The 72,089-nt window shown below is 40.5% G+C and overlaps 1 protein-coding gene, 2 long non-coding RNA genes and 2 pseudogenes across 7 annotated transcripts in view; 3 read left to right on the forward strand and 2 right to left on the reverse strand.

Annotated features, from left to right (window-relative positions):
- Nucleotides 1-7,470: 7,470 nt before the first annotated feature.
- LOC125911899 (uncharacterized) lies at nucleotides 7,471-19,730 on the reverse strand. Its single transcript, XR_007454493.1, has 5 exons — nucleotides 19,357-19,730; nucleotides 12,548-12,595; nucleotides 11,474-11,607; nucleotides 10,264-10,423; nucleotides 7,471-8,163 (listed from the first exon to the last, which is right to left on the reverse strand). It is a non-coding gene; the product is annotated as an uncharacterized LOC125911899 (long non-coding RNA).
- Nucleotides 19,731-20,104: 374 nt separating this feature from the next.
- Nucleotides 20,105-21,290, forward strand: LOC125911418 (60S ribosomal protein L18a-like; annotated as a pseudogene).
- Nucleotides 21,291-25,918: 4,628 nt separating this feature from the next.
- LOC125911896 (60S ribosomal protein L35a-like) lies at nucleotides 25,919-26,378 on the forward strand (annotated as a pseudogene).
- A 17,726-nt stretch (nucleotides 26,379-44,104) lies between these two features.
- Nucleotides 44,105-57,989, reverse strand: LOC125911900 (uncharacterized). Its single transcript, XR_007454494.1, has 4 exons — nucleotides 57,556-57,989; nucleotides 55,603-55,656; nucleotides 49,012-49,069; nucleotides 44,105-48,496 (listed from the first exon to the last, which is right to left on the reverse strand). It is a non-coding gene; the product is annotated as an uncharacterized LOC125911900 (long non-coding RNA).
- Nucleotides 57,990-61,389: 3,400 nt separating this feature from the next.
- Nucleotides 61,390-72,089, forward strand: part of ZEB2 (zinc finger E-box binding homeobox 2) — a 133,612-nt gene continuing 122,912 nt past the window's right edge. The window contains exons 1-3 of one of the 5 annotated variants that reach the window (XM_049616165.1): nucleotides 61,390-61,446; nucleotides 61,590-61,858; nucleotides 64,434-64,575. In XM_049616165.1, coding sequence (XP_049472122.1) covers nucleotides 64,503-64,575 — 73 coding nt within the window. In that variant the 5' untranslated portion in view covers nucleotides 61,390-61,446; nucleotides 61,590-61,858; nucleotides 64,434-64,502. Of the gene's footprint in view, nucleotides 61,447-61,551; nucleotides 61,859-63,382; nucleotides 63,536-64,027; nucleotides 64,167-64,191; nucleotides 64,242-64,433; nucleotides 64,576-72,089 lie in introns of those variants that run through there. The other 4 variants (XM_049616166.1, XM_049616169.1, XM_049616168.1 and 1 more) reach the window with 4 other exon arrangements.

Raw genomic sequence — 72,089 nt, forward strand, 5'->3', positions numbered from 1 at the left:
ACCAATGATATTGAAACTTGCCATCCCAAGTGGGAAATAGTGACAAAGTGACCCACCTCAAAGATACAGCAATTATAAAACAATAAGGAAGCTATGGATCTGAAATATAAAAGTTAATAATTTTTTAAAACAGCAAATTCTGAACACATTTTCAGACTTGATGAATGAGTATGTGTTTCAAGTGTTTCAAATAATACACGACACTAAATTTGTTTCTTACTTTTGGTCAGACAAATTAACTTTTCTTGATGTTTTACCTTTCTTGCCATCTGTCTTCCTAACCTACTGAATTTCACAGCTAGCCTTTAATCAATCATATTTTTTATTCTAAGTATCAGTCCGAGATTAAGAATTAGAAATAGACTCTGAGTCACAAACGGTCATACAGCCTGAGACTAGATAACAAAATCTTGAGAATCTACATAAGTCGACATGTTCTTTCGACCCTGTAGTTTCTGGCAGTGTACCAAACATAAATCGACAGTTCTACGTTCTATGATTCTGCCCCTTGTTATCATCCTGAAACTAACAAAAGCCTGTGTACCCTTCTCTAAATGAAGCAAGGCTTCATCTTTATTGCTGGATTTTTGACACATGTGAACAAGGCCAAAACATTTATAAATTCTTAATTATTTCTTGCCTATCCATAAAAAAACAAAAGTTTTAATCATAAACTTAAGGTAGTCTTAAAGTTCCACAGAAAATGTTAGTACTCATCCTAAATAAAACTTGTTAAACTTTGAAATGGTCAAGAAAAATGAAAGTATATCTTTCCAGTTAGAGTATATATGAGGTCATTGTGTTCCTAATCAACTTTCAGCAAATGCATAGAACAGAGAGCTCAGAAAAAATAAGAGATCATTTGTTTCTATTTCTTTATTTAAGATATTAGGGAAAGGAGATGTGAGAAGTAATAAAACTAATCTAGTTCACATAACTAGATTGCTGGGAAATCAGATTTCCTGAGGCCTGCTTGATTCTTCTAAACCATTCTGTTTGCAAATCTTGTAATATTTAGTTAGAATGGACTAATGTTATTGGTCACCTATTCTCTAAGTACTATATTAAGTATATTATAAAATAATACGGTGTTCAGATATCATCACACTTAGAGAATAATTTTATAACAATATAAAAATTAATAAGCTACGTTCTACCAGTGCCTAAATTGTTGCCTAGATGTAAAGTCAGCACCTCACTAAGATAACTATACTATTGGTCTATAAGTTAATTATGGGATAATATAATCCCTTGTCCCTGGTGACAAGCAGAAGTTATGTAAGGGTGCTGTTAGCCAAAGAACAGCTAAATACAGGGCCCCTGTATGTTGGTCTGGCCTCTAGACCAGAGAGATCCAGGGACAAAACACTCTGTAATCCTAACCAAGCTGCTCATCATTCATCTAAGGAAGAACTAGTGAGCTTTTCTACATCAAAGTCAAACCTGACTTGCATGGTAGTCAAAAGTTTCTAAAACTTGAAGTTCATTACAGTCCACTGTTTTCTTCTTGATATCTGCTACACAGAAAGAAGAGCCAATATTCCAAAGTAAAGTCATCTCTACTTAAGAAAGTGGAAGCAATCTTCCTGAGTCCTAGCGTTTACAGGTAGGACAGCCTGGCTATTCTACAAGCATCTTGGCCTACTTCCCAAAGTGCTCATTGGTGTCTGGGTGTCTGAATAGTAGCTGGTGGATTTCCATGGCTTGTCACCACTATCCCTAACTTCTGGTAGTAGTCCCAACTCTGCCAGCAGTTACACATAATGTATGTGTGAGAAGAAAATATGCTTCTTTTTGCTGGGAAAGGGTTTGGGTTCATCAGACCTTTAAACCCCAAGGATGAAAAAGAGTTCTGAATCAAATAACGTGGAGGCATTGGTACAGAGAAAACTTTTCCATCAGTAAAAGTTAAAATTCACAGATGTCTTCCTAATAATGATAGTGAATAGCTTACTTCACATATGTATCATCCATGGTATTTATCCAACACCTTTAAGTGGGTTGGGTGCTATTAACCAAGGATCAACTTAAACACAGGGAGACTGAATGTCAGATATGGTTTTAGGCATTTTGAGACAAGATGCCCTGGACTGTCCTAAATTTGGTCTAGAAATATTCTGGATGGAGTCTGTTCCCACGGTTAGCATTAGTTATGTAAATGTGTATATGAGTCTAATTTTTCAAACTGGGTCGGTTGTGTAGTTCATGTTTACTCACATATTATCTGCACTGATTCATATATCCTAATCTTAATTAGCATTTAGACATAGTAACTGGTATATAACTAAACATATAATAATCATATTCTTTTATGTTACTTACATTTTAAGTTATCCATTAAAATTCAGCCAGTCAAAATAATCTGTAGGCAAGGAGAAGTTTCGTTCTCATGTATGAAGAACTTAAAAAAATATCCTTTGGGGGCTCCTGGCTGGCTCTGAAAGTAGAGCATGCGACACTTGATCTCAGGGCCATGAGTTCAAGCCCCACCTTGCACCTAGAGCTTACTTTAAAAAAAATCCTTCGAGTAGAATTTTAGACATTTATACCCATACTGAGAGGTTCCTTTAGTTTCTATGGAATCTGTGTGAAAGTAGTTTCATCCAGTATGTTGAGTGCCAGAACGCTAGACTCCTCTTTTATCGTCTGCCATCCAATAGACAAAACCGACTTTTTCTTGTTACATAGCTTCCATTAGTAACCATGGAACGATCCAGTACGTCTGATATTATTTTCTTGGTGTAGCTAATGCTACCAGTGATGATGGCCCTGAGATTGTGGTACTTTCTGCTTTCACACTTGAGGGCCTACCAGTTACTATAGTTGCCACAAGAAACTAACAGTAACCAACAAGCACGAATAGAAATTGCACATACACATCTCTTTTATTGTTCTAAACAACCTCATGAAGTCTTTAGAAACTGTCACATAGTTGCATCCCGTCACAGAATGTGATGTTCTACCACTAAAAAGTTGGGAAGATTTGTATGGGTAAACCCCCACCTCTACATCAATGGATGCGATGGGATAAAGATGATAGGTTTATAGAATTGATCCCAACATGTAGTCAGTTCATAAGGAGGTCAAAATTATAATAGTTATGAAACATGTTAACTTTGAGAAGATTGAGACAGTCAGGCAGAGGAACCATTTCCCCAAGCTAAGTTGTAAAGAAAGGCTACTAACCCTTTCATTCTTTTCTAAGTGGAGAACAGATCTTCTCCAGGCTGTTCTGAGTAGCCTCTCCCTGTCTCCACAGAGGCCTCACTTGACCTTTGCAATGTAGCACACCCAGACCTTCCTAATCGTGTGCATATTGTAACATCAGATGAAATCTTTCCCCTTCCCTTTGCCTCCAATAGTCTTAAATTAACTGAAGTCACCATATTTCATTGAGAACCATGTTATTACATTATTCTAGACACTGTCTTAAATTATATGACACTGTTGGAACTTTTACTTTTTTCAGGTAACAAATCTTAAAAGATGTTAAAGTCCATTGTTTAGTAAAGCAGATGACTAAAAATTGGAGCTGTCTGAAGTCACTTTAAACTATATCCTATAATATCACAATTAATTCATTCAGTGTATACTCATCAAGTCCTGCCATGTGTAAGGCACTGTGAGCCGGAAAAGATAGAAAGTAGTGGAGCTCCAGGTCTCATGAAGAAACCAATACTCCAAATTATTGTTCAGTCATAAGTTGATAAAGGAGGCTTTTTTGCTTTCTGTTGGCATATGAATATTTATTACTGTCATATTTCATGAACCAAATTTAAGATCTTGGTCTTTCCTTCTTGTTTCATATACAGCCAAAAGAGAGAGATTGACTATTTGAACAACCTTACAGGTGCCTTGGTGGCTCAGATCGTTGAGTGTCTGACTCTTCATTTCAGGACAAGTCATGATCCCAGGGTCATGGGATTGAGCCTCACGTAGGGTTCCATGCTGACCATGAAGTCTGCTGAAGATTCACTCCCTCTCTTCCTCTGTTCCTCTCCCTCTCTTGTGTTCTATTTCTCAAATGAATGAATGAATGAATGAATGAATGAATGAATGAAACAACCTTCAGGCAGACTCCAGGAATGTCACCAACACCATGACCTTTGTGACCAAATCTAGCAACCAGAACTTCACTATTTTCCTCAATAAAACTCAAGAGACCATCATTCAAGAAAAGGACTGTGATTTTTTTTTTCCTGTTCTTGATCAGCTGGACCCCGACACACTTTCTAATGGCAGAATTTGACTGTGTGGCTTCAACCCCTAGTTTTTCCAGTACGATTTTCTAATATAATTCCCTTTGCACGGGAAGTACCTCCAAAAGGTTTCACCTTCAGGGCTGTGCCCAAATGAGCTTTCTTGTACCATTCACCATATGCCACTTCTAATCTCACTGGTGGTGACACAGCTTCCCAGCAGTATGAAGACCACTACCCTTTCCCACCTTGCTGGCACCACAGGCCTGAGCAAAAGAGCAGAAGCTTTTTTAAAAGTAATTTGCCTTATTTGGTACAAGCCAATTCTTGTCCCTCCCTCCTATCCAGTCATCTGTTTAGCTGCTCTTATTAGTATTTGGCAAGAAAATTTTAATTTCTAAGAGTGTTATATGGTGAGCTCTATAGGACAATGATTTAAAAAATGGGCTTTGGAGTAAGATAGGTCAGAACTTAATGCTTATTCTACCACCCATTAGCTTTGTGGTCTTGAAAGAAATCTCTTGGGGCAGCCGGGTGGCTCAGTCGGTTGTGTGTCCAACTTCAGCTCAGGTCACAGTCTCATGGATTGTGAGTTAGAGCCTGCTTTGGATTCTGTGTCTCCTTCTCTCTCTGCCCCTCCCCTGCTTGTGCTCTCTCTCTCTCTCTCAAAAATAAACATTAAAAAAAGAAAGAAAGAAACCTCTTAGTCTTTCTGAGCCTCAGTTTCTTCATCTGTGAAATAGAAATACTGATTCTTTCTTGGTGATGTGCTAAGGACTAAATGAAACAATATTCATGGGTCCCTTAGTGTATGCCCTCACATGGGGTGTGTGTTCAATTAAAAGTGACTTTAATTGTACTGGACCTTGGGTGAGGTGAATATGCATGATGTGATTGCAATATGACTCCATTTTAATAGAAGGGACAGTGGCAGAACTGTCTTCCTCTAATAATAAGAAAAGGAAACCTTAATGGAACTAAGGAAGCAAAGTATCTAGACCCAGAGCAAGGAGAGGGCCATGGTGCTGGGAAGGAGGTAGCATCAGGGGTGTCTGAGCTGGGGTTGCCCTGAAACAGAGCCTGTGACAAGGAATTCGAGAGCATGGAGAGAATAAAGTAGGGTTGGTGGAAAATCCAAACAATGTACCATAAGGGAACCTAAGATTCCTGTTGTTGAAGAAAGCACCTCTGAGGACCATGCCGAGTGCTTCTCAGAACTGCCTTGTCTGAAAGGTAGGTGGCTGAAACATGGATCCCCAGGCTCCTGTCTCACCCCCCCCACCCCAGTTTGGGCTGCCCTTGAGGGTGTTAACTCTCCCACGCATTTCCATGCTAAACTTGAAGAAGCATTGAGCAGGCTTCTGCAGTTCTGGAAGAGGCTCTGACGCAGAAATTAGGAAGACTCCAACAATGTTCTGGAGGACTGCACTTAGGAGGAAATATCCACCGAAGCTACAACTGAAATCAAAGAGGGCTTAGAGGATGAGACACAGGACTGCAAACTTTTCTGCACAAATAGTCTTTCTTTAAAAAAAAAAAAAAACACTTTATTTATTTATTCTGAGAAAGAGAGAGAGTGTGAGCTACAGAGGGGCAGAGAGAGAGAGAGAGAGAGAGAATCCCAAGCAGACTCCACACTGTCAGTGCAGAGCCCAACATGGGGCTCGATGTCACAAACCATGAGACCATGACCTGAGCCAAAATCAAGAGTCAGACGCTTAACTGACCAAGCCACCCAGGCGCCCCACAAATAGTCTTACTGACAGACCACGAAAAGCATCAAGACAGTGAAAAATTGTTACAGACTGAATGTCTGCATCCCCCCAAAATCCATTTGTTGAAATCCTGACCTTTAATGTGATGGTATGGGGAGGTGGGACCTCTGGAACATGACAGTAAGGTCATGAGGGTGGAGTGCTCTGCAGTGAGATTAGTGCCCTTATCAGGGACTAAAGAGATCAGAGTTCCTGCCCTTCACTGCCTGAGGCCACACAGAGATGGACACCTGCAAATGTGGAAGAGGGCTCTCCTTATGGCCTGGCGTGTCCACACTCTGACCTGAAACTTCCAGCCTCCAGAACTGTGAGAAATAAATGTCTATTGTTTATAAACCACACAGTCTATGATACTTTGTTATAACAGCTCAAACTGTGACAGAATTGAATGCTGGGTTCAAAGAGAAAGCAGATATATGATTTTCTCTCAGTTCTAGCTTAGCTTCTTTCCTATTTTGTTTTAAAAGTTTACATATTTAGGGGTGCCTGGGTGGCTCAGTCGGTTAAGCATCCGACTTCGGCTCAGGTCACGATCTCGTGGTTTGTGGGTTGAAGCCCGGCATCGGGCTCTGTGTTGACAGCTCATAGCCTGGAGCCTGCTTCCGATTCTGTGTCTCCGTCTCTCTCTGCCCCTCCCCTGCTCACTCTCTGTCTCTCTCCCTCTCAAGAATAAATAAACATTAAAATTTAAGTTTATATATTTATTTTGACAGAGAGAGAGGGAGGGAGGGACAACTCAAGCAGGCTCCAGCACAGAGCCCAATGCTGGGCTCCATCTCATGAACCGTGAGATCATGACCTGAGCCAAAACCAAGAGTTGGATGCTTAACTGACTGAGCCACCCAGGCACCCCTAGCTTAACTTCTTCCATGGCAACCAGATTATAGCAAATCAAGTTAAATACAATAAAATAACAGTTCAAGGATACAGAATCCTTCCTTTCCCAGAAGATGCTACTAGGATCAGAGTCACAGGAATTCCAAACTTGGTTACCTATGTAGTCATACTATTGCCACAAAAGGAAAGATGTGGCTGGTCAAAGATAAGATATTCTCACTGCATCATCCATTCTCTAGCCCCGTAACCAGGAAACACTCCAGTCAAAGCCTGACCAATGTGGGTAAGCCAGACTCCTCAGCCACGTCCTCTGAAGTCTCCATTGTATTAGTCAGGCAGAAATTACTATATACTTGAAATGACGAGTCACAGCTTGTGCAGGAAACGTGATGGAGAAAATTAAACTCAGCATTAATGAGTTAAAAAGCCTTTTGGTTTCTATTTGAAAGGGGCAAGCTCGTTGGCCTATCTAATCTGACAGTGAAAGGTAAAATGATTTATAAGTGACAATTTATAATTTATAAATAATTAGATTGTCCATTCAATGCATGGTTTCAATTTCCATCCAATCAGAGTGCCACCTAGGGCTCCCTGATAAAATGGGAACATTGCATGGGACACAACTCATCTGAAAAAAAATATTCATTATTTATCAGAAATTCAAATTTAACTAGGAATTCTTTATTTTTATTTGCTCTATCTGGCAACTCTATTGCTACAAACAAGTACAAAGAAAGAGCTACTCATTAAAACAAGACTGTAAATGTTCTGGAATGTTGTGCTAAAGGTTCTTGGACTCCTCAGTAGTAGCAACATTTCAATAAATTGACATGTGAATTAACTCTAACAATTTGCATATTGTTTCCTTGGGCACATTTCTAAAAACTTTTGAAAGCTTTCAATAATTTATTTTGTCACAACCTGGCAATCTGTATATTGAAAAAACACTGTGATAGTAACAGGAAAAGTCTTTTCAAATAATTCCAAATGAGCTTTCCAAAGACTCCCGCCTACTTGTTAAGACTCAAAGATGCGTACTTTAAAATGTTTTCACAGGATTCACCTTATAAATAAAATCTAAGTCAACTTCCAAGTCCCAGAACAGCTCTGCAGAGAAGAGAAACATCCCAAAACCACATGCAGAGTCACTTCATTTTAGTTGCAAGATTCTTGTTCCAGCTCACCTTCCAAAACAATTTCAGTCAAGTAGAAATATTCTGACAATCCCCGCTCTTAGAATGGCAAATGATCCCTGCCTTTTCATTCATTCACTCATTACCTCTCCAAAAAGAGAATGTGCAGCTACCAGAATTTCATACAATTAGTGCTCCAAGAGCGTTTTAAATGCAAACCTATAAGAGGAAAGTAAAAACAAATCAAAGTTAATTGTGACTGGCTGGAACAAAATGCTTAAATCGATACAAGGACGGCTCATCTGCTCATCATTTACCCATTACCTGGGAGACGAACACCTCCTGCTGTGCCTGATTTTTGATACAGATTTACCATTGCCTGCATTCCTCAGACACGCGCCAAGGAAGCCCAAACCTTCCCTGACTCCCTCTCTCATTATCCTCTTTGCACTTACTAACCTATTCATTCTTAGTTTTTCCTTGCTTGTGTGTTCTTCTTTGCAAGGGGGGCATGCACACAAGGAAAAGTAGAGTTAAAACAACTGGATAAGAAGCTCAGGGACTTCCAGTAAAGCAGTCAGAGGAGGCGCCAGTGTCTGTGTGTGAATTACTGACTTCTCTCCATCAGTTCCACACTGACTTTTGTGATTTTCAGAAACCTCCACAAGTAGAATGCCAGTCCTTTTGTAAGGCATCCCTTAGGGGGAAAAAAAAATTGTTAAGGTCTCAGATCTAAATGAAGAGAAATGAACCCCTCTTATTTGGAGACGTGAGTGTCTTTAATGGCAGGGTAGCCTTAAAACTGGACATGAGTGTCCAGATGAAGGACGGGAAGCCAACATCAGTAGGTTGTTGGAAAGTTTGGCTTTTGAAGGCCATGTGTGCCGTTAGCTCTCAGCAATAAAGCCTGATGTTTCAGGAGAAAGACAAACTCATTTCTAACTGGCTGCCTTTCTTCAAACGCCCTTCACCGTAGCTAAGTATCCAAAAAATGGGATATAAAATGTATCTGCCATTGAAAGTTAATGTGTATCTCTGAATTAAATATACACACCAAATTTGAAAAAGCCTGCACAGGATGGTTGTGTTGATATATTAACTTCTTTTTAAATTTTTTTTTAGAAATTATTTTTTTTTAATTTTTAGAGAGAGAGCAGAAGCAGGGCAGGGGACAGAGGGAGAGAGAGAGAGAGAGAGAGAGAGAGAGAGAGAGAGAGAAAGACGGAGAATCTCAAGTAGGTTTCACTCTCAGTGCAGACCCCAATGTGGGACTTGATCCCATGACCCTGGGATCATGACCTGATCATGACCCTGGATCAAGAGACGCTCAACCGAGCCACCCAGACGCCCGAGCACATTAACTTCTTTTTTAGATAACTTTCCAAATGAAACTTTTGCAATTACATGTGACCATTAATTATTATTACTATTATTCTTATTAATGATTTCCAGGGAAGGGGGAAGACTCAAAAATTTTTGAAATAACTAATTTTTTTATTCTATTTGACAATTAAATGGGTGATGTGTAATTGCTATCATCATATTTACTGGCAATTATCCTCTTTTCACTTTCTAGCTATTTTGTTTTTACTTGTGCATATGGATTACCTAACAGAAAAGTGTAGAGATGACCACATAAATAGCAAATCACAAGTGAAAGTACATTGTATCTTCAGCCAAGTACACCCAAATAGGCTATGTGATGGTTAGAAATGCAGTTCCCACATTAAAATTGGAGTATAAATAAAACTGGGAAAATCTAGGAGCACACTGATACGGCAGGGGGAAAATAGAGTGTAAAGGATTGACTGGAGGAAAATCGTGGTGCTGTACAAAGGGGTGAGAGTCAGATACAACCGATAGCCAGCATCAGCCTTTCAATTCACTATTGGCCTGTGTTCCACCTACCACTTCCTCAATGTATCCTTTATGTTATTTTTTTAGGAAAGGACATTCATGACCAATAACAATGTTATAATGATCATAAGTATAGGATTTAAGATACGTTTTTTAAAAACACCTTTAACCAACAATAAAAGCCCCCAAAAGCCATGGGGGTAGTTACCTAGCTCAAGGTTTTATTTAGTGATGGTTCCACTTTTTCACTCACTGCCTGCAAATCAGCATTTTTAGTGGACAAAGGGCTCAGCAGCGGCCTTATGATTGCTTCTTTTCAAATGGTAATGGCTATCCTAACTCCTCTGCCAGGTTTTTCTTACCAGAGCACAAATTGCAGTTTACAAGGCTCTGAGGGGGAAAAAAAAAATCTTAGCTGAATATCTTTTTTTTTTTTATTCGACAAACTGACATGTAAATTACCCTTTAAGTGCTCCACTCTAGGGCTCTGATCATCTCCTAATTGTCACAGTCAATTGTAGCCAACAGTCTCTTCAATCCCAAGCGCTTTGACAACAAGCACAAGGATCAAAGCAGAATCAGCTCCCTTCAATATCCTTCTGTTTAGGATGCTACAAAACGCCTGAAAAAGAAAGGTGTAAGGGCATTGCTGTAGAGGAAACTGAGAGTAGCAAGTATTACAATAGTCGTTTTCTCCATCTCTAAAATTATGCTGTATAAGCTGCCGTGATCTTTAATCACATGTGCAGAACAAATACATAAACCTCCCGGGCAATTAATATGCTCTTAAGATTATACTAATATGCGAGCTTTACAAACAACACCGTCTCGATGGCTTAGGAAAACTCTGATACAGTGAGGGGATAGCAATCATTTCCTAGCAGCTTGAGCATCAGAAACTGTTATCAAACATATTCTGTATTTGAACATAAATTCCAAAGCATAGTTTTTCTAAGTTTGGTGTCAGGACTCCCTGCTCCCCATTGAAAATTCTTCAGGGTTGTTTTTTTTTTTTTTAATTAACCTAGAAATGTCCAACTGAAAATGTGCCCCCAAATACATTTTTTTAAATGTGGCACAAAAACTCATTTCAGAAGATGCTGTTTTCCTTACTAGGGGTGACTCTTGTCTTATTGCTTTACTGGCAAGAAACTAATTAAAAGTCATTACATGATCTGCAAACGTGATTCCTAAATAAGATGCACTTACCAGGACTACTGCTTCACAAACTATGACAATTCTTTCCAACTAAACTGGTTATTATACATCACTAACTTTTTTAAAAAGATTACGAATGCTGTTCTCACAAGAAAATTTTCACCCTCTCAAATATAATGATATAAATAATTTGGGGGAAAGAGAAACTGTGTAATAAATCTGTATCAAATAGCCACTTTAAAAATAATCTGAATACCGTCAGAGAAAAAGGACAGGTGGAAAGAAATCAAAGGTGCATGTGACAGCACCTATCCAAGCACCTCCACAGCTTGTCTCCTTGTGCCCAGGTATTGCACACAAGCAGTGGGTAAGGTCACAAATTGATTGACAGCCTTCCCACTCTCAAGAAAAAAAACTGAAAAAAAAAAGAGGCAGCGAACACCGCCGGGTTCCTTTCTCAGCAAGTTTGCTCAAATCCCCCTGTAGGGGTTTCCCGGTCTCCCCTCCATTTCACCTTGAATTCTCAGGTTTGATTGAAGAGCTTCACAGAAGGGTCTATTACAGATTGAGGAATGATCCATTTCACATCTGAAGCTCCAAAGAGCTACTTGTGAGGAGTCTCTGAGTGCATTTATCTCACATGTGAAGCTTTCTGCAAAATCAATATGGGTATTTTTCAGTTTGACAAGTCAACGTGAAATATCACCTAATAATAGAAAAACAGAGTTGTACATTTAAACACACCCGATACAGTTATCTATGACAAAGCTTATAGTTATTACTCATGGATATCCTCGAGTATGCCTCATCTAAATTCACCCTGAGAACTAGGCTAAAGCACGTAGAAAGAGAAACTGACTGACTACCATGTTTTTGGCTCCTTTGCCCAGATGAATCCAGGTTCTGTGGTGAGAGGAGAGAATGGACAGGAATCATGACCTCCACTACCAACTTGGAAGTGACATGGGAAGTGGGGAGAAAACGACCAGAGGTGAAAAAGAAGAAAACAGAACAAGTGAGAAAACGCAAAGAACTTCACACCTAATTAATTGGCAATAACTGGGCAAAACGTTCACCCAAAGAACAGTAACCTTGCTTCTCAACCCCCCACCACCACCACCACCACGGTAGCAAACACCAGCAGAATAACTGACATATATGTGTTGGGGTCTGACAATCTTCAGGTGAACTCTGGGTCTATTCTCCTTTCTGCATTAGCTTGAGGAATATGATTTAACTTCTCTAAACCTCTGAGTTTCTTTGCTGGTTATTTTTATCTTAAAATGGGATTAATCAGAAGATTTACCTTACAAGGTTTTGTGAGGACTGAACAAGATGATGCATATAGCACCTGGCACATGGAAAACATTTAATTATTTGTAAATATTGATGAAATTATTATCATTTCCTTAAACCTATCCACAAGGTCTCTAGGGTTCTAATCTGGTGCCATTTGTAGTGTTCCCTGGACCCTTTCCACACTGTTTAATGTCCCCAAGGGATATATGACCGTTTGGGTGAAAGAGTGTGCTCACTGTATTAACTCTGGTGTAGGTCCTAATAGAGGAGTGTAGCCATGCACATGTACTTGCCTTAAAAATGGTCTTCATCCAACCAGGAAGCCTGTTTCTAGCAACTGTGAGAGAGAGAGAGAAAATCAAATGGGACTTTGAGAAAGGAAAAAGCCCAGGCCTACAGACCACATCAGCTGATCACTTAAAGCAAGAAACGAGGTAGGAGACGTAACATATAGTTTTATTTCATATACCAAAATATTTAGTCTTTTTTTTTAAGTTTATTTATTTTGAGAGAGACAGAGAGAGAGAGAGAGGGAGGGAGAGCACAAGTGTGGGAAAGGGATAGAGAGAGGGAGAAAGAGAACCCCAAGCAAGTTGCACACTGTCTATGTGATGCAGGGCTCAGTCTCGCAAACTGTGACCTGAGCCAAAATCAAGAGTCAAACACATAACTGACCGAACCCCCCAGGTGCCCCGCCAGTATGTTATAATTAATAGCGGGGTTATTTCTATACATTCAGCCATAGGAAGAACCTTAAAAAAAAATCTCAACAGCATATTGGAAACCAAGGTCTGGTTAAGTGACTCACTATAAACACTTATTCCTCTCTATCACATTTTCCTGTAGCTTATTACTACCTAAGTAGTATTAACATCATTTATATTTGATGATCTATGCTTGGATCTGTAGACTGCTTGAAGCATACTTATAATTTTAGGTTAACTCTCCCCACTACACAGAATAAGGCCAGAGTAGGCAAAACATGTGAGTTCAGAAATGTGAAAATGCATGTTAATATAAAAATAAGAAAAGTATCATTATAAAATTCCATTGAAGTTTAAAAACTCTTATCCTGCATTTCAAAGTCAAATAACTAAATACAAATGACTTTGTATTTAATTAATTCAACCAATATGTATCAAGAGCTTAATATATGTAATACTGTTCATTTTTTAGCTACCCTACTGTTCTCCTCCATTATTAAAATTAAGCTATAGCTTTCATTCCAAAACCAAATTAAAATATTTTATTAAATGCTGATATAGAATTACAAGAACAAATTGAAACAATTTCCTACTTAAAAAGGGTCGTTTCCTTAAAAATTTTAATTTATTTGTTTTGGACTCAAAATACATTTTTAGCAAGGAAACAAGTTTATAAATGATAATTAAGTTCCCAGATTGACACATAAAAACCTGTTTAATGTAAAATGTACCTGAAACACACTAGAACCAAGTTTTAAACAACTGTGAGTCATGAGATCTATAAATTTAATCCTGGAGAGGCTTAAGGAGCGTCATCAAACACTGAGTTCCCAAAATCTGGGACGTATCAGGCAAGATACCTTAGGTAAGAATAGAGCATCCATGAGTTTGGGTGACCGCTATTCTCAGGATCGCACCAATGCCATCATCACCATCATTACCATCATCATCATCATCATCATCAATATCATTAACTTCCCATATTTTGCCCATCATTTTAGAGCATGGAGGCTATGAAGACGATGCTAGTAGGTAGCCAATAAGATGACATCTCATCACTATGGAGAATTGCACCAGGGTGTTGGGGCCTCACTCTCTCTGGCACTTAAACCTCTTCCATCATATTCGTTTCCCAACCCGGACTTTGAGTATTTAAAAATTGCTTTCAGTCAAGCAAATTAGAGCTCTAAGATATCACTACCCACATTCCAACATTTCCTCCTTCTAGATTTTGCCTTATACTGTGGCCACATCAGACTCCTTAAGCATAGCTTTGAAAAGTCCAGGAAAGGGGGCTAGCTCAGGACCTATTAACATATTCCTTCGCATGCTGTTAGTACCTCCACAAAACCACAATATTCAAATGAATATTTGCCTTTCTAAAAATCTCAACAGAAAATAATTTTGCAACTTCTCAATTATTTTTATATTTCAAAAGTTACCCTCCTTCATTATCGAGGTTTTCTGCCTTATTCCAGTTTTGGTTTTGATTCTGATTTTCAACTTTACTACTCAAAATCATGAGTGATGGGGCGCCTGGATGAGTGATGGGACTCCACTGGTTAAGCGTCCAACTCTTGATTTCAGCTCAGGTCATGATCTCAGGGTTATGAGACCTAGCCCCACATTGGGCTCTGCACTGAACAACGTGCCAGTGCAGAACCTGCTTAGGATTCTCTCTCTCTTCCTCTCTTCCTCTCTCTCTGCCTCTCTCTCTCTCAAAAATAAACTTTAAAAAAATTATGTGTGATGCCTGCTTTTCAAGTATTTCATATGTGCCATTAAGTAGTATCCTATAGTTCAACTAATAAAAATGCTAACTATGAACCTTTGTTTCCTACTTTCAGGTAAGAGCACAGTGCCCTACAGTTTGCAATCCACCTGAATGACCTCTGGCCTCATCAAACTGTAATCACAAAACATATACATACTTCACCTAGAAACTGAATGGAGCAGGAGCTTGGGGGAGGAGAAAATGGGGAGTTCTTGTTTAATGAGTGTAGTTTCAGTTTTGCAAGATGAGAAAGTTCTGGAGTTCTATTGCATAACAATGTGAATCTACTTACCACTGCAGAACTGCAGTTAACTCAAAATGGTTAAGAGGGCAAATCTCATGTTATTTTTTTACCACAGTTAAAAAAATGTTTAAATAAAATAATGTAGTAAAACTGCTTGAAAAAAAAACTAGTGCATTAATTCAATAATGAATGATTACAGAACATCTTTTAAAAACTGAATTAAGGATATCCTTATTTTTAGGTGTTAGGCAGCCAAGATCTTGGATTTTAGTCTTAATTTCTTTTCTATGAATATACTGACTGCAAGATTATCTATAAAGTTTTCAAATCCAAATGGACTTACATATGACATGATATAAGAGAAACTGCACATGAAAATGCATGTCAAAACTAAATAAACCAATGAAATTTGGATTATAGAATTTCACTTCTCTTCTGAAAGATTCAAAGAGTGAAACACAAGAAAACCACCACTCCCAGGTGCTGTGTTCTGTTACTACACATTGTTACCATTTGAAATCTCAAATTTTAACTGAATTCAATGAATTTCAGTGGACCAAGCAAAAGCTAAAGTCCATTCAGACAAAAATACTTGAACCTAAACCAGACTAATTTTTAGTGGTTTCTCTGTTTTTGTAACAATTTCACAATATCTTAACACTCACTTTCTCCTGGGTTTTTTGTTTGTTTGTTTGTTTTACATTTTACTCTGGTTAACTTTTTACCATTACTTATTTATTTACTTTATTATTTTTTCAGACACAGAGAGAGAGCAGGGAAGAAGGGGAGAGAGAGAGAGAGAGAGAGAGAGAGAGAGAGAGAGAGAGAGAGAATCCCAAGCAGGCTCCACACTTAGTGCAGAGCCCAATGAGATTTTCAATCCCACAACCCTGGGATCATGACCTGGGCTGAAATCAAGAGTTGGATACTTAACTGACTTAGTGACCCAGGTACCCATTTCTTTTTAATCATCTTTAAAAAAATTATATGATAAAATAAAGACTTTTTAGGATTCAAGGTCATAATGCTTTCTCTTTGAATAGGGTGAGCAAATTTATATTCATCCCACAGAAAGGCAGGAGACAGAAACTTCACAATAAGTAGGCAAAAGGAATTACAGAGTAATAAAGGAAGTTAATAGAAACTAGTGTCTTTAATTTATAATCCCACCTCCATGTAAAAAGAATGAAATCAATCAAAAGCAAAGGTAGATGGCTACCTTTTGAAAGTGAGTTCCCAGGAATAAATGGTAAGAAGAAAGTTAATGGGCATGATGCACTGACTCAAAAATTTATTAGAATTTTTTTTCTCTGCTATGTACTCTTCTCCAATCATTTGATCATCTAATGGTTTGTTGTTAACATTCATTCTTATAGTCTGTACAGTTTATTAGATTAGGGCAGAACCTTAAAGCCCACTGTGAATTTGCAGTTTATAATAACACTAATAGTTTTAATAATAATAGTTTTAATAATAATATAATAACTAACATATCTCAGCATTTACATTATCTCCTTGGAACAACTATATGAGGTGTCACTATCCCTCTAAGATATGAGGAAACTGAGGCTTTGAGAGATTAAATAACTTGGCTGAAACCACACACTAAAAAAGGCTGTGCCCTTAACCACAAAGCTACCCCTGCATGTTGATGAATTGCTACGAGTGTGAATTTCAGTGTAGATTCTTCATCTGCATCATCCATTATAAACCCTTATTTATCTTCTTGATAAGTGAGCTTCCTCCTGCTTTGGGGGTCTCCTATTGCCCAATAGTTCCTGAATAGAAACCATGTCTTGGACACAGACACTTGTTCTGATTGACTCCACGACTGAACCAAATGTGGTCAATGGTGAACAAGGTCATTGACCAGCAGCAGCAGCTCCCTTTGTCCCACAGCTACCACTCCAAGTATTCACCAAGCAGCCCGTTATAAACCATTCACTACAGAGAACAGCATCCATAATGGCAAGTCTTTTGAAATCCACTTGAATTCAGGACTATAATCACTAGCAATTCAGGGTATTCCAGAAGACGCTACTACCTTTGCAAATTACCATAATCAACATCAGTGAAGAACATCATGGCCAACACAATGGGCCTTTTCATTTCCCTGCTTCAGATCTGGATCCTCTTCCCCTAGACCTCTCTATGCCCAGGTGAATAGATTCACGCTATTCTTAGTGTTAACAGAGTGAGGACCCACTCTCACATCTTACTCAGGACAAGCCTAAGTATCCAAGAATAGCAAAGCTAGAATCCTAAGGACACTGTAGGTCGTGCCATGAAACTATATAGAAGAAAAATATGGCCTAAAGAAGTAAAATGATTTGCCCAAGTTCATAAGCTAGAGCAGAAAAAGAGAGACTTTACTGCAAGTCCAGTGCATTTTCCACTTAAAAGACTTTTACTTTTTTTTTTTAATCTTTTTTTAAGTTTATATATTTATTTTGAGAGAGAGAGCACATGCATGGATGCACGTGGGGGAGGGGCAGAGAGAGAGGCAGAGAGAGGGGGAGGAGAAAGAATCCCAAACAGGACCCGCATTGTCAGCATGGACCCGGACCAGACCTGGGCTCAAATTCACGAAACAGGAAGGTCATGACCTGAGACGAAATCAAGAGTCACACTTAACCAACTGAGCCATCCAGGCACTCCTCCACTTGAAGACTTTAAGCAAAAAGCCTACTATGTATCAAATACAGTACTATGTATTGCACATACAGTATTTCATATAATCCTCACAACCTTCACAAAAAAAAATAGTGTTACTCTTATAAGTAAGAAAGATTAAGTAATTTAGTTAAATTCACATGGCTAGAAAGTAGCAGCTGTAGGGCTCAGCTATCAACACCTTACTTTTAATATAATGGTCAAATTCCTTTTAAAAAACAAAACAAACAAAAAAAACCCCACAACTAACCCAGAAAGGATTATACCACTAGACAGTGGCGAATTTTCATCTTCTCAATAGATTACAGAAGAAAAGGTATAAAATGAAGGCCTGGGGAATTAAAAAAAAAAACTAAAGTAAAGGTGTTGAAGGATGCCTGGGTGGCTCAGTTGGTTAAGCGGCTGACTTTGGCCCAGGGGTGATCTAACGGCTCCTGAATTCAAGCCTTGCTTTGGGCTCTCTGCTGTCAGTGCAGAGCCCCCCCCCACTGCCGCCCCAAGCCCAGATCCTCTGTCCCCCTCTCTCTGCCCCTACTCTCCTCTCAAAATAAACATTTTTTTTAAATGTAAAGTAAAAGTGTTGCATGAATATACTGGTATTTCTTTTTATTTTTTTCCCAAAAGGATTTAAGATGATTTATCAAACAAACAAAAACAACACAAAACACATGTGATAATAAGATAAACTAAATTTAAAATTGACGAATAAAATGAGTCTAAGGGAAACTACAATGAAATTAAAAGACAAAATTATTGCAAGGAAGTCTTACGTACTTGCCAGCAGTATCTATAAATTTGAACTGGAGCTTTCAGACAGGCCACATGAAGAGGGAAATATGATTCACTGCATGGATCGGAATGTCCCTAACACAAAGAATATGCCATTTGCTCGGCAGGACGCAATTATTCCTGGTTCTGAGACCATAGAGAAATTTGTCCCTGTGGCCCTCCTCGAGAAGGCATAGCACAGAACAAGGAAGCGTCATCTCGACAGTATGCTGCCAGCCTGCAGAGCAATGCGCTGCATACGGTTATTTAATGCACCATTTGTTAGTGCCAGGTCGCAGCATTTAGTCATGGCAGTTCTTTGGGGATAGCATGCCGAATGTGAGGGTTTGAAAGTCCTGCATAAATTCAACACTAATGCTAATTCCCATAACATCTTTGCTAGGACACCCAACCCGTGTCCACTGGAGGTATTTAGTCCCCTTCCGCTCGCTCGCTCCATCTGAACACAAGGCACATCTCCTAACCTCTTCTGACGAAGAACAGATTGAAGCTGGTAGTCTCTGCACGAGACTCAGTCTCAAGTTGGCCTGAGGAGAATGAGTGAAGTGGGCAGAGCAAAGCCAGGCCAAGAGAGCCAGTTCGACAGTGGTGTGCTCACAGGTTGTGTCAGTTCATTGGTCAGATACAGACAGGCCCACCATTCCTGGGCTTTGCAGAGAGCTCCAGTTGCCGCTGGCAAAGTCCTGTTAGGAGCCGTTACTCCCACTCCTTTATTCACTCAGTCATTGAGTTGACCAGTGTCTATTAGTAATTATTATGGTGACGTGCCCGGGAAGCATAGCTGGACAAGATTCACGGTGCCCCTTCCTAACAAAGCTTGTCGGTTACCCTCTACCTGAAGATGCTCTTAATTTACACAACTCAAGAAAAAAGCATTGAGCTGGGGAACGAATAACTAAAACTCTACATCCTACCTCTTTTTCCGAAAGGCTGTGGAAGGATTCACCTGGGAATCTGGAGAGCAGCCCTTCCTTGGGATTAACTAAAGACTGTGGCCTTGCGATTCATTTCAGTAGTCCATGACTTTGGTTGTCTCATCTATCAAGAATGAAACTAATATGCAACAAATACATCATAATATGCTGTGAAAGATTAAAAAGAGTAAGTTATGAAAGCTAAAAACACTATGGAAGTATTACCTCTAAAATGTGCCCATCTTGGGGGTGCCTGGGCGGCTCAGTCAGTTAAGCGTTCGACTCTTAATTTCAGCTCAGGTTCTGATGTCACAGTTTGTGAGTTTGAGCCCTGTGGCTGCCTGCGTGGGATTTTCTTTCTTTCCCTCTCTCTTTCTGCCCCTCCCCCCCACACTCTCTCAAAATAAATAAATCAACTTTAAAAAATAAAAATAATATGTATGCATGTTGGTAAAATGGACCTTTAAATTATTATTACATAAGTACGCCTGAGTGTCTGTCATAATTAGAAACTTGTGCTAAGAATACAAGATAATGACGGGCACCTGGCTGGCTCAGTTGGTAGAGCATGTGACTCTTGATCTAGGGGTCATGAGTTCGAGTGTAGAGTTTGTATGAAGAGATTACTAAACAAAAATCAGAAGAAGAAGAAGAAGACAACAGGATAATAAAAAATAATTTAAAATAATAAAATATAATAAAAATATAATAAAAAAATTTAAAAATGAACAATTTATTCTACCTAAACACTAGACAACTGTATCAATAACATTTTATGGCTTGCACTGAAGGACTCACCAAATTACAAATACAGCCCTTCTAGAATGTTAAAAACATAGGACTGGCCTGAAATGGAAGCACCCATGTACTCTTATCTGTTGATGTGCAAACAGTATGGTTATGTAAGGAGTAAAAAATCAAAATAATAGTCATTTTACATTGTCAAAGTTCAGAGCATACTAAGAAATAACTCTGCCCCAGAGAGAGTTCTACATTCATTTACAACCCCTCTAACTGAAACTAGAATTGTCATCTTCTTTCCCTAACTTGCAAGTTATACCAAAGGCATGTAGTCAACTGGAAAACAAAGAGCACATCTCCTGACTGTACAGATTAAACCAATTTTAAGCATTTTAACATAAAAGCATATATCACAAGATGCACTGAACAGTATTATTCATACAAGGTCAAATTCTTACCTTTTCCTCATTCGGGTTGGCTACCACATATTGGGTAGTTAAGGATTGGATCCATTGCTTTCCAAGTTGCCTGTCTGCTTACCAGAAAATATTTCACTGAAAGTAAAGGGATCCCTTTCTTGAATGGTGGCAAGTGTGGAGAGTGCGCCACGAAGGCCTTGGGCACACTGTGAGAGTGCCTTGCGCTGCCTGCCCACCTCCAAATGCTGCACTCTGCCCCTCTATTGCATGTGAACCTTTCTACCTAACCCTATTATCACTAAGTTCTGCTTCTGCTTTTGTCTCTTAGCTAAAGAAGATGAGTAAGTCTTCAGAGGAAATGGTCTACTGTGGACAGGTGTTTGAGAAACCTCCCTGGAAGGTGAAGAACTGCAGCATCTAGCTGTGCTAGGACTCCTGCAGCAGCACCTACAACATGTACTGGAAGTCCTGGAACCTCCCCACTGCAGGTGTTGTCACCCAGTGCTACTGAGACATGGGCACCCAGCACAAGTGCCTGGGCACATTCAATCCAAGATCATGAAGGTGTAGGAGACTGCAGCCAGCAAGTGCCGCTGAGTGGCAGTCAAGCAGTTGCATGACTTCAAGATCAAATTCCCACTGCCTCACCAGGTCCTACATCAGCAACACAAGCCATGCTTAACCACCAAGAGGCCCAAAACTTTCTTGCAGATGCAGAGCCTCCCTGTCCCCAAGTTTGCCCAAATAAACTCCTTGGAAAAATCAGGATGCTAAGAAAGAAAAAGGGAAGAAAAGAAGGAAAGAAAGAAAGAAAGAAAGGAAAGGGAAAGAAAGAAAGGAAAGGGAAAGAAAGAAAGAAAGAAAGAAAGAAAGAAAGAAAGAAAGAAAGAAACGAAGGAAGAAAGAAAGAAAAGGACTCATAAAGAGAACTCAGGTTCAAGATGGCAACCTAGGAAGATCCTGAAGTCATCTTCTCCCATAGACATAACAAATCTACAGCTACATATTGAATAATTTTCTCTGAAGAAGTTCTGAAAACTCGATGAACAATGCCTCCACAACAAAAGATAAAAGAGCCACATCAAGATAGGTAGAAGAGGCAGAGATGTGCTCCTGCCAAAATCCCACCTCAGGCCCAGCAACCCACAATCAGCAGGGACCTCAACAACATGAAACTTTTCCTTGAGGACCAAGAGATTCATGTCTCCACATCAGGCATCCCAACTCTTGGGTCCTGCATCAGAAAGATGAGCCCCCCAAATCTAAAACCAATGGGGATTATGCCCAAGAGAACCATAGGAAACAGAGAACCTGCCCTTAAAGGACTCACACCTGCAAACTCTCTCACCCCAGGACCTAGCACAAGAGCAGCAGTTAGAAAAGCACCTATATCACATATGAAGGAGATCTACTTACCAATCTTAAAGCAAGTGCTGGAGAGCTGGAAAACCAATGGAACTGTCTCTGGGGATGGAAGTTCTGGCAGGCACCACTCTTGGATCTCATTCTACCTTGTTAATGTCAGCACTGGCAGGTGCCACTTTGGCAATCTCCCTCTAACCTGCTGGTACGCATGAGCACACCCTCCCCCCGCACACACCACAGCCATACCACAGGCAGCCAGCCAGCCAGGCACCCCACATACCCAATGCTACAGCCCTGGCCCAGCCATAACCATCAGCAGCCATGTGCAACTTACACAGGGAATGCCGCTTGAGCCCTGGCTCTGGTGGCCAAAGGGGATTGCATTTCTGGGCCCAGTGGCTCACCTTCTACACAAGGCCACTCCTTCAAGATTGGGAGAGGTAACTGTTCCACCTTATAGAAACAAGCACAGAGAATCAGTCAAAGTGAAGAGACAGAGGAATGCATTCCAAAAGAAAGATCAAGACAAAGCCTCAGAAAAAGACCTTAGTGAAGTGAAGATAAGTAATCTACCTGATAAAGTTCAAGTAATGGTCATAAAGATGCTCGCCAAACTTGGGAGAAGAACAGATGAACACAGAACTTCAACAAGTAGATATAAAATATTAAAAAGTACCAAACAGAAGTCACAGAGCTGAAGAACATAATAATTGAACTAAAAAATATACTACAGGTTCAAAAGTAGACTGAATAAAGCAGAACTAATCAGCAAGCTGGAAGACAAAACATAATACTAAAGAAAGCCATCAAACCACAATGGAAAAGAGAAAGAGAAGAGAAAAGGAATGGAGAAGAACTACAAAAATGGCCCGAGCACAATTAACAAAACGGCAACAAGTTATACCTATCAACAATTACTTTAAATGTAAACAGATTAAATTCTCCAATCAAAAGACATGCACTGTGGCTAAATGGATAAAAAACAAGATGCCTCTCTATGTTGCCTACAAGGGACTCACTTCAGAAGTATACACACAGACTGAAAGTGAAGGGATGGAAAAAGATAGGCAAACAAATTGAAATTTTTAAAAAGCTGATGTAGCTACATTTATATCAAATGAAAAGGTTTTAAAAACAAAAACTAAAATAAAATATAAAGAAAGACATTGCATAATGATAAAGGAGTCAATCCAGCAAGAATGCTTAACATTTATAAATATACACATACCCAACATAGAGGCAATAAAATATATAAAGCAAAGATTAATGGACCTAAAGGGAGAAATTGACAGCAACACAATAAGAGTGGGGGAGTTTAACACCCCACTTATATCAATTGGATAGATCACCCAGACAGAAAATCAATAAGAAAACATCAGCCTTAAATGACACATTAGACTAGATGGACTTTATTAATAGACATACACAGAACATTCTATCTGAAAACAGAAGAATAAAAATCTCTCTGAAGAGCAGATGGAACATTCTCCAGTATAGATCACATTAGGCCACAAAACAAATCTCAAGAAGAATGAAGTCATATCAAGTATATTTTCCAACCACAATGGTATAAAACTAGAAAAACTGGAAAAGCTACAAAAATGTGAAAACGAAACAGCATGCTACTGAACAACCAACAGGTCATCAAAGAAATCAAAGAGAAATCAGAAAATATCTAGAGACAAATGAAAGCAGAAATATGGCATACCAAAACCTAAGGATGTAACAAAGGAGGATATAAAAGGGAAGTTCATACCAGTACAAGCCTAAGTCAAGAAATAAGAAAAATCTCAAATAAACAATGTAACTTTACAACCAAAGGAACTATAAAAAGAACAAACAAAACTCACAGTTAGTAGAAGGAAAATAATAAAAATCAGAGCAGAAATAAATGAAATAGAGACTAAAAAAACAAATAGAAAAGGTCAACAAAACTAAGAGCTGTTTCTTTGAAAAGATAGACAAAATTAACAAACGTTTAGCTAGACTCACCAAGAAAATGAGAAGGCTCAATTAAATAAAATCAGAAATAAGACAAGTGAAACAACAAATGGTACCACAGACACACAAAGGATTATGAGTCTATGATAAACAATTCTATGCCCACAAACTGGACAACCTAGAAGACATGAGTAAATACCTGGAAATATACAATCTTCCAAGACTGACTCATGAAAAAATAGATTCTGAATAGATCAAATAAAGAGATTGAATGAGTAATCAGAAACCTCCCAACATACAAAAGTCCAGGATCAGATGGCTTTCTGGTGAATTCTACCAAACACTCAGGAAGATTTAATACTTATCTTTTTCAAACTTCTCCACAAAATTGAAGAGGAGGGAATGCCTTCCAAACACTTTCTCTGAAGCCAGCATTATACTGACACCAAAACCAGACAAAGACATCATACAAAAAAAGAAAATTATAGGCCAAGATCCTTGTACTGGGATATTAAAAATATATACAAAAATCTTCAACAAAATGTTAGCAAATGGAATCCAAGAACACATTAAAAAGATCATACACCATGGGGCGCCTGGATGCTCAGTTGGTTAAGCGTCCAACTTCATCTCAGGTCATGATCTCAAGATTCATGAGTGCAAGCTCCACATTGGGCTCTGTGCTGACAGCTCGGAGCCTGGAGCCTGCTTCAGATTCTGTGTCTCCCTCTCTCTCTGCCCCTCCCCTGCTCACGCTCTGTCTCTCTCAAAAATAAACATTAAAAAAAATTTTTTTAAAAATCATACACCATGATCAAAGTGGGATTTATTCTAATGATGCAAGGATGGTTCAACATCTGGAGATCAGAAATAAAATAGCAATGCCCAGTATCTTCACTTAAAAAAAAAAAAAAAGATTTTATTTGTAAGTAATCTTGATACCTAACATGGGGCTTGAACTCCCAACCCCTCAAGAGTCACACGCTCTACTGACTGAGCCAGCCAGGCATCCCATCCTCACTTTTACTCCACATAGTATTGGAAGTCCTACCACAGCAATTAGGCAGAGAGAAAGAAAGAAAGAAAGAAAGAAAGAAAGAAAGAAAGAAATTCATCCAAACTGGAAAGGAGAAGTATTTGTTACTTGTTGTGGATGACATGGTACTATATTTAGATAACCCTAAAGACTCCACTAAAAATGGTTAGAGCTAATAAATGAATTTGGTAAAGCTGCAGGATACAAAATTAATATACAAAAATCTGTTACACTTCCATACACTAATATTGAACTATAACCAACAGAAATCAAGAATACAATTCCATATACAACTGCATCAAAAGGAACAAAATACCTAGGAATAAATTTAACCAAGGAGGTGAAAGACCTGTACCCTGAGGTACAACTATAAGACATCGGTGAAAGAAATTGAAGAAGACATAAATAAGCGGAAGGATATTCCATGATCATGGATTGGAAGAATTAATATTGTAAAATTATCCATACTACCTGAAGCAATACAGATTCAATGCAATCTCTATCAAATTCTAATGGCATTATTCACAGAACTTAAACAAATAATTACAAAATTTATATGGAACCTCAAAAGACTCCGAAGAACCAAGACAATCTTGAGAAGAACAAATCCAGAAGTATCAGGCTTTGTGATTTCAAACTATAATATAAAGCCACAGTAATTGAAATAATATGTATTGGCATAAAAATAGACACATAGATCTCTGGAATATAATAGAGAGCCCAGAAATAAACTCATGCATATGCATGTATGGTCAATTAATTTATGACAAAGGGGTCAGGAATGTACAATGAATAAAGAATGGTCTCTTCAACAAATGGTGCTAAAAAAAAAAAATGGTATGCCACTACCTGTGCAAGAATAAAACTGGACCACTGCCTTGCACCATTTATGAAAATAAACACAAAATGGATTAAAGACGTTAATGTTAGACCTGAAAACATAAAATTCCTAGAAGAAAACATAGGCAGTAACCTCCTTGATATTGGTTGTGGTGATAGTTTTTTGACTCTGACTCCAAAGGCAAGGGAAACAAAAGCAAAAATAAATGGGATCACATCAAACTAAAAAGCTTCTGCATAGCTCTTTCTGCCATCTTGGAGCCTGTAGAGGCCTGTGGGAAAAGTAGCCTCCATAGACTCCAAGATTCTCCTGATACTCTTTTTGACAGGACTCCTAAAATGACAAATATGTCTGGAAGGCTGTCGTCCAAGGCCATATTTGCTGGCTATAAGTGGGTTCTCTAGAACCAGAGGGAGAACACAGCCCTTCTCAAAATTGAAGGTGTTTATGCTTGAGATGAAACTGAATTCCACCTAGGCCAAGAAATGTGCTTATGTGTAGAAAGCAAAGAACAACACAGTGACTCCCGGTGGCAAACTGAACAAAGCCAGAGTAATCTGCGGAAAAGTAACTCATGCTCACGGAAACAGTGGCATGATTTGCCAAATTCCAAAGCAACCTTCCTGCTAAAACCATTGGCCACAGAATCCATGTGATGCTGTACCCCTCAAGGATTTAAACTTACTGAAAAGTAAATAAAGGTATAGAGTTGTTCTCTTGTAAAAAAAAAGAAAAAGAAAAAGAAAAAAGAAAAGAAAAGAAAGAAAAGAAAAGAAAAGAAAAGAAAAGAAAAGAAAAGAAAAAAGAAAAAGAAAAACAAAGAAAAGGCTTCTGCATAGCTAAGGAAACCACAAACAAAGTGGAAGGCAACCTACTACACTGGAGAAGATATTTGCCAATCTGATAAGGGGTTGATATCCAGAATATGCAAAGAACTACAACTCAACAACAACAACAACAAATCTGATTAAAAAATGGGCAGATGATCTAACAGACATTTTTCTAGTGAAGATATACAGATGACTAAGAAGCACATAATTAGATGTTCAATATCACTAATCATCAGGGAAATGCAAATCAAAAGCCACAATGAGATATCACTTTATACCCATCAGAATGGCAAGTATCAAAAAGACAGAAATAACAAGTGTTGTTGAGGATGCAGAGAAAAGGGAATCCATGTGCACTATTGGTGGGAATGTAAGCTGGTATGGCCACCATGGAAAACAATATAGCGGTTCCTTAAAAAATTAAAAATAGAGTTACCATATGATTCACCAATTCCATTACTGGGTATCTATCTGAAGAAAACAAAGACACTAATTTGGAAAGATATATTCATCCTATGTTCACTGCAATATTATTTGCAATAGACAAGATATGGAAATCACCTAAAAGTCCATTGACGGATAAATGGATAAAGAAGACAGAGTAAAAATTTACAATGGAATACTAATTAGCTGTAAATAGGAATGAAATCTCGCCACTTGCAACAACATAGTAGATCTTGAAGGCATTTAATAAGTGAAATAAGTCAAACAGAGAAAGACAAATACTCATTTACGTGGAATCTAACAAACAAAACAAAACCAAATCCAGACTCATAGGCCCAGAGAACAGAGTGGTGGTTGCCTGAGAGCAGATAGATGGGGGAATGGGTAATGGGGATCAAGAGGTATAAACTTCTAGTTATAAAATAAGTAAGTCATGGGGAGGTAACGTACAGAAGCGGGAATACATTCGGTAGCGTTAACTTGTATGGTGACAGATGTGACTAGACATTGCAGTGATCAGTTCACAGTGTATACAAAAGTTGAATCATTGTGTTGTATACATAAAACTAATATGATATTGCATGTCAATTACACTTCAATAAAAAAGAAAAGACTTTATAAAGAAATAATACTTTATAAAGAAAGCTAGGCATCTATGTAATGTTCTTGTAGCGCCTTTTAAAATACACCTAACCTCTTACTTTTTCCCACCTAGTCTCTCAGATTTGAGGCCCTTTAAATGCCCTGCAGACCCTATGCACCTGATCAATGATATCAAGCAGATTAAAATGTACCCATATCCCATATTAAATAGAATTATTTCGCTGTAAAATTTTTGAAAGGATTTTTACAATTTTGTTTTTGAAATTTTAGGCCTTGGGTAACATGCCTAACTTATAACCAGCTACGATTTCTAAGTGATCAGCAAGCACGTAGAGGAATGTTTGCGATTTAACTTAAAAACTGTTTTCAAATGCAGTGACATTTTTATGATACTCTTTTTGAAAATGAATGAAGCTGACACAATATTGCATTTTGCTTAGTTATTAACCTGGCCTCCGTACTTCTAATATGCAACCAGTATTTTGTGATCAGGCCTTAAATATTTCCCCAGGTCTGTAAAACTTGGAAACTCTGGAGTGCCTTCAGTTTATTATGAATTAGGCCCACCCACAACAGCCCCCAATGTCATCTCCACCAGAGATCTAGCATAGGAGTCCTCGTGGACTGAACCACCAAACACCCAGCCCAAGGGTTGGTCACTGTGTGGTACTGTCTGGTCTTCTCTGCTGATAGTCTGGCACTGGCCAGCCAGTCTTCTAGCAAGCAGTCCACACCCAGATGGGATACCTTCTTTGAGCTTTCAGAACTCCTCGAGGTCTGGTGGCTACACTTAGCTCCTTATTTGAAGCTTTTCTTTTTTCACATCTTTCAAATAAAATCTTTTGTTGAGGTTCAGCTTGACATTAGAAGCTTGATATAATATATAACTGACCACATTCCCCCTCACCCACAAAAAAAAAAAAAAAAAAAAAAGAAAATTACTCTGGAAAAAGCCTTCAGAAATAAATGGACAAAACATATACCCCCTAACATCTCATATTCAGTCTTGGGCTTCTTGAAGGCAACATTACAGCTAATAGCCCAGCCTCCCCACCTCTACTGAACTGTTCTGGGGCCAGAAGTCTCCCAGCCCACCACTCCCAACCAATAGCCCCACATCCTTTACACTGTGCTACTTTTTAAAATGTTTATTTATTTTAGAGAGAGAGAGAGAAAGAGGAAGAGTGTAAGCGGGGGAAGGGGCAGAGGGAGACATGACCAGGGGCTCGAACTCATGAACCAAACATTGAGATCATGACTTGAGCTGAAATCAGACACTTCACTGATTGAGCCACCCAGACGCCCCCAGTATACTGTGCTACTCTAAAGGGAAAATCGGAAACTGTGTAGGTAAACATGGTGTATTGTTCAAATTTAAAATTCTGGGGAGATTTTTCAATATTTACAATTCTGATTTCTTTGTAGAGGTTCCTAAAATAATGACACTATTAAACCTTAAAATTAATACCTTACATTGGGCACAAATGCTCTGCCTTTTATGAGCATCTTCCCTAATCCATTCTTTCTCTTTATTCATTTAATATCGGTTGAGCCCCTCTTCTGTGCCAGATACCATGCTGAGCCCTGGTGAGTACGGCAGACGGAGTCCCTGGGAATAAAGAAGGCAGCAATTGCAACCCATCGTATCGTGGTGTCTTCTGTAAGTGCTTCGCATGGCTAATTTAAACCTGTTTTACTAAAATTCAACCCCATTTCTCCTTGTTCAGCCCATGGAGTAGGTAAACAACAGCCAATCACTATCCTTTCCAACATAGGTTTCCTGATACTTGAAACACTCAAATTTCTTTTTTCTTGCTCAAAATAAACATATTTTTCCACAAAGAAGATTAGATTTGATGTGTGCAACAAGCCAATGTAACTCCTTTGCCGTGTCATCACATTGTCATTGATATGAAAATATAGAATATAACTTTTCAGTCACATTGAAAGGATAAAGGAAAATAGAGTCCCAAGCGATCAACCAGTTTCTTAGGCATTAATCTACACACTAATCCTGATAATACCATTCTAAAAAAAACTGCACTAAAATGAAACAAAAATTTTGCCTCATTGCACAAGCTGAGAAAAAATAACTAATAGGTCTCTATCCCATATGACTCATATCTGCGTACGCTGCCCCCGAAGAAATCAAGACACACTGTCACTGAACAACATTATTATCCCTTAAGAAGGACTGTAAAATGTGTACATCACTCATTCGTTGACATTGAACTTGTGCCAAAACTATTAAGAGCACATATTAATACATATCCCAAATGTGTAGGAATGACTACAGAATAAAACACAAAATGAAATCGGTACTCACTATTAATTTGTCTTTTATAAATGATTAAGTAAAGCATACGAAGGAAATAAAAGGGCAATAAATACCCTTTTATCACAAACCGGGGGATTTCTCTTACTCTGGGCTTGCATACAACCCGTTTAGAAATATGCATAATTGCCTATGGTCAACATCATATCACTGCCAGATCACACATTAAACAGATAACCACTATTATTATAAAAGCGACTTCCTTGACCTCATATTTTGGTCTGGCTAGAAATTCCTGTATTTTCCCAGATCAGCTGTTACACAGTGCCAATCTCATGTTGTGCGTGTCACTTTGCCCCAGTATAAGTGACCGGCGCCTTATAGAGCTCACTCGAAGACACACTTATATGCATAGGAATAGCAGAAGTTCGAGAAATATGATCATAGTTCTTGCAGTGCTTTTTAAAATCTCGTCTATGTGTGTTTTTCTATTATAGCTAAGGTACAGTGTGTGTTATTTGGCAGCTGAATTTGACATGAAAATATAAAAGGTTTGGGCAACCACATATTTGGAAATAGAAATCTTTCCTGAAAACATGGCTTTGGTTTTTAAACACAGCTAAATTTCTGGAAACTTCAATTTGTTAAAGACAGCCAAGACTTCAATCATATTTAACATATTCCTGGGGTTTACATATAGTGTTTCAAAGTAATAAACAACATCTTGTTTGGAGTAGCATGAAGAAAATGAGGCAAGCACTTCTTTAGAGTAAAAGCTCCACTTTTAAAAATAGTTTGGAGACTCATTCTTATGTTGGTAAAATCACAAAACACTATTCAGCAAACAAAACATGATGAGCTCAATTCAAGTTGGTAAACATTTTTAGCTGGCTTCATTTGTAGTAAGAATTTTAATGTAACCATAACTTCAAGAATACATCCCTTATAATAGAAACTTGAGGGGCAAAACTTTTTTTTAATTGTTAATGAGAACGACGGTGTCAAGTTGGCATTTGAAAATCGGAAGAGATGTGATGACAGCAGTGAATTCATTGTTTGAACAAGTTTAAAAATCACATTACAGTGCACTAAAATGCACCCACATTTACTCACAAGCAGGCTCACTGCAGTGACCAACAAGCCCCAGGTCTGATTCAATAGGAGAAAATAGACTCCTTCTTTAAGGTAGCATCTATATGGCCACCTTCCCTCCAGCACATAAAACTAACAGTAAAGTTGTAAATCTTTCACATGCTTTTGTCTCATTGGTCTAAACATAACAGCGATGTCTAAAAAATCTTAAATCACTTAGTAAGAATAACAAGCCCTTTTCAATAAGCAAAACATGAGGAATCAAAATAGTACCATTCAAGGAAAGGAAGGAGCTTCCTCTATACTCTTTATAACAAGTCAGGTCAGAATTCACTTAACCACACTTTTTCCCTAAACAGATTCAGTGAACATAAAATCTGTTGTAAGAACAATTATAGATTCACATCTAGATAATTGAGGGCAAACCAACTAATAAGCATTGGAACATCTTGCTCTGCGGTCAACATTCCCTAATTTTGCCTACATGGTATTCCGAACTTGTTTTTATAATCAATATTTTATTTCTGGGGGTTAGTAGGCAAAACATGGGAATTTGTCTGAAGGTTTAAAAGTTGGTTGAGATACTACCTCACACCCATCAGGATAGACGCGCTGCAAAACAGAAAGTAACAAGCGTTGGTGAGGACGTGGAGACATTGGAGCCCCCATGCCCTGTGGGTGGGGATATTAAATGGTGTGGCCACTACACGAAACAGTGTGTCAGTTCCTCAGAATGTTAAAAACAGATTTACCACAGAATCCAGCAATTCTACTTTGGGGTATACACCCAAAAGAACTGGAAGGAGAGTCTCGAAGAGATATTGGTACACCCATGATACAGCAGCATTATTTCATAATGGCCAAACGGTGGGCGCAACCCAAGGATCAGTTAATGAGAGCGTGTAAGCAAATGTACAATGGAACATTGTTCAACCTTAAAAAGGAATGAAATTTTGACAGATGCTACAACATGGATGAACCTAGAGGACGTTCTGCTACGTGAAATAGGCCGCTTACAAGACGACAAATACTGTTATGCGAAGTGCCTTGATTAGTCAAATTCATAAAGACAGAAAGTAGAATGGTAGTTCCCAGGGCTGGGGGTGGGGGAGAATAGGAAGTTGTAGTTTAATGGGTACAGAGTTTCAGTTTTGCAAGAAGAAAAGAGATCCACAGATCACTTGCACAACAACATGAATATACTTAATGCTCCTGAACTGTATACTTAAAACTGGTTAAGATGGTAAATTTTACGTGATGTGTATTTTGTCACAAGTAAATGTTTTTAAACATTGAAATAAATTAGATAGATAGACAGACAGACAAAGTCTGTAGCCTGAAGATCAGGGCCAAGCCTGTTACAACATTTTATCATTGAATCTTGACAGCAACACAGGCCATGAGTGATATTATGTCCATGTTACAGGTGGGACAGCTAAGGCCCAAACCTCGAACCTCAGAAAAGAACACATTTCTAGCAAGTGGAGGGTTTGTGAGATAAATGAGTCCACACCTACACTGTGTTCAGTAGCACACTCTGCCTCTCAACGCTGATATTGATACCTTACTGCAAATCCCTGTCGTTTACTCTCAGGGTCCCAAACAGCAGGCATTGTCATTATTCAATCATCCACGTGTTAGTTGGTCTTCATCTTACATCCATTTATTCAGCACTAAATAGGCACTGGGATAGAAATAGAAAGACAGAATACCTGGCTTGCATGGTTTAGCATCCAGCAAATAAAAACAGATATGAAAGCAAAAGCCCTGCATGTAAGCAGCAATAAAGCAGATGTATAGCCTTTAGTTGGAGCCCACAGGAGGAAGAGAGAATGCCCTGATGAACGAAAGAACGAAGGCAAGTTCTGCCTTCTAGGCACTTTTATCTAAGACCAACTCCGATGGCTTCAAAGGGGCCGAAGACGTGCTCCTGTGACTTCTGCGGTGATGACTGCCTCTCTGCTAGCCTTTTCATCCTTGCCTCCCTCACTCGTTCAAGATGAAAATACCCCCGTTTTTTAGTAGAGGAGGGAAGCCCTAAAAAGTCTATGTTAAATGTCTCTTGGTAAAAGACGTTTCTGATCTAAAAGAGGAAAGGATTTGTAAAAATCTCCAACCATCCACTTAGAGAAAAAATACTATGAAATATTAAGTGTTTGGCCAAACTTCTCTTCCTACAGTCTAATGATGGACAAATATCAGGAGGAAAAAAAAGGAAAATCAATATTTTAAAGCTATTTGTCTCACTGATACACAGCTTAGACTCTGACTCTCAAAGCCCTTACCAAAAAAAAAAAAAAAAGAAGAAAAGAAAAGATACTTTGCAGTCGTTTTCCAGAGGAATAAAGTTTTATATGTTCCCTATGCAAGCAAGAAGTGATAAGATACAGTAATTTTGGTAATAAACCTTAAGACTTTAAAATTTAAAAGGAAATGTCTATAGAGTCATGTCTAGATACGCCTAGCAGAACTTTGAAAGTACATGCACTAAAGAGTGTAAGGTTGTTGTGCAACCTTAGAGGGACGGGGAAGTCTTTTGCTTCTAATTTTATATGATTTTTATGAATGTATGATATACTTTTTGGCATTTTTCAAATAAAAAAGGAAAAGCAGACAAGATTAATAAATGCTTTCATATACGCATATTACAGGATTAAAGAAGGAAGTCCATCTTCAATGACTATGTTGATTTACATAACAGACACCTTTATCCTTCATTAACAGGAAGTACTATAGCACAGTGGTTAGAAGCGGGGGTTTTTAAGTCAGACAGACTTTGGTTTGAATTTAAGCCTCATTCGTACTGGTTGTGAGCCGGAAAAACATGATTTACCCATTCAAAACTTATGTTCCCATCTATAAAATGGGGATAATAATACAAATCTCTCGGATTTATTGTTAAGATTTTAGACGTTAATATGTGTGGAACATACTGATCCCTCAGTTAAATATAATTATCAGAAGATTACAGGGAACAGAAGAGACCAGGTGATTCTACAATGTTAGCATTAAATTAGCTGAATATAGACATAAAGGAAGAGGAAAGACAAACTGATAATAGACTGTAAGGAAAGCTTGAATTTGATAATAAGGCAGCTTAATTACTCAGATATTGATTAGGATAATAATGAAGCTAAATTTGTATCCTGTTTCTAAAGATACCATGTACTTGTTTGCTCTTCTAGTTTCCTAAGTAGTCAACAATCTCAAGAGACTGTTCTTGAGACTTAACCATGCATGATTAAAAATAATAGATGATATTGAAAGCATCTGGTTCAGCAAATGCTCCCAGCACTGAAAAGTCAAGGTACTAATGCTGCTTTTTAAGATAATGCAAACTGCCAAAAGGAATGCTGATTGAATTTCTAAAAGGTAAACTGCTTAACACAGAGGAATGAGAAGTTATTTTTTAAAGAGTTAAAGGAGATTCATTTGAAATTTATCACAGTTAAGTACTAAACCAAGACAAGAAAAAAAAATGTGATACAAATAAAAGTGGTTAAGCAGAGATTTTAAAAGCAAGCTGTTTGGACAGTTAGTAGAAATCTTTATATGTTTACATAATAAAACCACATAAAATAAACAGAAATAACAAGGTTAGGTTAAAAGGAAAATGGCAGGCAATGAACTTGAAATCTACAAAATGTTTCAAATAATCCTAAACATCTTTATACAAATGTTAAACTGAGCCTCCTCATTAAAGAATATTTTTTTTTAAGTCAGGGTTCGATGAGGGTCAGGGATTTAACAATGGAGAGGCATAGATTTATCTTGCTGTCTCAGCAAATATTGTCATAAAACAATTTTGCTTTCCAACTTTGTAAAAAGAGCATTTGAGCAGTGTACACATACCAGAAGAAATTATTGTGGGCAGAAAAGTAAAGTTGGCACACTGGCCTTTTATTCCTCTCCTACTGTTACAGAGATTTAATCGTATCTGGGACACATATGCAAAGCCAGCCAAAGATATTAACAGGGTGGAAGCCATCTTTGCAGTGAAACATGGGAGCTCTTGCCTCTTTAAGAAATCTGTCCCGGGGTGCCTGGGTGGCTCAGTCGGTTGAGCAACCGACTTCGGCTCAGGTCGTGATCTCGAGGTTCATGAGTTCAAGCCCCACGTCGGGCTCTGGTGCTGACAGCTCAGAGCCTGGAGCCTGCTTTAGATTCTGTGTCCTCCTTTCTCACCACCCCACCCCTGCTTGTGCTCTGTCTCTGTCTTTCAAAAATGAATAAACATAAAAAAAAAAAAAAAGAAAGAAATCTGGCCCTGCCAGGGCACCTGGGTGGCTCAGTTGGTTAAGTGTCCAACACTTGATTTCGGCTCAGGTCATGATCTCACGGTTGTGAGATGGAGCCCCGCCTAGGGCTCTCAATTGGGCTCCCCATTGAGCTTGGAGCCTGCTTGGGATTCTCTCTCTCTCTCTCTCTCTCTCTCTCTCTCTCTGCCCCTCCCCTGTTCATGCTCTCTATCTTTCTCAAAATAAATAAACATTAAAAAAAAAAAGGTATCTGTCCCCACCAACCACCCGCAGAACAACTTTGTCTTAGAGATAAATGAAGTGAAGGCACAATTTCCAAAGTGCCCCTTAAGCTACCTGGATGGAGACAGAACATTCTGGGATGTGAGAATCCAGGCAGATCCTCTCCTGCTGATTTTCCCCAGCTTGCCCATTAACACAGATTAGTTTACTGTTCACATTGTCCCCTAGACATGAGGCAGAGAGAGCAAGTGGACTAAAACTGAAACAAGCCTTTGACGAGTACGGGAAGTGGGCTAGGGGTAGGGCACAGTGGAGCAGCAGCATCAGGCATCAGGCCAGAGCAACAGGCTCTGATGGACATACAGCGCCCGTATTTTCCAAACCGAAACTCATGACACATGGCTTGACAAGTATGATTGTACTTATGGGAACAACAGGACAGAATATTTACAACCCAGGGCTGCCCTGGAAAATCTAGGGTATATAAACACCACATCCATAAAGGCATTGAAAGTGGGAAGGCTAACATAACCTACTTTGAATTCTGCAAGTGCTGGCCAGCACATGTGAAAGGAAGCTGAAGTCACCCTCGTCTCTATTTATTTCTATCATAAATGCATTACATATTTTTGACACATTTAGGATCTCTATTCCAAAGACTTGCCATAAGAATAGCAGGTGATATCTGAATGAAATAGATTTTTACAGTTGAGTAGAAAAGCATGCATCATATCAGATTAGATTGTTTGCCAAACTTGCCTGCTCAGCCCTTACAGGGGAACTAAACTCACCCAGAGACTTCAGTGTATCAGAAGAGAGGAAATATTCTCAGAAAGCCCGTGCATGCTTGCACACAGCTTTCAGACTAGGCTCCATGAGTTTCCAGAAAGAAAATTCATCAATTCAAATTTGTGCCACTTTTTTTCTTGCCTTACATCCATTTAATTACTTGCATGTGAGAGTCATTGTTTCTTATACGACACCCCCCCAAAAAATACTTTAGTGAAAGCTTCTTGTAGAAAGAAAAACAAAGGTCAGTAACCTAATATCCCCAAGCAACCCTACAACAACAAACCAGGGAGGGAAAAAAGTGAAGAAATGCTCAGAACAGGGAAAAGATCTTCGTCTGTTTATTCTTTTGACAGTGAATAAAAATTACGATTTTCCCAATAACTATAAATTGCTCATGTGTCCAACTTTTAGAGAATATATAAGGAGGCCCCATAAAAGATTAGAAGAGTTATTCTGTGTGAGTTAAGAAACTTTTTTAAGGACTAGAAATGCATCAATACAATCCATTTTGTCATGACACACAGAAACTGGAGGTAGGAAAATGCCTGAGGGATTACCTAACAAAAGGAAAGCTCCTCCTCCCTGTCACATGAGGAAACTGAGGCACAGCAGCATGTCCAAGGTTAGCTAGTTGTAACTGAATCAAGGCCGAACCCCATCTCCTGCAGAGCTTATGGATGAGTTTATTCATCTGTAAAATGAGGGTGCCGAACTCCGAGGTCAATGCCAACCATAACATCCTGCAATGCTGTATTGATTGATTGCTTTGTAATCTACTTATTTGTATTTTGGCTCTTAAATAAAGGTAAGGCTGCCAGGTTTGACATATTTCTAGCCCTTAGAAAGCTGACCTGACAGTAAAGCCCTTCCAAAACATTTATAGAGACAATGTTCAGAACAATTTGCAGAATTTAATAAGGTGACACATTTTGAAGCATGGCGCAGTCGGTTACAGGCAGCCAACCTGAATGGATGCATGTGAGGGAGGTATTATTTTTTTTTAATTTTCAAGATGTCACTGACAAGGGAGACATATGCCAAATGGTAACCTAGGTCTCTGTTTAAAAAAAAAATCCTTGACAAAGGCATGAAGAGCAATGAAGAGCATGGTACAAGAAGAATGAGTGAAACATCAAAATAGGATACCGGGAATGAGAAAACATATTGATTAAAATTACTTAAAGTCATCTGAGGCCTCTTCTTTTCCACTTACACCTGGCCCCAAAATACTGCCATGCAGAGGTTTCCCGACATTTAACAGCTTAGTAGTGATCTAGGATAATTCTCTTAAATCAGAGACTACAAATTAGTATAAAATCAGAGTATAGTTTTAAAATCTTCTATGCTAGTTATAATATTCCTTATTTATCTTTACCATATACTCTTACCAGTATTTCGTAGATCTCCAGGTAGGATTTACACAGTAAAAGAAAAAATGGCTATGTGGAATAAATATTGAATGAATGCTCAAATTGTTAAAAGCAAGAGTAGCCAAATTACTACTATAATCTAAAAAAAAAAAAATGGTTTGATCAGATGTAGTATATTTTACATGTATTATATAGGTAAGATGCTTTAAAACATAATAGGGAATAAGCCAATAAGCAGAACATTCTTTTTTAGGATCATGGAGTACTTTTTCATAATACGTAGATTTAGTGGAATATCTACACCACCAAAATCATGACTGGAAGCAAATAAGAAAACAAAAGTACTTGGAAAAATTATCTGGAAAAATTATTGAGCAGTCTGGTTGCCTGATTTCCTGACTTATCTCACAACTCTCAGGTTTCCAGGTGAAACTTCCAGATCTTAAATGCGTTTTCCTACATTGACAGAAGTACCCACACTTTGCAATGAAGCCAACCCAGTTTTGAGCTCATGGTTTACTTGCTGTTTGTTCTTGGGCAGTTACTTAACTTCTCAGTGACTGTTTCATTCTCTCAAATAATAATAACATCTGAATCACTGGATTCTTAAAGTGATTAGATTTGATGGTATCCAAAATTTAGCTGTCATGGTGTATGGCACCAGGAGGCATCCAATACGAGGAGGTAGTCCCAGTAACAAGAATAAGAGTAGTAATGGTCCTTCTCATGTCTTTTTTTTTTTCTAGTGTGGCACATTGTCCTGAAATTAACACAGGTCCTGGATTCAGAGAGGGTTGGGTCTGAAGTCAAGCTCTGCTCAGGTGGGTGACAAGAGATTGTCTCTGGTCTGTTTCTTCTTCTGCGAAATTAACACCTTGTTCTTACCATTCTTGTGAAAATTGAATAAGATAAGACATGTTGGTGCTACAACAGTGTCTGGCACAATGGAAGGGATTACACAGAAATGCTGATTCCCAGCACTCCTTGTCCTCACAAGTCACCCCATGCCTTTATTCACTCCAGCACAAGCATGTTCTGAGACCAGGAAAAATACAAAAGGAACAAGACTGTCCATTCTGGTTTTAAGAAACGGATAAAGAAGCAGAGAAAGAAAGAGAGAGAGAGAGATTATAGGATATGATGACAAATAACTTACGGGAGTTATAAACCAATCTTGAGAACACAAAAGTATAAAGCTTTCTTGAAAAGTCTCTAAAAGATCTTAAATATTAGGCCACTTAACACCCACTAGAATGGCTACAATCAAAAAAACAAAAGCAAACAAACAAAAAAAAAACAACAACACCACTGACAAAAACAAGAAAAACAACATAAAATAGCAAGTTTGTGGAGAAATTGGAACCATTTTACATTGTTCACAGGAATATAAAATTCCACAGCTGCTGTGGCAAACAGTTTAGTGGTTCCTCAAAAAGTGTAACATAGGGGCATCTGGGTAGCTCAGTCAGTTGAGCATCGGACTCTTGATTTCAGCTTGGGTTGTGGTCCCAGGGTCATGGAATTGAGCCTTGCATCAGGCTCCTTGGGGAGCCTGCTTGGGATTCTTTCTCTCAGCCCCTCTCCCCCACTCATGTTCTCTCTCTCTCTCTCTCTCTCTCTCTCTCTCTCTCTCAAATTAAAAAAAAAAAAAAACAGGGGTGCCCAGGTGGTTCAGTCAGTTAAGCATCCAACTCTTGGTTTTGGCTCAGGTAGTGATCTTGCGGTTTGTGGGTCCAAGCCCCGCATCAGGCTCCGCGCTGACAGTGTGGAGTCTGCTTGGGGTTCTCTCTCTCCCTCTCTCTCTACATGCCCCTCCCCCCTCACTCTCTCTCAAAATAAATAAGTACACTTAAAAAAATTAAAATAAAATAAAATAATTTTTACAGTGCAACATAGACTCAAGACCCAGCAATTTCATCCCTAGGTATATACCCCCAAAGAATTGAAAGGAGATTTTCAAACAGACACTGGTACATGAAAGTTCACAGCAGCACTATTCACAATTACCAAAGCGTGGAAACAACCCAAGCAGAAAAATACAAGGTGATATACACAATGGAGTACTATTCAGTCAGAGTAAGGAATGAAGCATTGATACATGCTACAGTATGTAGGATCTTTGAAACATTATGTTAAGCGAAAGAAGCCAGTTACACAAGACCATGTATTATGTGATTCCATTTACATAAAATGTCCGGAATAGGCAAATCCCCAGAGATGGAAAGTAGATTAGTGGTCGATTAGGGCTGAGGGAGATGGAGAAATCAAGGGAGGGAGTAAGACCTAAAGGGTATAGTGTTTCTCTTTGTGGAAACAAAAATATTCTAAAACTGACGCTGGTGATGGTTGTATGTATCTGTGACTATACCAAAACTGCTGAATTGAGGGCTTAAATGGATCAGTTATAAGGTATGTGTATTATATCTCAATCTGTTTTTAAAAAGAAAGAGAAGGAAACTAAAAATAAAAATATGAAAACACACACACATACACACAATGTCCTAGGAGTTTGGCCAGACTTCTGCTAGATCCAGTAGAGATAGTGACGTTGGTGACCATTCCAATGCTAGAGCTGAAAACAAAAACTTCACAAAACTAAGAGTATGGCAGGCACAGAGGGTAAGAATGGAACCACTCGTCCAAAGCCCAAGACAGAGAATGGAGCTAGTGTCTTCTGCAGCACTGAGAGGACAAGTGGGAGCCAGGACATGGGAAAGGGGGCCAGAGAACAAGGAGACATAGTGATCTCATAGATCACTATGGATATGGAGGAGTTGCACCCATCAGAGGCCTGGAAAGCAGGCTTCAGAGTGACCCTGCCATTCACTGGGCATGTGTGCAGGCAAGCTTGTGATCTTTCTTAAACATCCGTTTCCTGTAAAATGGTAATAAACATAGTGCTCACCTCACAAGATGCTTTCAGGGTTTAATGAAACAAGATAGGTAAAGCATGGAGTCAGAGTCTGGCAAACAGTACGCAGTCAATAAGTATTAGCTCCTTGAATCTGTGGGAAGCCAAGAGTTTAAAGTGAGAAATGTCCAGTTATCAACAAAATGTTATATCAGATGATAAAGGTTTCAAGCTTTTTGAACTTTTGAGTAATTTATACACATTATCACTAATTTAACTTCCCCTGATCCATCAAGAAATACACATGGTTTTTTAAAAACCTCTAGAGAGTGATGGTAAATGTCTCCTAGACTAATGATACTGATCTGGCCTCGGTTGCTCAAGCTTAGCCATAAAAATAACAAGTTCTTTTATGATGATATTCTAATTAAATATCCCAAACTTTATTCCAGGTATCTGCAATCCAGTATTGGCAGAGCTAAGTCAACCAAGAACATTCTGGCCAGCAAATAATAAATTCTCAGAAGCCAAAATTTCCATTTACACCTGTAAATAGAAAATTCAATTTAATGCAAATTGTTAAATAATAAGACCAGTGGGCAATGAACCATACTAAACACATCACATGAAATGGATCAGTCATGCAGCATGGTGACCAGGAAAGAAATTTGTGACACATTCTGTTCTGTAGCTAAATGCTACGTGTTTACACACACATGCACACACACGCACGAGCACTGAACAAGGCGCTTCCACAGAGACACAGCACACACATGAAAAATGCACAAATTCGGATGAGTGGCTGGTTACATTCCTCTCTATTTAAAATCTTTTGGTCACCTTCCATGGGATCATCTAACCATGCAGAATGCTATTTTATACAATGCTTGGCAGAGCAGTTGTTAGGCAGAGGAATCCTGTAAACGGTTTCATTGAAGCTAAAAATCATTAAGAAGTAGATTCAGGCATGCTCTTTTGTTGGACCTCCTCCTTGAGAAAGTTCAGAAGTCACTGTCCACAAATTTAAAAGTAGCAAAATACTCACAGAATCCCTTTAGCTGTGAGGCACATAAGTCAGATTAAAATCACTCAATGTAGATAATTTTTTCCTTACCATAATTTGGACAATAGGCTATTGCTATGCTTCAGAGATTTTGGAGGTTGTTCAAGGTGCTAGATTTATGATGTATGTTACAGTGTGTCCAGAGAGCAAGGAAGTTGGGGGTGAAAAATTTGGAAGAAAATAGGTTTGATTTTTAAACATTTTCTAGCTTTCCACTCTCTCTCTTTTCTTAAAGAAAACATCATGCATCTGAGCTTAGAAACAGCTTAAAAGAAAAAAAAAATCACATGGATCGTCTTTCGTCCTAGTCACCAAGGCGCTGACACCCTAACACAGGCTGTTATAACAAGAGAGTAAAATCCTTAATGCTGACGTAACACTTTGCTTTTTGGGTTCCCAGAGTCTGAAGAGTATACAGACCAAAGCCAAGCAAATCTTAGTGGCAGATTTTTTCCCCCATATGTGTTTGTGAAGTACCTGTTTGCCAGAAGCTGGAGGATTTCACAGCAAGTGGGACTTTCAGGCTAAAACCAGGAAATGCCAGGGTGAGTCTAGACAAGTTGGTCACCCCAAGTATTTGTCAATAAAAGACTACAGCTGGCACTTAATCATAATATTTGATGTTACACACACATCAAATCAACACACATGTATTGAAATAATTTTAAAATCATGCCATTTAAAAATGAGAATGCGAAATATTCAGCTAAATGATATACTAATTATGCATTAATTTCCCTCAGCATCCTTTTGTTATTTCTACTTCTGTGAGCTCCCATCAAACCTTAAAGGAAATTTTCAGGTGTATTTTCCAATCAGAAGGACCCATGGTCAACCTAAGAATTTACCCCAAGCCCACTGGTCCTCAGGAAATTGGAAAATTTTGAGAAAAGGGTTTTAATGTAAAATTGTTTCTATACTGAATCAGAGAACTGATTTTACTTTTTGAATAATTCAGCTGAAATTTATGTTAGCCTGAAATATTAATATAATTAAGGAAGTAAAATATTATCTGGAATATGGCTTTACCCCAATGAAAATAAAACATCAAATCCTTTTCTTTATTTTATCAGCTGAGCTTAGCATTTTCTTCTTGCTAAGAAATTTGTTAATGAAACTAATACAGTGAAAGAAAGTTTTTATATTTACCCACGTTTGTCACTCTCCACTTACATCTTCACATCTTTAAGAAAAATGAAATTATATAGCAAAATTATATTTGTTTCTTTCTAAATTCATTGTAGGTATATTTGATTTCTTCCAAATTTCCAATGGTATCTGCTATATTTCGTCACTGAAATATTTCATGTAATTAATTAAGAAGTAGGGATAATGTAGGACCACTTCATCCAAAGATCTACCAGCATATGGAAAACACTGCAAATTACCAAATAAGTCCATTGAGTGAAACATAAAGTAAAAATGAGTTTAAGAGACAGCTGGACATGTTTATGTAGGCAAGGGGGTTGGAAGATATGCTGACAACACAGAGAGGTGTGTTGCAATAAACTTGAAGGAGACAGGCCATTGGGCCAACCATCCCTTTTCTATCCAGGAATTCCTTATGTTCTCATTAGTGTCTCACATCTGGACAGCTGTGTTATTAAAATCTGGTCCTAAACTCGAGTCAATGAAAGGGTTTGGTGTCTCAATTTCATTCTTCCTTTACGTATTGAACACACACACACACACACACACACACACACACACACATGCATTTCAACTTTTGTTCAAGGAAGCATTTCACATCCAGATGTCAGATTTTTGTGACTCATGGCCAAGGAGAGAGAAGGGCTCTGTGAACAAGCTTGTTCTGATCATGTCCACCTCTGTCTGATACGAGTACATATTCATGGCACCTCACTTTCATAAATACAACATTCTAAGCAATCCTTTGCATGACCACCACCTTCAGTTTGGAGTTAGGCCTCAAGCTTCTTATAGCTCAGTTTCTTGGGAAGAAAAAAATATTTTAAGGGTTAGAGAAAAAGGGCAGTTCTCATTCCTTTATCTTTCCTCATCTTTTAAAATATGTGGTTAGGAAAGATTTTGTACAGGATTGGTTAGAAGCCAAGAGTTTCACTGACCCTTTTAGTCATTGCCATTTCACATTTCTTGCCTCAGGAAGTGGTTGAGCTTTTGAACACATTCATATTTTAATATAAATGATGTGGGCATAACCTGCATCTGAATATAAATACCAAGCACCTGCTTTAGCACTTTATAATTAACACACACTTGGATCCCACTGTGTCATTTGCTCTAAATCATGGTCCCCTTAGGTTGGTGCTATTATCTTATGTTTTTACACATAGAAACTGAGGCCCAATGAAGGTAAGGGACTTGGCTAAAATCACTTGCCCAAGTGGTAAGTGGTCGAGTTAAAGCATGTGCTGTGTAGATCCACTTTTAAATATGTGTGTGTGTGTATATATATATATATATATATATACACACACACACACACACACATATAAATACATATATAAATACGCATATATAAGTAAATACACACACACACACATATACATGCATACGTGGAAACATGGATATAAGATGAACTTACATTCAAACAGAAAATAAAGTCCCATCTCTAATGTGAGTTTTAAAAAAATAAAGTTGAGCAAAAACATAAACAAATGATAAACTTAAATCTATTGGGTCTATTTCTAAAGACTTAATCCTACATGGTAACTAGATAAGCATATGTACTATTTCGTTCTCACAAGTTAAGAGTAAAGATGCCTGGGGTGTGTCTGGGTGGCTCAGTCATTTAAAGGACCTACTCTTGGGACTCTCAGTTTCAACTCAGGTCATGATCTTGCGGTTTGGTGAGTTGGAGCCCCACATTGGGCTCCGCACTGACAGAGCGGAGCCTGCTTGGGATTCTCTCCCTCCTCACTCTCTGCCCTTCCCCCACTCACATCCCTGTCTCTCATTAAACATTAAAAAAAATTTTTTTAAAGGGTAAAGATACCTAAGGAAACAAAATTCATACAATCTACTAATTAAAGACTTCTTTATAGTTTTGCTATCCTTTTTTTGTTGTTGTTGTTTTAGGCTAAAAAAATTATAGCCATTACAGTTAATAATAAATGAATCAAAATACTGAATTGTTTGTTTATATTTGTTTAAATTTCAAGCATCATACCTTTTGCAGTGAAAACCCAGGCACCACCTGTGTTCTAATGAACTGACACTGAAATAATATTGTCTCCACAAAAGCCAAATCCACACTCAGAAGCTATTAATTGCTCTTGGTGTACAGAGAAGCCTTACTCAATATTTGGGCATCACAGATAGTATTGGAATACAAACCAATAGGTGAGAGAGAGAGAAAGAGAGAGAGAGCAGCTGTGGTGGCAGGACGAGGGCACTGAGGAAAGAGAGACCGAGACTGACACCTAAGGAGCACAAGACACCCTAGAGCCTCATAAGGAGCAGCTCCCAATACCCAATCCCTTCTGATTATTCACTGTATCTGCTTTGGTGCCCATTTCATCATTTGGTTCTCTCCTGGAACAAGTGCCCTGGCCTGAACCCCAGTTTAAGGCTCCTCCCCCGATAATCTGTCTAGCCCTTACCAGTAGCCTCCTGTCAGTCACCAGAGCCTATCCATGAGACCCAGTAGCTGATTGGAGTCCTACTTCCACTGAAACAGAACCCCTCAGAAAGTAAGAGGTACTGCCTCATACTTGGCAAGAAGAGCCACTGAGCACCTGAAAGAGCCCTGGATGTTGAGGTCAGCTTCTCATGAACTTTGTGCATCAAAGCCCTCCAGCTACTGTCGTTGAAACATTGGCCTCCCTCCCTGAAGTTCTGACATTAGACTTTCTCCTCACTCCCTCCGAGCCTGCTCTGAGGTCCCAACATGCCTTTAGCCCAGCCTGGAAGGGTTATAACATGTCACAGGTGATTTAAACTAATTTCAGTGGTGGTTAATGGATTTCAAAGACCTGACCTTTTGTGCATTAGGAAGATCTACTCTTGCCTTCACTTTATTTTGTAGCTATCATTTGGCTGGATGGCCTGCTGTCTATATTCCCAATAGCATTCATCACGCACAATCTGTCTTCCCTGCCAGCCTGCAACGATTAGGTCTGTATCCTTATTCTCGGCATGGAGTCCAACACATAGTAGGGAATTGGTAAGCATTTGCTGAATGAATAAATATGTGATACACGTGTGTAATTGTCAAGCAGTTCATTTGTTTAGGACATGAAGTGCCCCATCACATATTTGAATTTATTAATTGGCCAATAATCCTGATGCATTAGTAAACACATTTAAACTTTAACATATTGGGGTGCCTGGGTGGCTCAGTCGGTTAAGCATCCGACTTTTGCTCAGGTCATGATCTTGCAGTCTGTGAGTTCTGGCCCTGTGTCGAGCTCTGTGCAGACAGCTCGGAACCTGGAGCCTGGAGCCTATTTCGATTCTGTGTCTCCCTCTCTCTCTCTGCCCGTCCCCTGCTCACGCTCTGTCTCTCTCTGTCTCTGAAAAATGAATAAACCTTAAAAAGAAAAATTAAACTTTAACATATTTACACATAAGGGCACACTTTCAAAAACCATTTAACCAATGTCTAGGGGTAGGTAGGAGGAAGATTATAAATATCTTTGCATTCAGTTGTTGTTTCATAGTATATACAGAATTTAGTTTGTATTACTGGCCTCTCAAGAGAGAATTGAAGCACAAATAATATGTTTTTATCTACCATCTTAACATGTGAAGTTTTTCTCCCTTCAAAAGAGTATTTGCCAACTTTGCTTTATAAAATTCTAAGTAAACAGAAGGAAAAGACAGCCCCTTACTGGAAGTAGCATTTTCATTCAACAACAGAACTATAATAAATATACCTTTTCTTGGGCTTCACATTCATCAGCAAAAAGTCCAGAAAACTATAGGTAGAATATATTGAGATAGCCTCCTTATCTTTACTTAAAACTAATAATTTTGTGACTTCATGACAAAAAGAAAAAATTATTTTTCAATGTTCAGTATCTATATGATCCCGGCTGCCCCTACTCTCCCATCTCAAATAAACCCAAATAATTTTCCAATTTTGTTCCCAAACCACTCTCTTGACCAACTATTTATGACTTGGTGCTTTTATGTACTAAAGACAAGTGACAAACCAGTTATGGAAGAGAAGAGAAAAAATTTCTTCAGGTTGCTCTCCTAAAACCAAGGCTCCCTTTCTAATGTGTACACATATTTGTACATGTATGTATCAGAACTAATCTAAGTCACAGGGTAGAATTCAACTCCATTTTGATGGCACTCTGCTATGACTCTGAGCCAGTCCCTTCAACACTCTGTTTCCTCATCTGTCACAAAAGAGTACTAAAATTTGCCCTTGGCCAGTTTCACAAAGATGATTCCATATCTGAAACATACTTGGGGCTTCCAAAATGGGTTTATTTCATCTGACTCCATCAAAATCTTAATTTCCTCCTTTTCCAAATGGGGCATAATAATATCTGCCAACCTTGAAAGTTTATTGTAAGGATCAAGTGAAGATAATACATATGCAAAAGCTTTGAAATTTGAAAATGTTTTACATGTGAAAGTTATTTTTATTCGAATACTTTCACAAATGCTTGTCTAATCTAAATACAAGTCATTGCAAACTACAATGAGACCTTTCCGATTGGGGGGGCCCCCTGTTAATATGAAGTGCAGGGAAGCTGCGTTGCTCCTGTGGCTAAATGCATCATCTGCAGAACATGCGTGTGCTTGGTGTTCTTTGTTCAGCAGTGAAAATCAGCTCCTACCATGACATTCACGTTCACTTCAAAATGTATTTTTAAGTGTCCACCGTGTGCCAGATACTTACTAGGAGTCGAGGGTATGCCTTAGCTCAGACTACTATACAGCATACCATAGACTGCGTGGCATAAACAATAGACATTTACTCTTCATGGCTCTGAAAGCTGGGAATTCTAAGATCAAGGTGCCAGTGTATTCACTTCCTGGTGAGAACTGGCTTCCTACCTTGTAGACAGCCACTGTGCATGGGGACAGCAAGCTCTCTGTGTCCTTTTTCTTACAAGGGCACTAATCTCACCTTGGGCACCCACCCTCATGACCTCATCTCAACCTGATTACTTCCCAAATGCCCCACCTCCACATACCATCACATTGGGAATTAGGCCTTCAATAAATCGATTCTGGGAGATAGAACATTTGGACCAGACGAGAGTATAAAGATGAAAGAGGCAGTGTCCCTGGCCTCAGAGAAGCCTTGTTCTAGTTGAAAGAAGACACATAAAGGCAACACAGCAGTGCAGAGTGTGAAGTGCTGTGAGGACACAGAAGAGCCAGCCTCAGACTTCTAGGAGGAGATGACATGTGAGCTGAGTTAAAGAATGAACGCTCAAGTCAGCCACATGAAGGGAAAGGAGAGAATACTCCCAGTAAAAAGCATAGGTGCAAAGGCCCTAACATTGGAAATAATATGGCTTGTTTAAGGGGAAATACAAGCAATAGTACAAAAGGGTAATGTGCCCTTTGAAGATTGGCAGGAGACGAAAATGAAGAAGAGAATGTGTTCCACCCAAGAGAGCCTCATGTGCTTGGCTAAAGAACCTGTGGTTTATGGCATAGGCATAAGAAATGCTGCAGTATTCAAACCGTGGGGACAGGCAGGATTAAACTGGCCCGGTTTCTTGGATTCTCGATTTTATCCAAAACTATGGAAGAGGTACAAAGTTTAATTGAAAGGTTATCATTTCAAAACAATATTCATAAATATTTAAACACCCACCCTCAGGGGTCCATCTCTGAGGTTCGCTGAGTTTGAGGAATACCACAGTCATGTCATTGGGAACTGCTGATGGTTTGTAGGCTCAGTGGTGACACAGTCAGAAAGATGTTGTTGCAGATCAATGACTCATACCGGTGATGGAGAATAGATACGAGGGAGGAAAGACTGGAAACAGGAAAGCCAGTCGGGAGGTAGGCACAGCGTTCCAGGAAAGAGATGACAAGTACCTGAAATAGGGTAAGATGAAAGTGTGGAGGATTTGGGAAACGTGAGCACATGTCAGGAACTTGTGGAGGTAAGATCGTTAGCATTTGCTGACTCATTAAATATGGATTTTTTTTTTTTTTTTTTTTTTTTTTTTTAAGAAAAGAGTCAAGGGGCACCTGGGTGGCTTAGCGGGTTAAGCATCTGGCTCTTGATTTCGGCTCAGATCACAATCTCACAGTTCGTGGGTCTAAGCCCACAGAGGGCTCCTGTTGCTGACAGCATGGAGCCTGCTTGGGATTCTCTCCCTCCTTCCCTCTCTCTCTCCCCCCTCCCTCACTCATGCATTCTCTCTCTCCCTTTCTCAAAAATAAATAAACTTTTAAAAAAATTTTAAAAAGGAGTTAAAAGTCACCCCAGGATTTGGGCTTGGAAGACTTGGGATGGACCGTTGTGCCCTTCAATAAGCTGCAGAATATAGGAGAAAGTCAAAAGTTAGATTATCCCTTCAGCTCTGACCATGTACATTTCTACGTACCCATGAAAATCCAGGTGAAGATGGTCTGAATTCCTCCCGATAGTCTTCTCTGATTCTCCTGTGAAAAATCACAAGCATTTGCAAGGTGGTCAGAATTAGTGGGCCATTCGGCTTTATCTCCTTCCTCACTTCTGGTGGCCATGTCTAGACTTCCTATATGACCTGGGTTCGCCTCCTTCACTATTTTCTCCAATGCTTCTTAGCATCTATGACAGAGTAGTGGCTGCCTGAGTGTGGTTTTCTTAGGGAAGCACAAACAACCCAGTTCCTTAAGCTCCTTGGTTTTTTAACCTTTTCAATAACACGCCATATGTCACTGACTTGAGGACTATTCTTAAATAAGTAACCTAGAAGAAAATTCATTATCATACCATCCACAATCTCTTAGCCTCCCATATCCCTATTTCTGAACTTTATTTCATTTCCAACAACTTCGTTTCTAATCTTGCTCCTGGATTCCCAATTATAATAAAACAAACACTGATCTCAGGTGGGGAATAAGCATCAGAAACAGATGAACTCATAAGACAAAAATCTTATGTCTCTGTCCTCCTGTTTTCATGCAAATGTCCCCAGTAATTAAATCAGGGAAAGAAAATGTAGCAAAAACATATCAGCCAAATGGTTTCAAAATTTCAAAAGAAGCTGTAAATATGGTCTTTTTTAGAAGATCAGGTTCTAACTAGAGTATGAGAAAGGGTAACAGTTGTTCTGATGAAGCAGTTTTTAAATTCTTGTCAGTGATTTAAAGAGAGATAACTGATGTATGTTGAAGAAGCTGGCAAGATTTTTAAATAGTTCGGACGCTACAGGGAGCATTTTTTTTTTTCTTAAAGCAATGTACTCAGAAGTGTTGGCAAGATTTTATTTGAACGTAGCAGTGCTTATGTGAGGAAGTTATTTTGAATTACCCTAGTATAAATATGTATGACTTTATTTGTATTGAAAATTTCCTTTGCAAGTGAGTGACTGAGGGACTGTTATATCTCTATTGCTTGGCAAATGATTTCAGTATTTCATTTTGGAAATAAAATACTCAACACTCAAAAATAATGCCAGACTCCTGTTTATGACCACAGGTGATTTTTGTGCCTACGTTAATACCTTTTAACTCCTATTTGCCATGTGGCACAAATGGCATCTGTTGTCTTACGTCTGGCTTTTTTTATACAGTATTCATGCATGCAAGCATCCATTCATTCGGCAGACATTATTCAGAACCTCTCAGCCACCAAGCTCTATGCTAGGCACAAGGCAGACAGCAATAGTATTGAACTGGCCTTCCTTATAATATTTCACGTAAGCATTCTGTTTCCTCTGGGAAGTTTTCTGCAATATAGTGGAAATTTCTAATCTTAGCATCATAGCTTATTATTTAAAAAGCTAAGCCTGTTGAAGGCTGTGGACAAGGCTAACTTTGGAAGATAGTTTTTCCTCTCAGCAGAGAACACCAAAACAAGGGTAAGAGGAGGTGAGGGCCCTGAGAAATAGGACCTGAAGGGGAAGGAAGAAGAGAGAGGGAAGGGTACTGGAGAAGCAAAGCATTGTAAATAGGGCTCATACTTTTCACCTCTGGACTTTTGAGCAACCAGTTACTGTTCTACGTGAAAATGAAACTCCTGGCAGGAAAATCATCTACCCCTGTGCTGATGGAGCCTGTTCGTTTACTTAAAGGAGAAACAAAACACAACCCTACACCTTCTTTGTTTTCCTTCTTCAGCTCTTGTGTGGTGTTAGCAGGTGAGGAGATCATTTATTCTCAAGTGCAACTTCACACTTGGCGGCATAAGCAAATCATACTTGTACTAGTCCGGTCCATTTCCTCCTTATGATTTCTTTCCTTTTTCAGAGAAAACCTCTTATTAAATTTTAATATATTTACTTAAAAATCAACCACGAGAAGGCTCATCAGAGCCATTTAAAGAGAAAGACAAATATATACACATAATTCTGCATATGCTCCTTCGTTTATCTGAGGCCATGTGTAAAGCTGATACAGCGGAAGGGAAATAAGCCAGCCTAACTTGATAAAAAGGAAGTGTGTGAGTCTAAGTGTCCATGGTCCCCGCCTGCTACCCTCATCTATGCTCGTGCTCATCTCAAGCCGTTACAAGTGTGAAACAGGAGCTCACTTTACTTCCCTTTAAAGCTTTTTAATGAACGGCAGATTCCACAAAAGACAACAAATATTTACTATATAACAGGCACTGTCTTAGGGGATTGGGAAAGATACATCAGGGGTAGATCATCTTCCTTTGTCAAATAAATTACTGTTTAAAGATCCTAAGTGAAGCAACGATTAAAAATTTCCAAGTGATGGGGTGCCTGGGTGGCTTAGTTGGGTAAGCAGCCAATTTTTGATTTGAGCTCAGGTCATTATCTCACCGTTTATGAGTTCGAGCCCCATGTCAGGTTCTATGCTGATAGTGCAGAGCCTGCTTGGGATTTTCTCTCTCTGCCTCTCCCCTGCTCCCTCACTCTCTCTCTCTCAAAATAAATAAACTTCAAAAAATTTTCCAAGTGATGGTTTTGCTTCAGTATCATAAAACACATTACTTTGCCCCAAATCCAAAGTTCAAAGTGATTTCAAATTGCAAAACATACTTCACCCAATCCTGAACATTCTCCTCAAGCACACAAGAACCCTCCCTAGTAGAAGTAGAGATCATCTTTACCTAATGACCATGGCAAACTATTGTAAATAATTTTTCAATATCCTATATAAATGCCAGATGATAGTAGGTAATAATACACCTCAGGATCATGCTGATTTCTCTAAACTGAAATTCCAAATACTTATGAGATAGATAAATTAAGCTTTAAAAGAATGAGGTTTTAATTTTTCCTTCTTGTTTTGAAAGACCAAGAATTTTCTGTGAACATTCAGTTTTGTTCTGTCCCTCTTGTCTAGAAGGGTACTAGCCATGTGCCAAGAACAATAGAAATACCAGCTTCCCTCAACCCAGAAAAAATACCCCTTTGCCACAGGAGCCATACTTATGGTTCCACAATGGCCAAGGGAAAACCTAATAGGAACAGATTGTGTGTGTGTGTCAAAGTCAGTTCCAGAGAGAGAGAAAGAAGCCTGGTTTGCACAGTAGTAGAACCACTAGAAAAATATGCTCTGTCCCTGTGTCCACGGCCCAGTCCTCCCCTGACGCCCTCCTTTCTAGGGCATGGGGTAGAAAAGTCACATACACAGTAGATCATGCCAGGGCCTGCTGACACAACCCTGCTCCCAGATTTACAGGCAGGAGAGTGAAGCAATGTCTGCGCTACATACGTAGTCTTACTTTTATTTTCATTTTTTTAGGTAGATGTTTCAGCACTTGACTGGGGGGGATGGGAAGAAGATATTGCAGGAAAATTTCTCAGTGCTATTACATCCCTTCTACCCACTCCGCAATCCCTTCAATCTTCTGAAGTTTGGGTGAGGGTCAGTAAAGAGCTTTGGACGGTGTTAAGAGCCTCTTCTTTTTACCTAGCACAAATAGGATCTCTGATACTTCCTGGCCATGCTAAGCTGGCTACAAGACTACTTCCTCCCATGCCAGGTCATACGGAGAGAATGAGGTGGGAAAATATTTTTCCTTACAATGACAAATGGCCATGTGAAAAATGGAGTCTCAGGGGCTAGTATCGTGATGTTTATTATCATGAACACCTGACCTTTCCCACTACAAATTGAGAAATTCCATGGTAGTTTTCTAACTTTGTTATCAGTGAGCATTGATTTCTGTACAATGAAAGAACCAGTTAAATAATTCCTAGTAAATCATAAAATAGTTAAAACAATTAAATAACAATAAAATAATTATAATAATAATTAAGCATATGCTACATCTACTCTACTTTTTTATAACTTAACTTCATGTTTTTCAGGTAATTCATGGGAAAAAACTCCTATGTATTTTTTAAATGTTTGTTTTATTTCGAGAGAGAGAATGTGTGCACATGTGGGGGAGGGTCAGAGAGAGAGGGAGAGAGAGAATCCCAAGCAGGCTCTGCATTCAGCAGCTCAGCACAGAGCCCAATGTGGGGCTCAAACCCATGACCGCAAGATCGTGACCTGAGCCACTATCAGAAGTCACTCAACAGACTGAGCTACCCAGGAATTCCTATGTATTGATAGGTCCCAGATTTTCCTATGTACTGATATGCCTGTCCTGAATCAGACATTTTACATATATTGTTATTTTTTTTCACCACAACTAGCTTAAATCTAAGTGTTCTTTTGCTCTTTTTATTTTTCTTAATTAATCTCTATGCCCAACATGAGGCTCGAACTCACAACCCCAAGATCAAGAGTCACGTGCTCTACTGACCAAGCCAGCCAGGTGCCCCTCTTTTGCTCATTTTTAAAATGAGGTTCACAGGAGTTTAATATCTTGTTCTCAATATATAATTAGTACACAAAATGCATGAAATCAAATCCAATTCATCTAATTTCAACATTTGTATCTTTGCCTTTATAATATGCTATCATTGAGGAGAATATAAAGAAGCTAGTGTCAAATACATTGATGTTCAGTTTGCACTCAACAAGTGACAAAAGAAATTGTACAGAAAATAAAAACTATTCATGATCTTCATCACTGACTTGTCCTGTGCTTGGGCGCAACACTGGGGTCAGGGTGAGCCAGAAGGGACCCACGCATGGGAGCTTTCCCTGAGCTGGGGGTCCTGGAGAGAAGACCGAACTGAACTGTGAAGCAACAGACAACAAAGCTAGAGAAAGCATTTGACCTGAGTGTTTGACTTGAGCCAATGTTGTAACTAGAAAAATGAGCCGAAGCATTAGGTCCAAAAGGCAAAATAAGCCATACGTGGAAACACAAGGACTAACCCACTCATCCAGGAAGATTGGAAGTCGATCATAATGCAGGGCGCAGGGTGGGTGGGCACAAGCGGTTCAGAAGTATATCTCGAAAGGTGAGATGATACTGAGTGAGATGTGCCTGGCCTTGGCCACGAAGATGGGCCTGACACATTCAAAGGTCCACACAGAACCAGACACTTAAATTCTAGAGAAAGTCATCAATTCTCTCTAGGTCACATCTAAAACTGCCAGGCATAGAGAAGCAGGTTTGGGTTTTTTTCCTTAGCTATTACCATTTCATAGTTGTGATTATCATGAAGAAGATCACTTTTGAGAAGAAGGTTTTTACATTTAAGTATCTGAAATAACTGAAAAAAAAAAAATCACCCCCGAATAGTACATTAGAACTGAGTAGAGTACAAAGTTTATAACTTTGACCTCTTAACAGAATAAGGACTATTAAAGAAGACCACAAAGCAGTATGAAGCTATTTCCAGGTCACCAGACAATCTGTAGGTACAAACAATTGCTGGTCCCATTTCCCTTCAAAAAGGGAAAAAGTAAAAGGTACAGGTCACTCTGAGCCCCTAGTCTGATGTCCAAATGGCCCTTTTGGTGGCTTTGACCTATGAGGAGCACGGAATGGGTCCTTAGAGACAGGAAACAATTAAGGACACTTTCAGTGTTTTGAGGAGTCAGAGAAAACAACAACAACAAAAAGCCATCAGTGTTGGGATTAAAAATCGCAATAGTTTTTTTTCCCCTTAGCATTTGCATTGATTTTTCAGCTTTTGCATCAAAAAGAAAATCTGGCCTTGTGGATATTTAAGAGGCTAGGGAATTTCATTTTCCATTTAATAAACTGATTTTCTCCCCCACTATAGGTACTTGGAATTAGCACAAACCCCAGGATAACTACAATTCCAAAAGGGAATGTTCAGTTCATTATGAATGGTCTGACAGCAAATAACGGTCTGACAGCCAAATTCCTGGTCTCCAAATTTGTAAGTTTGCCTTTTTTTTTTTTCCTCACAATTCTTACTCAAGACCGCTTCTGAGCTTTTGCACATTTAACCCTTACACTCAAAGACAGTATTACTCGTGTTACTAAAGAACACGAGAAACTTCAAGCTTAAACACTTGGATTAAAAGAAGTCTGATATTTATAACCAAATTATGACCATCTTGAATACAATAAATTAACTGCTGAACTAACATAATAAAGAAATACTGTATTTATTCTCACGTCTGTGGCTACACATCCTTTGAACAGGTCTAAAGAATCATAAACCAGCCATAAATCTTATGATGTTTTCCATTTTATTTCTTCACTTTAATGACATAGTACTCATCTCTCAATAGGAAAATTATGAATGATACTAAAAGTTAAATAGTTGTTTTTGGTAGTCAAAATTAATTTATACTGTCTTTAATTGATCTGTATGTTCCACATTATTTTTTCAATTTTTCATTATAACAATAAAGCTACACCATAATGACATTTCATGTATTACTTCATTAAATTCTCAATAAAAGCCCTAAGGAATGAACACTATTAATGTACCCACATTGTTGATAAGCAGACAAATTTAGAGAAAATTGCCTGTAATCATACAGGTAATCATCTGCACTGTTAGTATCCAAAATAGATACTTTGAACTTCAACTGACACAGGGATATACAAATTCCAGGGATATATTTGCGTGATCATTTTGAAATAACTTTACACCAGTGCACATACTAATAAGTAAAAAAAAATAATGTAAAATTACCTTAAGTACCACGTCTTAATTATTTGTCAACTGCCTCAATGATCCACTTTTGACCTGTATAAATAGACAACCGAGAAGTTCAATGATCAAATCCCAGTATGAAAATATGGTGCATAATTAGTGCACATCTCTGCATTTGGGGAGGACAGCGAATTGATTTTACATAGGGCATTGTTTTTCCTAATTAATTGTAGTTTTGTCACATGTTTGTATGTGATTGCTACATAAGTGGTTTACAAATTGTTAAGAAGTTTTATGGATATCTAGAAAGAATAATACAATTCAATGAACTTACACAAATGTTAAAGAGAAATTTTACATTAGAATGTTACTTTGTTTCTTTGTCCTGAGAGAATGAATTCTTTTTAAAAAAACACAGTTAAAATCAAGCATTAGATATGCAAATATGTGTTCAGATCAGAGATACCAAAATTATTCAAATGATTAATTATTCATCATAAAATGTCAATTAATAATTATGAAGCATAAAAGGCATCTTTCTAATGCATCTTCATTTTTCTTGGCCTAAAAAGGGGCTTAATATACATGTTCAATTGACTTCTAACAAGTTTTAAAAATGCAACAAAGTAAACAAATTGTAAACAAGTGCAAACTCTGAATTTTAATAAGTAACAACAAATGTGCTCAAAATGAACAAAAAGCAAAAAAAAAATAAGGAAAACAAAAAACATAGCCACATTCATGACCTACATGGCCCCATGCTCACTCACCTGCCAGGGAAGGGGTCAACCTGGCCAAGAAACCAACCCAACAACTCAAGTTGTGAATGTGTTTAGCAAGTACAAAATAAACATGATGTTTCTCTCCGAAGTGGAGAGAGGAGAGTGGGGAGGAGAGTGCCTTGGGAATTTTTTACACTTTGTGAATAGACATTAAAAGATAAAGCACAGTTTAAGTTTCCTTAAATTACCTATTATAACTCCTAAAGTCCATTAAGCACTGCTAAAATATCACTGTAAATGAAAATTTTTCACAGTTTTAATTGTCAATAATTTCCCTGTGTCAACTATTTTATTAATTTTTCCAGGAAGGTTGTATCTTTTAAAAAGTCAGTTTGAGCTGATACAATTCAGAATAAGAAACCATTTGATTACTAAGCTATTGATTTATATTTATGATCATGATTATGATTTACTTGGCACTGACACCTGGTGAACTTGATGACCCAGGGAGTTATTTTAGTTAAGGCGTCCCTGACCTCCCGCTGGTAGATTAATTACATATTAAACACTGTGTTTTCAAAACTAAATGATAAATCTGGACCCTTAAAGGAGGCACAAAAGAATCAGAGCGAGAGAGGAGGGGATGCTAAGAAAAAACAAGAGATGGCAAAAGGAAGATAATCAGATCAAAAGAAAAGAGAACGTAGGAAATGCAATTGGGAAAGAATTTCAAGAAAATAAGGATAAAGGGCTGGGAGGGCTGACAGGAGGGCAAGAAGGAGGGAGGAAAGGAAGGGTTTTGAGTTTTTAATTCCCTGGCGAGGCTGCTGGCGTCCGCGCCCTTAACGCCACAGCCTTCCAAGTTGAGGCGAAAGCCACCTCCTCGGGCCTGCGTCGCATCCAACTTACTCCAAGTTTTCTGGTGACTCCTACAGGGCCCCTTTCCGTCCCCGCCCCCCCCCCTCCCTTAGAGAGATTGACAGTCGCGTGGAGGAGGCTTTTCCAGGCACAGCCTTTCTCATGGTAATCAGCCCCCAGCATCACCTCCCGGCTGCGGCCGCTCCCGCTCCTTGCGCAGCTCGCGGACCCCGGGGACCGGAAACGGGGCGGCGGGCGGGGAGCAAGCTAGCTAGCGACCCAGGTCAGCTGACCCGGCGGCGGGGCGGGGGTCGCGGGGTTCGCGGGCGGGGACAGGTCCGGGGGAGGGCGGGCGGGGACCGACCCTCCCCTCCCCCCCACGTGCTCCTCCGCCCGTTCGGCGGGGCCTTACCCTGAGATCAAATGGAGGGACCGAAGCTGGGGGCGTGGGGGACCGAGCGCGCCGAGAATTGGGGGCGACAATCAGACCTGTTTTGCATCAATAAATTAAGACGCTCATTTGTGTCCTGAAGTTTGCTGGTTCCTGTCAGTGGAGACGTTGGCAAAAGCACTGAAGCCGAGATTCAGCCTTAACTTCAAAAAATAAAGGAAAATAAAATAAAAAGAACCCCCTCAGCTGGCCGCCCTGCTGGGGCCAGGTGACGTGCGTGATTCCATAGCCCGCGGGCCTCACAGCAGGAACGTTAGGGTCGGTCTGAGGTTCTCTGGTCCTTGATTTTGTTGAAAAGGGTTTCTCTCAGAGATGCTCCTGATTTTTTTTTTTTTTTAATAGATTTTCCCCTCCTATCCTAGGCTCAACTCCGAATGGATTGGATTGCAAGTTTGCACGTGAGAAAACCGTTTGGCTTGGCTTGGACCCCTGCCGCCCCCCCCCACCCCCTCCACACACACCCCAATCCAGGGGTCTCCTTTATCACCCTTTGCTTGCAACTCTAAAAGAAGTTGCCCACCTCCTGCGTAACAACCCAGGGTTGAAATAATTCCTCTAGATGAAAGATCAATTCCGTTTTCAAAACGAGAATAGTTTCCTTTTTTTAAATTTTCTCCACATGGTACAAAATAAACAGAATTTGCTTTAAAAAAAAAAAAAATCATTAGCTGTGGCCAAATTCGAATTCCTTCTACAGCCTGTGTGTTCAAGGGCAGAAACATTGTATCTCTTTGGGCTTCTGGGCCGGCAAGCGGAGCTGGGGGCTTGGGGGGTTGGGGGGGGCGGGAATCTGCTGTGAAAGTTGAGGAAATTGACAGACTGTGAGGTGAAGAGGGGGACCGTCACCAGGTCCTGGCTGAAGGAAATTGGAAAACAAAAGTGCATCTTCTTACCCTGACTGGGTGGAGGGAATCCTGAGGGAGGCAGTTTATTTTACTCAAAGAAACCCTAAAGAATTGTTTTTCCTCCCTCCAGTGTCGATTGCAATATTATTTCATATTTACATGTATCTGTTGTTTTAATCCCCTTCGTCTGCGCTAATCTCGAAATGGATTATTAATGGGGAAGAAAGATCGGGAAGGAACGATTCATTTGCAGGACTTGTTTTGCTGTGTGAGGAGACGAAAGCACCAGTCCTCTCTCGACTTTTCCCTGCGCCCAGCCCTCCTGCATCCCGCTGATCCCACGATCACCATTGTCCCCGACCTGGCCTTCGGACTCAGGGAGTGTTCGGAACAAATTTATATTCGGCTTCCTCCCGTCTCCCCGCCAGTGCGTCGGTGGGAACTCTCGGTCAAATGAGGAGGGGAGTGCCAGGGGCGTGCCAGGCAGGGGCGGGGGGCAACCTGCCCGCGCGCTCACCCCTCGCTGAGACCCTTCCCTTGCCCTCATCCCAACATACACCTTAATGGGAACCTGAAAGATTGCTTTTTTACCCCAAACCAAATACTTGAAAGTCGGAACTCCCAGTGCTAAGTGTTGGGGCTGCCTCCTGCCACTTGAACAATTACTGAGCCCAGAGTAATCAGATGATTAGGTGTTTTTAATGGAAATACTTCAGTCTTTTTTTTTTTTTTTAAGTCAGATCCTAAGTAACCTGACACTAATATACATAATAAAGACAAGTGATTTGTTAGCCCTTCTCTTAGATCCTTTGACCTGAGGTTTTTGCCTGTGAGTGTGTGTCTGAGACTGTAACCCTCCAAGGACTACCTGGGCTCCAGCAGTGGGGTCTTGCCTGGAATCACTCCTTTGCAGTGGGATCCTTCTTCCACGGGAATGGGAGAGGAGAGGCTGAAGAGCAAACTTCTAGAGAAAGCTGGATTCCATTTTTTTTTTTTTAATAAAAAGGAGGGGGAAGTGGGAAGAGGAAGAAAAAGGACATTAATAATACAGCTAAATCTCAGGGGAGGAACTTGATAAGTCAGACATATATTTAATATAAATATGTACTATTAAAAGCAATGTAAAACTAAAATTTTAAATATTTCTAACCCATATAGGAAATCATTAATTTTCTTTTTTTACAATTCACTTTTAGAATGATGATCTTGAATGCTCCTCTTCTGTAGGTAAATTATCTGTAATGGTGTGGGGGAGAAAATTAATTTACGTAGCTATTCTCATTGTAATAAAGAATCAAGTTAAGAAAGAGATGATTCTGTAAACAACTGTGAAAATTTACTTTTTTTCATCTTAAAGTAAGAAGTGGCTGTGGTCATGCTAGATGGTTATTTCCCTCCCCCCAAATATGCAAAATAGAAAGACTTGCACCTCTGGGACTATGGATGTGGCAACCCAAGTGGTGGCTTTTCCCTCCTCTGCGTGCAATTGCAAGTGACTCCTGCATTCAAAGTCTTGCTTTAGGCACACATTCAAAGCACAATTCAAAGCAGTTTATCTTAATATAAGTAAAAGTCTAGTGTTGGATCAGGGTATTATTTGTTTCAGATTTCATCAGACGGAAAACAGAGGGCTGTGACACTGAACAATATTAAAGCAGAAAAACTGGTGGTGAGGTGGTTTAATCCTCCTGACACCTCCACCTTTACCTTTGCAAGGAAGTCCAAAGGCTGTTGGGACTGGAAGTTTATTTTGTGCTCTGAGGTTCTCAAGCACTTTCACTCTTAAGAAAAAAAAAAAAAGTCTCACAGTTCTTTAAGAAATTGAGCCTGAACCATTGGAGGCTAAGAGATTTCTTCCTTTTCCGATAAATGCCTGTGCTCAGCATCCTCAAATTTGGCTGTCTTTATTTACTTCTATATTAGTTCCAATTACGTGCAGTGTAAACCAGCTTTTTGATTAACAAAACAGCAGAGCATTGGTTAAGAACACTTAAACTTCAAAAAAAATTCCCCTGGGAAGTGGGCTCTGAATCGGTTAATAATGTGCAGTACTTGCTAAATTGCTGACTTCCAGATGTGGAAAATATCTTTCTTGTTTAGGACCTATGTAACCTGATTGGATTACGACAGAAGCGTCACGTTGGAAGCTTTTGAGTGATTATTTAATTAACCATACAGTAGAAAGCTGTATTCTCCAGGAAATCCCTTCCATATTTACATAACCAATCCCTTCAGAGCAAAGGTGGAGTCTTTTCTTTTTAATTTTACTTTAATTGCAATATCAGAAAAATATATACTCCAAAACTTAGACCCCATGCCGTTTAATATCATACTCTTCCTTCCCTGCTAAGTCCCTCTATGGCCTTTCTCCTTTTCCTCCTACACACACTCCCTCACTTTGTAGTGAGGTCTCCGTGAGATGTGGAGAGATTCAGAGATCAGTCAACCCAGCACTCTATGTTAATTTACTTAGAGACCCTTTTTAAAAATGCCAAACTACTTTTTACCATTGAGATCCAATCCAGAAATTCATCATACACACACCCCAGCACACACACCCTAAGATGTAGTTCACATGCAGCATTTTTTTTTTCTGGCTCTGCCATCTAAAAAGAAAAAAAAAATAAAATAAAAGAAGAAAAAGGGCAAAGAATTTAGTTCCAGAAGACGTGCTGAGAAATCCACACAACTTAATGTGCATCTCAAATCTGGCCATTAGAAATATCTGTATAAGAAGAGGCGATCTGGATTAAGGACCCGGGATCTTTCCCTTTAACTTTCGCCCCTTAGAGTTCTCCAGTTCTGTGAATGGTGTGCACCGTTTTCCGCCCTGTACTCTGTAGGATTTAGTGATGAGGATAATGATGCCAAAGGCTTGACGGGGGGGGGGGGGGGGGCGTGGGGAAGAGAGGGGGGGAGGGGGGGAGGGAGGCGAGAGGGAGGGAGAGAGGAAGGGAGGGAGGTGGAATTTCATTTCTTCCACTAAAGCGTTTGCGGAGACTTCAAGGTATAATCTATCCCAGATCCTTTCCCAGAGAGAAACTTGGCGATCACGTTTTCACATGATGCTCACGCTCAGGGCGCTTCAATTATCCCTCCCCACAAAGATAGGTGGCGCGTGTTTCAGGGTCTCTCCTCTCTCTCCTACAGAAAAGAAAAAGAAAAAAATGTCATTAGAAGAGGCGTAACACGTCAGTCCGTCCCCAGGTTTGTGTTTCCTGGAGTGGCCGAAAGAGATCAGTTCTAACCTGCTCCGCAGGAATAACGGTCCTGCCTCCCGACACTCTTGGCGAGGTTTTGTACAGTTTGCTCCGGGAGCTGTTTCTTCGCTTCCACCTTTTTCTCCCCCACACTTCGCGGCTTCTTCATGCTTTTTCTTCTCACCATTTCTGGCCAAAACTACAAACAAGACTTCGCAGGTAGGTTTTTTTCCCCTTTTCTCTCTTTTTATTCCCTTTTGGTATGGTCATCCCCCACCCTCCTTTTATGATTTTTCTCCTTTTAAGTGGGGATGTGAGTCTGAAGTGAGAAGGAGTGTCTGTGGGCAGGAATTTCAGGTGGGTTTAGCTCCTTTATGGCAAGCTTTTCCCAAGAGTGACTTCTTTGATTTCTCTGGCTCTCCGGCACTCTCTCTTTCCTTTTCTCTTCTTTTTTCCTCCCCCAAATAATTTGCCCTGTACCTGTCCATTCAGGTAACCAAAGGTGCCTTTTGCTACCCAGCCTAGGAAAAGTTTTATTGAGAACTATATGGTGGAATGAAAACTCTTCAAGGGGAGAGATTCTGCTCTATTTTTGCATCTACTGCCAATTCATTGTATTCAGCAATTAAAACTTGGCAAATACCTGTGAATAATTACAAAACTTGATCGATACAAACCTACCAAATTCAGGGGCAAGTCTTTCTCTTAGATATGGCAGTGCATCCTCTCCCACCCGAGAAGGCTGTTTTCTAAGCAGAAAGTTGCCTGTTTTTGTCTGCTTAGCGAGTTTCATTTCTTTATTTTATTCTTTGTGTGTGTATGTATGTGAAGTAACACCTCACTTCTGTGATGATAAATAAAGAAGTGAAAGTCCTCATGGAACTCGAGTCGTTTACCAAAGTGTGTGTGTGTTGGGGGGGGGGGGTCACTACAGCTGGGAAGAAAGCTGCTGTCAGGATATCAGAGTTTTAAAATTAAGGATAACTTTTGAAATTGTATTTTAAATGGCAGAGTAATATAGACATGGATTTAGCAGGAGACACATGCACACACATATCCCATTCCATACTTTGGCACTGAAAAGTCGAGAGAGATAACAGAAGTTCCCAGGAACAGTGATGAGCCCGGCTAACATGAATGTGTTTATCTCCCACCTACTTATGTATTTTACATGCTCCCCCTATAATGATGAAGGCAAGATTACTAACTCCAGAGTTAGAAATAACAGGCAAAGATAAAGTTTACAGCACAAATGTCCTCTCTCTCTCTCTCTCTCTCTCTCTCTCTCTCACACACACACACACATACACACACGCTCATAAAACTAGCAGCTTACTTTATTAAACATGTATTTATATGCAATCGTGTGTAAGTCTCAGCATGAATACAGACAGGCCAGCTGTTTCATCCCAGACACTTGTGTGACCATTCCCTTATTTCAGGATTTTCCCCAACCATTTCAAATCAATAGAACGCCAAGAAATGACAAAACGTGTCAAACATAAAAGTCACTCCCTATGCCTAGGTTGAATTCAAGGTGCTTTCTAAATCATCCACTTCCCCTTCTCTCTGCCCCCCTCCCCTCTCAGCGAATGTCTGGAAACTGATACTCACTTTCCAGGTTTTCTGCAAAGCTTCTAGCACGGGAGACAATAGGTGCGGGGCGTGGGGACTGAGTGTGCTCGGCAGAGAAAGGGTTAATGGCCCTTGTGTTACAGTTTGCATCTGTTACATCTTTTATAGCCCCTGTTTAAACTAATCCTCGAGGCACAGCATCTTCCCAACCTCCACCGAGTTTTCGGGATTCTCCTCCTCTCCTGCCTGCCTCCGAGGTTCCCCTTCTCCAAGTTTTGACAGTTTCAGCTGAAAAAATGCAGCGCCTCTCTCGATTTTTAGGTACAAAAGTTTCGAAGCCAGAAAGGATACGATCATTTAGTAGAGCTTAAAAGTATTGCCGTAGCGGTTGGACTTTCTCTTTCCTTTCTTGAGGGGATTAAAAAAAAATTCTACTGGAACTATTTAAGGGAACCAGTGTGGGGGAGCATGTGTGTGAATGAGGTGGGGGAAAAATACTTAAGTAAATATTGTCAAAGTGGCGGGGGGGGGGGGGGGGGGGGGGGGGGGAAGCGACGGTGTCCAAAGAGGCTTATAATTATACTTCTTATTTCGGCGTGAAACGGGAAATCTTAATTTGGGGGCGGGGGACTGGGGGGAGGCAGAGACAGTGCCTCGATAAACTCCAAAAGGGGAGGGGAGGGGGCGCGGGGCGAGTGGGCTTCCTATAATTACTATTATCAATTTGCCCGAGTGTGCTTCATCCGGGGGCTGCTTCGCGTTGTTTGTTTGTTTGTTTCCTCTGGGGAATGGGGTTGTGGGGGGTGGGGGGGGGTGAGACAAGATGAGAGCGAAAGAAAGCCTCGCCTCACCCCAAGTTCCCGAGCCGGGCTGAGGACTTTTCCGAGGAAAGGGTCCGCCTAGCCCTGAGTCAAGCAGCCTTACTGTACCGCCGTGTGCATTCCCTCATACGGTCAGGAGTTATGACTCATTTTGAAGATGTAATTCTTGTCTCTCTGATCCCCTCGCGGGTGCAACACAGCAAACAGTAACAAACACAAAGCGCCTCGGGGCCAAGGCTGGGGGTGGGGGGCGGGGAGGGGGCCGCCGAAGTTTCGCTTTGGCGTTGGGGGGCGCGGATGGGTGCTCGCCGGGGCCCTGGCCCGGCTCCCCTGGGCGGCCCGCGCGCGTTTCAATGGGCGCGGGCGATGCCCACATTGTCGCTGTGTTTGGTTGCTAGATCGAGCCTGCGTGCTGCCGAAGCAGGGCGCCGAGTCCATGCGAACTGCCATCTGATCCGCTCTTATCAATGAAGCAGCCGATCATGGCGGATGGCCCCCGGTGCAAGAGGCGCAAACAAGCCAATCCCAGGAGGAAAAACGGTAAGAAGCGGCCCGAACCAAACTTTTCCGGGCCACTCCGCGGCTGGAGACCCGGGGAGAAGTCGGGGGAAAGGGAAAGGGAGCCGAGGCGGCGGCGGCGGCGGCGCCCGGGGCTCGCGGGCGAGCCTCTCTCCGTGGCCGGCGCCGCAGCCCGGCGCGCGCGGCGACTGGACCCGGGGAGTTGGGGAAGTGCCGGGCAAAGTGAGCGCGGGGCGCCGGGGGGCTCCGAGCCCCGGGGTCCGGCGGGGGCCCCGCGCCCCCACCCCTGCCGCCCCCTCGTGCCCCCGCCTCCGCCCTCCCTTTGCCTCCGCCTCTCGCTCCGCTGGCGCCCGGTCCGCCGGGTCCCCTGGCCGGGCTGCGGGAGCGTCCGGCGAGGGCAGGGCGGGGGCCCGGGCGCCAGGTCGTGCAGGATCCCGGGGCGGGGGGCGGGGGTGGCGGAGGAACTGCGAGGGCGGGAGAGGGGGCCTGGGGCTGCGCCTCCGCGAGGCTTAAAGTTTCTTGCCGGAGTGTCGCGGCCGCCTCTCCGTACGCCAAGTAACGGTCCGCGGGCAGCGGGGCCCGGCCGGGCGCGCCCCGACCTCGGGTGGGAGGGACCCGGCCGGCCCTGCGCGGGGTCCGGCGGGGTCGGCGCGGGCTCGGGGGTGGGTGGTTCCTCTCCAGCGGGCTCTGGCCCCACGCCGGGGACTGGCGGAATCGCGGAGAGCAGGGAGACTTTTCTGGGCAGTTTTCTACATGGTCAGGAGGAGCCCGTTATCCAAGCTGAGTCAGGAAGGAGGAAGGAGATGGGGGTGCGAGAGGGACACACCGACCAGAGGTGGGAGATTAAAGGGGTGGCTGTTAATAAAGTCCGTCTTGGAGAAAGGCAAAGAAGGGATGAAGAGAAGGGGGGGGGAGAGAGAGAGAGAGAGAGAGAGAGAGAGAGAGAGATCGACCCCCTAGGTATTACCCCCGAACAAAATCGTGGGAATAAAAGAGAAAAGTGATTGGCAAGAGCGCAGAAGGAGCCTGGGGGAGGGGAGAGAGCTGGGGACCGGAGAGGGTGCCGGGGGTAGCTGACAGAGTATACTGAGTTTGAAAAGAAAAAAACCAACCCCCCAAAACAAACAAGCGAACTAGCGCCAGCTCAGACTGGGAAAGGAAACTTCTCGCTCCCTTCGATCTCAGCTTTATCACCCGGCGCGGGGCCGCGCTGACGCTCCGGAGCCGGACGTGGGGACGCGGCGCCAGCCCGTCCTCCGGCCTCCCGCAAATGCAGCCCGCACCTCTCGGGGACCGCCCGGCCCACTTGGAGCAACTTTCCTCTAGAGAGGACAATTGTGCGCGCCCCCGGCCTGCCCCGGAGCTGCGCGGCGCAGGGAGGGGGCGGCCGGGGGCGCAGTGTGGGGTGCTGGAGGGAGAGAAAACACAAAGACGAGAGAATTTTGATTAGAGACAAATGATGCTTCTCTCTCTGTCTCTGCCTCTCTAGGGTGTGTGTGTGTGTGTGTGTGTGTGTGTGTGTGTATCTTTTGCTTGTTGTGGTGGAGGTGTCGAGCCATATGGGGGAGTGATAGAGGAATTTTAGTCAGAAACTGTTCGTTACGTTATCCTGCCTTTTCCCTTTGTGCTGCCTTTGATCTATTTGCTTGGCTTAGTATTACAAAAAAAAAAAAAAAAAAAAAAACAAGTACAATAATATATTCTGAGCTGCTTCCCCAAGATCCAGTTCAGGCTGCCTCTTTTTAAGTCAGTCTCTCCTCTTCCTCTCCCTCTCCCTCTCCCTCTCCCTCTCCCTCTCCCTCTCCCTCTCTCTCTCTGTCTCTGTCTCTGTCTCTGTCTCTCTCTCTCTTAATTTAATTTTTTTCTTCATTCTGGTATCTGGCATTATTTAAGGTGGTCCTTACACAGGAGACCTCCCCTTCCCCATCTCTGGGTAATTTAGTAGACACTAAAATTATACCTAATGTCCCCCTCTCCTCTCTTGTGTTTCCTCTGTTCCTTTTATTAAATGTTGGTTATTGATTTTCTAAAATCAATGTCTGTTGTGGGGCTTTTTTCCCCCTCTTACAAGTATCTAAAGCACGGTGCTGATCAACTGGATAACAAAAGCTTTGTGTCAAGGAGGCTTTTTTTTCTTATGTTAAACAGTCATTTTTTTTTTTTTTTCTGAGAGAAAAGAGAATGAGATATAAAGCAAGGTTCCCAGAAGTGTTCTTTTGCAGAAGAGACTATTTAGAATGTTTGTTTCTGCTTTCCTGCCTCCTCCCACCCCCTTCGGGATTTTGCCACCGATGACCAGCCTGGCCCCGGCAGTGAGGTCAGGCCAGAGCCCAGGTCTGGGGAAACAGAAGGCTCCAGGCTTCCTGGGAACCCTGAGGGGTGGGGGTTGGCAGAGAGGAAGGCCTGCTGGGGGCTTCGCAGGTGAAACAGAGTGCCAGGGAGGTGCTCAGCTGTGGACACTGCAACCATATCCCCTCCGCCCAACTAGTAACTTGGGAGAAGCCTCAACACTCCGAAATGGAAAGTTGAATTGCAAATTTTGAGGCATTTATCTCAGACCTTGCATACTTACCAGCAAGCCTTCCATTGCTTACAGCTTCTCTAACTTTTACTACCTGTCTCTCTTTCCGAATAATCTGTGTAAAACATGCTGTGAATTAGTTACTTGTCAGTGTTTTTCCTTGGGTTTAATCTGACTGAGCAAAATGCCCTGGTTTAGAGAAGCAGGTAGAAGAGTTTTCTTCCCCCGTTTTCATTTTCTTTCTCATCAAGCACATATCCAATGCCTTTCCCTTTGGGAATTGCCAGGATTTATCTGAACTGAGTGGATTTTTCTTCTTTCCTGGATTCATGGAAAAGATGTCACTTTTGAGCTTGTGTCTTTGCTGATAACACTAAATATGATGATGCTTATCAAAATCATATAGAAATTCCTGGAAAGGAATAATGGCAATACTAATCACAGAAGTAAGAAGCTGCAAGGAAAAAAAAAAAGATGGTCATCCAGGAAACTAGAATGGCACTTTATATAATTTTAATGAAGTCAACAATGTATATATAGACGGAGGCGACAAGAAGAAAAAACATGTAAAGCAATTGTGTGTGTGTGTGTGTGTGTGTGTGTGTGTGTGTGTGTGTTTGAAAGGCTGGTCAAGAACGTGAGTTAGAAGACGATGCTGTACACAATTATTAAAAAGCAAAGGAGAAGGAGGCAGTTTGAGGGTAATAAATGTGCAAAGAGAGAAACAAGAATCTAAAATCCAGCCTTCAAGATTCTCAGGCCAGCAAGATGCTTGGCAAAGACAGTGCCAGGGCCAAATTAATCCATAGCTGACAGTCTCCTTTCCCCCACATGGAAAGGATGAAATCTCTTCCCAGAAAATAAGATGTGCAGGAGGAAAGGGGGAGAGGGGTGAGGGGAAGGAGGCAAAAAGCAAGTTGCCGGCAGACAAGAATGTGTGTCAGTTTCAAGAAAGTTCAGTCAGATGATCTTCAGTCGCCTGACTCACTTTGTAACACTTTCACTGAAGCTGGAGAGGAGGGGGGAAACCCAGCTCCCCCCCTTTTCCATCCCCCTGATTATACCCCACTATCTCCACACAGCCTTGGAGACAGAAATGAGCACTTGGAGCGAGAGATGCCCGGCTGTTGCCTACCACTGGCGCGGCCGGGGTTGTAACTTGCAAAGTTTGTTGCTTTAGCCCCTGATTGGGGCTTCGGCTCCTGGGGATGCTCCGGCTTCCCTCCTGCCTCCTGAGGAGCCTGGAAGATGGGCCAGCCTCCCCAGCCCACTGCCTTCCAGCATCAGCCTCTGAGAAATCGCACATACACATGCAGGTTGTGACAAAGATCAAATCTGGAAACTGCTTGCTTCAGAGAAGGGAGTGAAGCCGTCTTTTAAATGAAAACTGAATTAGGAGTGGAGGGGGAAAGGAAATGGAAGAAAGAAGGAAAGAAAAAAAAAAGTTAAATTTGATTTGTCTTCAAACTTTCAGTTAAAGGGTTGGGGATTGTGTGGGGGAGCGGGGGAGATATTTACAAATGCCTCTGGTCTCTGATTTCCAGTGGTAAAGACAAGGGATAAAGTTGGATGTTTTCAGGGCTTTGGACCCTAGGGGAGAAGCAATCAGATGAGCAGAAATGATTATCCTTTTTTAAGATAAGCCCTCTCTCCTTACCACTTCCTTAAAGGGAGTGGAGGCGCTGGTGGTGATGCTTAGAGGCAGTGGAGGACGGAGAAGTTGCTTCCGTTTCAGAGATGCTTAAGTAAAAAGGGAAAGAAATGCATTGAGCCCCTTCTCAAGGATGTGGCTCCTGTCTGTCCTCTCCGAGAGGTGAAGTTGGGCTGGGGCTGCCTGGAGTCAGAGCCCCTTAGTACACACTGAGGCAGGGAAGTTTCCCTCGGATTACAATCGCTTCAAACTTGGTTATCTTTGCAAGTAGGGAAATCTTTTGCAAGTAGCTTGCTTCACAGGGTTGATGAGTTTATAGGGAGACTGGTTTTGCTGATTCTCAAAGCACTCAAAGGCAGTTGGTGTGGCAGGTACCAGTACTGAGGGCACTCCAAAGATAGCTATCTCCATCCTTTTCTCTCTGTGGAGATCTCCGTGCAAGTTTCGTCATGCTGCACACACACAGGACTGGGGGCTATGTATCTAGACTGATCTATTTGTTTTATTTCGGTTTGGGAAAACTAAGTCCACTGGGGCAGAAACATGCCTGCTTTCGTAGCAGAGCCACTAGCCTGCTGGCACCCACAGTGGGACGCTCCACCAGGGGTAAGGGCGGGCTAAGGATTTTAAACTTTACATTGTTCTTCTGTTGCCAAATAAAAACAAATTCATGTCTTCAAGCATTTATTTCCGAATATGATTTGAATAAAGCCAAGATTAAAGTTCCCTGCCAAACTGCTATGTCACATGTATGCGATGCTTCCCTCCTTGGTGGCTTAATTTGCTCAAAGTAAAGAAAATTCCAAGAGGTTCTTGAAGCCCCTAATGCCGTGTTAAGTATATTTCCTTGGGAAAATGTATGTCTACCCTGAAGGTAGGGAAGGACAGTGTGGCCAGCTCTCTAGCAGTGCCGCGTTTATTCTAAGATGTGGGAGATTCTTTTCCCTACAACAGTTTTTGTCATCTGCATTCTTCCAAGGCTTTTAAGGTGCATTTTCTTCTGTGTGAAAGGGAACTCTTTGTCCTTTTCCTCTCCAGCACCGTGGCTTCCCAAGGTAGACACTATTTTGTGCCTGTCACAGAGAGAGGGAGTGCAGGTTTGCAATGCTCACAGACAATTGATTGTCTGCCCTAATGTGTTTCATTTACATGTTTATAACGTCAATGGTGCTGGGGTGTCCACTGTACCATTCATTCCTGCATTCCCACAAGGGGGCAATTGTCTGAATGGCCAAGTCAGACACCTTTTTGATTGCTCTTTGGTTGTCTTTTTAGAGCAAAGAAATAAAGGAGGAAAATCTGTGATGCAGAAACACTAGTTGAAAATATACAGAATTAAATGTCACCACAAAAGCAGATGTTAACATAAGCTCAAATATGCTTTTTCGCCAAGATGTGAGGGTTGAAAAAAATAATTCAGAGCAGAGGGAAGGATGATTTAAAACCAATAAATATAGTCCTCTTCCCCCCCTCCCAATTTCTTTTCTTTCTTTAGCAATCGGAAGATGAAATGTGATTTTCCTTTTCATTTTTAAGCCTTGAAACATCTAGGCACCTCCCCATTATTTGTATGTTTGCTGTGATTTGTGAATTTTGTGTATATTTACATAGCTCTGTTTATACCAACAGCGTCAGCTTACCACTTGGAAAACCTATTGAATGACTATTTGGGCTGTGGGGAGTGTAAACTTTTAAAAAGTAAGATCCAAGTATTTCATCAAGCATTTTTTAAAAAGGAAAGCAGTAATAATCAGAAGACTCTATGGAAGTCTTTGCCTTAATAGCTATGTGCCACTTTTATCTTGGGTGACAGTCCTGTCAGAGTGAAAACTCTCAGGAAAAGTGTAACTAGTAGTTACAAAGTAAATAAAGAATTTCGTTTTAAGGTGTTCTGTATTGTTTTTATACTGTGTGTGTGTGTGCGTGTGTGTGTGTGTGTGTGTGTGTGTTGTCTTGTGTTTCCTCTGAGAAAAGTGAGAGGAAAAGCCATCCATGTGTGTGTTTTTGGCTTTTCTCTTCATTCAGTTCTCCCCTACATATTATGCATATATGTATCACACATGAATACATCTGCTTAAAAAAGGAAAGATTTCACAGTTCAGATGGTGCCTTGCTGGTTCATTAAGGTAATACAGTTATTAGAAGTTGGTCTGATTTCGCGTGTGGTCCATAAGGAGAGAAAATACTAACTCTTGTGTCATCTGGTAGGAGGTAAATAGGGTGGGGAAACTTTAATAATTTTGTAGTAAATTAGGGAGAAAAAAATCGCTAGTCTGTGAAAAGATTTTTGCCTCTCCGGGAAGACACGCACAGTAGCTGCACCGTTAGCTGAACCCCTGACACGGCGGTCTTTTGAATGCCTTAGGTATGATTTCACTTTCGCTCACATCAATGCTGACCTGAATGCCTTTCATATCTGATCCGCTGTGTCTCTCCCAGTAAACATCCCCTGAGGGGAGAACAAAGAAAGGAGCTCTTCTTCTTCTTAATCACAATTCAGCCCTTTCACCGCCGGCAGGCTCCATTTGCATTCTGCCACAGAAAGCCAAGATGAAAAGAAAGAGAGAGAGAGAGAGAGAGAGAGAGAGGAGAGAGAAGAGGAGAGAGGCCGAGGGTAGTAGCTGAGTAAAATAACTTAGGTGTTTGTGGCTGTTTGTTGGGCTTTCCCTGGTTACCAGCCTTATATAGTTGATGCTTGACCAGGCCTTGTCCCTCCTGACAGGCATATAGTGTTACAAGATGGCATGTCTGTACTATTCATGGCCACCCGCTCAACACTTGAGGTAAAAAGTGTCAGAGAGGGATCAAATTCTCCCTCAGAAGCCTGTTAGACTTGGGGTCAGGTGTGTGGACTTCCCATCTTGAGTGCTGCCTACTATTTGGCTTTACTTATTGTTTACCATCAGACCAGGGAGGTAAGGGCACTGGGGGGGGGGGGGCGCAGCTGGAGGCTGCTCTGGAGGAGAGAAGGGATAAAGTCTCCCAAGGCCCTGCTCTGGTTTCAGGGATGGGTGTCTGGCCCAGAGAAAAAGGGAGAAGTGCTTACACCCAGCCTGAACACGCTGATAAATCTTCAGGAAAACTGGAAAAGACTTTCCCATTTTTTCCCCTGACTTTTTATGATAATTCATATTTTCAAATGAAAGGGGAAAAAAGCCAAGAAAGAAACTCTCAAATGAGCCAAAAAGGAAAAAAAAAAAATTCTCTGAAAAGAATTTTAGGGGGAAAAGTTGTTCTATTTTAAAAAGCTTTGAGGGCTGTAAAGTGCCACGTTTTTCACACCTTCTTCATACTTTTTTTTCAGATTTTTTTAGTATGTTTAACATTTGTGAGATGACAGCCTTTTTGTATCTCAAACTGGAT

Source organism: Panthera uncia (genome assembly GCF_023721935.1).
Source record: "Panthera uncia isolate 11264 chromosome C1 unlocalized genomic scaffold, Puncia_PCG_1.0 HiC_scaffold_3, whole genome shotgun sequence".
Taxonomy (NCBI): Eukaryota; Metazoa; Chordata; class Mammalia; order Carnivora; family Felidae; genus Panthera; species Panthera uncia.